Below are 71,635 nucleotides of genomic sequence, written 5' to 3'. Positions count from 1 at the left end.
GTGTTATACATTTTTATTTATTTTCAGTGGTGGATATTATTACTCGTCTTATTTAAATATTTTCAGTGCATGCAAATTTTATTTATTTTGCTTATGTCAGTATTTTATTAAATGTTAAACTCAGATATTTAATTTATTAAAGGTTGTATTTTTATTTAAGTTATTTATTTTTTTAAATCTATTTATTCTGTGCATATATGTATGAGCATGTATGTACATATTATTATTTAGTAAGTAATAAAAAAAAAATTTCCGCATATTTATTTATATTTAGAGAGTTAGAGTCGTTTCATAGATCGTCCAATTCATTTTAGGGTAGCTACCCTCAAAGTAGCATCGACCCTTTCGCATTGTATATGTATATAAAGTGTTAAATGTTGGATTGTGAGGGATTGTAAAACAAAACCTACTTATATAATATAAGTAAAAGGACATTGTGGTATTTTGATAAGATTTATAGAGTTTAAACAAATGATGTGATTGTGTCAGGGAGTGAGAAAGCATTTTCTCAGTCATAGGGACTACAAACAAAAACAAATATATTTGTGTGGATTTTGAGATAATTTACCGTATATATATATATAATTAAAAAATTATTAAATTCGTGGTATTTTGATAGACATTGTGGTATTTTGATAGGCTTTAGGGGGTTTAAACAAATGATATGATTTAAGGTGAATTGGGCTGCTGCTTTATCCACGGGTAGGTGAAATTCTTAATCGACCCAAATGTGGTCCAGCCCATATCCGACCAAATGATGGGTTACTACTTCCGAGTCAAACTGTTTTAGACAGCTCTGTTTTCTCAAAATTTTTTTGGTCTTTTTCCGAAAAAATATATGAAGTTTTGCACTACCCATACATGCATTTTTCAAAAAAATATATAAATAAATTTTGAGCAGAGCTAAAATGTAAACTAATCTAAACCCCGATGTCTTATACATTATTTTGTTTTTTTTAATAAAAAATATCATCTTTTATCATGAGTGTGATTCATCATCTACTCGTAATCATCAAGCAATTTAAATACAAATTATGTTATTAGATAATTATAAAACAATATACAATTTGTTTGTGCAAAATACAAATAATAGATTATTAAATAATTTGCAATAAATTTTTTTTTTATAAATAAATAAAAATATATACTTTTTAAAATAAAATAAGTTATGCGCTTATCATTTATGATTTGTTTGCTAATTTTTTAGAGAGAGCCATCTAAAATAGCTATGTCATATCTCGGTATATACTTTTCATGGGCTGGAGATTGTTTAGTGAAGACATTTTGTGCGCCTAGCTCATTTGGTGAAGAAGATACTTCCACCGTTTCACGTTAAACCACAAAGTTGCGTTGTGCTTATTTATTTACATTCGGTGGTATCCACGTCGAAGCGACGCGGCGTATCGATGGATTCACTGCTGGAGTCGCGACTCGGGATTGTTGGTGATATGCAAGAAGAAAAAGAAGTGAAATATGGGACGACAATAGCTAGCTCGTTCGAGGAGCACAATTAGGAGAAGCTTGTTAAGAAATTAGGGCAGATACTGAAATAACTTTGGAACGTCGGATTAACTTATACATATTCTTTAGGTATCCAATTGCTTATTTGCTACTCCCAACGAAAAGAAGATGAAGACATTAACCCTTTAGCTGGCTTCGTGCAGAGAGAATACAGAAAATGTTTCACCAAAAATACCCAACGCGCGGAAATTACTCGACGGGTGGAATCCACCCAACTTTTGCACATTTCCTTTACTCTACGGTCATAAATCATAATAACGTACAGCATGAATAAAAGTTGCCCGATGATACATTTAATTGATTCGTTCGACTTCAGCTCCATGTCTCATTCAAACTAGTGTTCATCGTACTACAATAATAATAAGTACTAATTTATTCGTAATTATTGCCATTGAAGAGAGCGGTGGTAACTTTAGAATCACTCTCTCAAATCCCTCTCCAAATCAATTTTTTATATGAAAACGAAAAGATTTTTGGTTGATGAATCATGAATTATATAATCTGAATCCTCTCGAAACAAATTAAAGGATAAACATGAATACAAATGGAGAATATCTATCAAAGAAATAGAATAAATATATATTATTATACAGGAAAACAAAAGCAGTCAAAAGTAAGTCTGATGAATGGAAACTCTCCAAAAGAATTAAAAAGAGAACAAACCCAAAATGCAAGTGGGAAATGCCAAATCAAAGCCCGTGAACTAGAACAAGAACAAGATGCAAGCGCAACCAATCAATACGGCCAACAAATTCTTCATGCTCCACAATTTCTCGGCCCCACTCTGCATTTCAAGTTACATTACATATTGTTATTATATAATATTTCACCCAAACAAATTCTTGTACAGCTGCAATGTATTGTCCGATCTAAAATTTATTGAAAAACAATCCAAACACACACAAGTTCAGTTCCCACCCATTTCGTACAAATTGAGGTCTAGCTAATCAATACTGATTAATAATTAAAATTTTCAACACCATCATTACATATTATGTCAATTTTTTTTCATATAATCAATAAACCAAACCAATCACGGTACTGGAAGATTTCACTATGTACTTGTGTTCCTATTTCCAACTGTAACATTGAATGAGATAAAGGTTTATCCAGCAAGTTTTGGGACGAATAATATAGATCTGAAATTAATGATAGAGCCTAATCAATGAACTTAATTAGTTTTTAAAATATAACCTTAAATAATTTACTTTAGAGTTTGCATTGATTTGAAAGTATGAGATCTACAAATTAATTTTTTTTTTTAAAATCACAAATTAAGTAATTTATATTTAAACCAAACAACTTAATTTTTAATTAAATATGTGTGAAGTGTGAAGTGCTCCACTAGAGACTACAGTACTAGTAGTTGTAATTATAAGTATTATCGCAAATCAGGTAGATTTATGGGAATAATGTGGCCCACAGTTCCAGATCTGGATGTGTTACGCGTGTGCAGAACTGATTTACGAGCTTGATCAGTTAAAACATTCACAAGGAATTCATAATGACACGTACCAGATCTTTAACCGTGGAAGGACCGGGAGCCAGGGAATCAGGGCTAGGTTCGGGAGCTTCGGTAGGTGGCGCGGGCGGGCTGAGAAGCCCAGGAGCGGGAGCGGGTGCTTCAGTTGGAGTCATGCTAGGCGGTGAGGACGCCGGAGCGGGTGAAGGACCCAGCTCGGGTGCAGGAGATGGAGGCGACTGAACAGGAGCGGCTGTCGGTGGTGAACTCACAGGCTCGGGAACTGGCGGAGAAGTTGAGACCGTCGGTGGAGAACTTATCGGAGTTACAGCCGGAGGAGTGGAAACAGTCGGTGGAGCTGCCGTGGGAGTAGGAATGGTGGTGGCGGCCGGTGAAATAGTAGGCGCAGCTGTGGGTGACTGGCCGCCGACGGTGGCCGCTGCAATGCAGATGAATGCGAGGAGGAATCCGGTTTTCCGATCCATGGGTGGTTTGTTTGAGAGAGGAGAGAGAGCAGTGGAGAATCGAAAATGGTTATTATTTTATGAATAAATAAATGAATAATATAACAGCGGAATGTGAGAAAGTGATATAAATAGGGCAGAATGTTTTTAGCTTTTTCTTTTTTTTTTTTTAAATGGGTAGAATGTTTTCCAACGGTATTTCCATTTTATATTTCTATTTGGTTACTATAGCTAGAGATTAGAGAAACAAGGTTAGAAATTTATTTCCATTTTTCTATTTTCTAAATTAGACTTTAAAATGGAAATTTAGGTATTTTTAGTATAATATGTTTGCTCATTTATAAAAATCAAAATATATGTTACTAAAGTTTTGATCCCACGCACCCTAGGGTGTGTGAGGTTCCACGTGTACATGTGCTCAAAACAACTCCGATTGCCTTGAAATTTTCACGGTAGGATCGTCTCGAAAATGAGAATCCAACGATATATCATATGATACCAATTTAAATCTTGGTGGTCGAAAATGTGAAGATGATCGAAAATTGCATATTTCACCTAATTTTTGGTCATCTTCACATTTTCGATCACCGATATTGAAATTTATATCATATGATATATCATTGGATTCGCATTTTCGAGACGACCCTACCGTGAAAATTTCAAAGCAATCAGAGTTTTTTTGGGCACGGATGCACGTGGAACCTCACACATCCTAGGATGCGTGAGATCAAAACTGTATGTCACTAATATTATTGATATTTGATAACATATATATTCGAAGCAAACAAATAAATATTTTAGAAAGACTTACCATATAAGTAATAACAGAAATTTTTTATTTGAAGAATTCCAAAGTTGTAAAAAAAAAAAAGTATAATCCCAAAACCCAAACAAAAATAAAGAGGGATTACGAATGTAATGTTCCAACCGAAATTACTCAAAACAAATGAATTCATGAGAATAATTTCTCAAATCATTACTATCTGAAATTTATCATTATTGCTTGGCGTTTCTCCATTGAAATGGGAAGTATTTGTTTTTCTCCGTAGAATTATGTGTAAAATTTCAAGTATAACCCAAACAAAAATAATAATTGTGGAAAATCCTTTTAATTAATATAATATAATTTGAGCTTGATATATTATATAGTTCAAAGAGTGCAAAAAAGACAAATGATATAATGCGGTGTGCTGAATTTTTCCGTCAAATATTTTATTATACGATTTATTGTTAAATAGCTAGGAAAAATGTGGGGAAATTTTATTTTATTTTTTGGAAATTTTCAACTCTACCTCGATTCAGTGCATGCTAGTATAAGGGTAGAATCACTCTCAAAGAAATAAAAACTCTTAAAAAAACAGTATAAGGATAGAAATCATAGAATCATGAATCATGATACAAAGATTTAAAAATGATTTTGTACATACGAGATCATAAAAATATACTGTGTTGAAATACATTTAATTAATTAATTATTTTATTTTGTATAGCCATTGTTTCTTTTGTGAAATATATATTCTTGTTTTTTCTTTTCTTTCTTTTTTTGAGCTGTATATTCTTGTTTTTCTATAATAATAATAATAATAATAATAATAATAATAATAATAATAATAATAATAATAATATAATATATACTGTGTATCCTTTGGAGTACACTTTTATGTGAAAAATTAATTCTGAGAGCAGGCAAAAAATTAATAACAGTGATTAAATGTATATTAACATTTCACATTTAATAAACAATAAACCCGCAACGTGTATACCATGTGAAACAAAATAATAATAATCATTAAGACATGTGGTCATAATTTTTTATGAAACTCAGCAACTTTTTGATATACGCTTGATAAATATTTGAGTTAATACAATAATTTCATTATTATTATTAATATCATTCACACATGATACATGTATATTTATTAAAAAATTTGTGTTAAATATTTTTTTTACGAATTCACGAAATTATATATATTAAGTTTTAAAATATTTTTTTATTTAATGGCGATATAATTATTTTAATTTAAACATTTAAAAACATATATAAATATTAAAAAAATTACAAAAATATCTCAAAAATCAATTTAGGAAACAGATCTCTATTTAGATTACCAATAAAAAAACATATTATTAATTATACCAAATGTATTACTTTTTTAATCATAAATATGAGCAAAATTGATCAATCTCGTGGATTAAAATCAACAAAAGAATCTTATAAGATATTTATTTAAAAAAATATTTCAATAGGATACGATCCGTATAGATAAAAATCACAAGACGCAGATTTTAAAAATAGGTTTAACGACATTTTTTATTATAGAAAAAACATAATATTTTATAATTTGAGAAAAATGATATTTTTGGATTTGAGAAAAATGATATTTTTGGTTTATAAAATTAACAGATTACGACACTAAATTTAGTTAATCTAGATGCATCAAACTTATAATATAGTATAATCAATTTTAATCAAACACACTCTACTGTGCAGGAATTTTTTGAGAGACTATTAAAATACACCAATATATTTTAACGATAGCTCACAAAAAATCATGTATAATATGGTACGTGAAATCAAAACTATACGTCTTGTTTTTTTTAGAAAAGAAATCAAAACTAATATTATAATATTGTATTGAAGTATAAATTTATTAATGTTTGATTTAATTTGGACAATTGGGTTGGGCCCATACGTAGCAGAAGACTAAACCAGGCTGGTAAAGGGCCCATTAAGCATGTGATAAGGTATTGGCCCGCCGTGTCACCCAACGGCCAACTCATGTTTCCATTTATTGTACGTACATTTGAGCCGTTGCAGCGTGCAACTTGATTTTAAATTTCATATTTATTGTTTTACTATTAAATTCTATTTATCTCTTATGATTTCACATAAATTCATCCAATACAATCACGTGGGAGTTCCATTTTCTTAAGAATTTTTATACACCTTTTGAGTTTTAGCTTGAATTCATGTTATCCGAAGAAGAATTGCTACACAACAAATTCAATCCATTGAACGATATCAGCTATAATAATATTTTTTTTTAAAAAAAATACATTGTTTGGCTCGAGAGATTAATTGATAAAAAAATGTAATATAAAAATAGCAATTAAACATATATAGACAACTTATTGATTTATAACTCTTATCATTTTGTAAAACTTGAGTTGTTAATGTAGGAAAGCTTCTGAATGTCGTATGAGCGTATGAATTATCAAAATAATTATGGCATTGGGAAGAGGCAATGTGTTTGGGTGATGAAGTAAAATTTTTCTTTTTAAATAACGTGAAAATTCATAGTCATCGTTATTCGATTTGCACTGACTTCTGCACTAATGTGATATTATGCAAATAAACTTAATAAAGTAAGTCGCACCGAGCAAGCTATATAAGATTGATTCGTTAGTGTAAGAATTTATATTTATGTGTGTACATAATTTTATATGTCTACAGGATATGTTTTTTCCGATGCGGGGTCAAACATGAATTTTTGGACCTAAGCCATTTTTACAGCTGGAACTGAGCGAGGGACCAGGAGTAAGGAATGAGACAAAACTATGGAGCAAGACAGCTTAACTTAATACAAGATGTTTTCTTTGTATATGTTTTGAACTATTTTTCAATATTTATGTAATTATTTGATATATATCTATACTATATACTAAACAGAAACGAAAATTATCTTTACACATGATAAAACATCACCATTAGCCTAATTTTGTGAAAAAGATGTATGATATGAAATAAAATCACAACAGACGCTCTAGTTCACATTTGCAATAATCATATTGCATCAAATGCGTACGAAACTCAGTAAATGTGCAAGTACATTTACCAAATGCAACAATAAGTCAATAACATTGACATTCGTGTTGTGTTGTTCTAAAAATAACATTAAATTTTTCGAAAAAATGTATTGGTCATCACAAGGTAATTTTGATGGCGGCTCTGGACATGTTTAGCTGGATCCTGTGGCATCATAAATGTAGAGGATGGTCCTTGGTCTAAATTTATTTATTTACGTACAAAAACTCGTGCTGTTTAATATATTCGTTGGCCTTATCAATTCCCTGTTGGGACAAGAAAAGGCTCATGACTTTCTTTGCTTTCTCACGAAAATAATTAGGGTAAAATACTAAAATGTGAGTATCAACGTTTTAGAACACTAAACACGACCAATTCTTCAATAATATTTGATCGTCGAATTAAGTTTAATTCGGGCTACTTTGTACCCCATACTAGTAGATTACAAAAACTGAGTAAATAAAATACATTACATAGATTATTTAAGCACATAAATTACAATCAGTTGATAAACAAAGCAATTTATGATCACTATTTTCCACTGACGTTTCGGATATAAGTTCACAAAACCGGCCTGCATAAAGAATTAATGCAAGGAACATTAAGAATATTTTAGACAGGTCAAACTCATATACAAGATGAGAGTATATATCCAATTCAAGAATAGCTGGAGCGTGGAGCCGTGGAGCATATTTCACGCGGATTATGGAATATGGAATTTACTGTTTTCGAACATTTAGAATTCATGCATTTCAGGACTCAAAAGCATGCTAGAAAAGCGTAAAGGCAATCCCATTAAAGAAGAGAGCACATCAAGCCCTATGTTCACTCCAAAGTTCTTGTGGAGTCTATACTATGCCCCAACTTCTAACAACAAGTAAAGGCGACGCTGGCTTTGTTCGATCATTTTTCGATTATTTATTGGGTGTGCACCACCTACCGCAGGTTAATAGAGGGTTCGATCATACTGTCAATATTATCAACATTGACCCGAGAGTTCACAATTTTTTTTTATGGAGTCTAACTTAAACACGTGACAACATATAGTCAAATATATATTTAAAAGCCTTGATGCACAATCTATCGCCATTTTATGAAAAAAAACAGAATTCAAGAATTCCAAGTTCACAGACATCAGATCATTCGACTTACTTGTGCAAATTGCTCAATCAGAATAGGTGCTCAGTGCAGCAAGTACTGATCCTGTTGTTTCGAAAGTTGATGCCACGTCAGGGTAGCCTTTCCATGATGTTTTGACCTTGAGACAAGGATACAGCCAACTCTTTACAGAAGACACAAAGTTAACAGGATCTGATTCAAGAATTGCTTCCCAATCCACCTGGACGCCGGCTGGAATACTTCCTGTGAACTCCATATTAGCCGCAAGAAACAAGCCGAGCAACACCACGAATCCAACAGCAGCAGATCCTCGGCACAGTGGCATGAAATTATACCTAAAAAAGGGTAGTTCAATATCAACTGTGACAAACTGAAACCCTAAATGAAATATCATCATAATTCATAAATTGCAGAACTTCAACCTTACCAATAATATGTCATTCTTAGAATTGCCTCCCTAACATTCTCAAGGGCATCAAAATCTGTTGCCCCAAAATTCTCACCACAATACGCATCACAAAGTGCCTGTAGATTCAATTCCATCAATTCAGGGAAGCTGGAGACTTGATCAGACTTAAGAAGGATCCAATGAGACTAAGTTTGATGTGTAAAAACTTAGCTTAAAAAATCACCCTACTTTATGTGGCTGTGTTTTTTAAAAGAAGCAATTTTATGTTTGAACGTGAAAAAAAATATTTTGTTCAAAAAGCTTCTTATTCACCAAAACCATGAAAGAATATAGGATCAAACGAAACACATTGTCACATGCCACAGAACATGATGTACACCGATGCACATGTAACAGCATCAACGAAGTGAAGTGATAACAGTGTGTGAAAAGATGTCACAGAACCTAACCATTGAATTTGGTGAAAGAGCACTATTCTGAATAATGTCCTAAAGGAAGAATTCAATTCATGTATATAGTGTAGTGCTTAAGAAGTCCCAAGATTGGAAGAGATACCTCCCACGAAGAAGTCATTTCCACCTCAAAATCATCCCATCTCGCCGGTGTACAAGGTGTTCTGATAGCAAAGTCAAAGCCAGTATCGCCCCTGAAGGAAATAAATAAATCAGCAAACATAACCCTTAAACATCAAATAACCAGCATTAATAGAGCAACTAATATATAAGTCATAACAGATAATCAATCCACAATAGCCAACAACGAATCATAACACTTACGATTTTACTAGGGTGATTCTTGTACCTTCAAGATCCTTCCTGAAATAAGAGAAGGGTAAAATTTAACACGAGTAGGTAAAAAAGTGGACGCAAAAACAAAGAAATACAATTATTTAAGGAACACTAAAACAAAAAGATACCCCTCTACTGCAGTACTTTTACAGCAAGTAGACAACCAGAAGTCTCCACCCACAGTTCTATAAAGATCTGAGCAGGATTCTGCTTTCAGTATCTGTGCATGCATGTAAGTGGTAATGTAATTACTTATATAATGCAAATAGTAAAAAAGATGTTCTATGAAATCCACAACAATAAACTCAATTCTCCGAACATAAATCATTTGGAAAGATTAGTGTGACTCCAATATAACCATATTAAATGTGATCGTAAAAGCCATCTAAAATCGGATGGATTTCTCAGCTTCTTGGTCCAAAATATGAAATCTCAGTATTGTGTTGCCCCTCTTCACCTGACCTAAGTAGTGCAACATCTCTATCAAACAAATTTCTAAAAGCCCAACCCTTCACCATAAATAATGAAATCTGACTTTCTAAATTGCAATGAACAGTGGATGATAAGTGCCCACAGGACAACAATATAACTCACTTCTTGCAACTTCTCATCTTCGTGAAGACTTATCACGTTGTCCTTCTTGTCTCGCACATACTTATTGTTGTGCATCACTTCTTTAGCAACATTTAATGTTCTGCATATCACAAACAACAATATTGTGTTTCAGAAAAGAGTTCGGTGTAGAAAACAGAAAAATATTTTTTAATCCTTAAACAATAAATACAAAGCACCTACTTATCAGAAAGAAAGATATATCCTTCACCTTTGAAAATTGGGAAAGTAGCGCACGACTTTGGCTTGCCCGAGAGTAAGTGGAGTGTGGGAACCAAATCCAGAATTGAACTCCTCACTAAATCACAATAATGTCCAAAAGTAAGAGACGACAGCAAACATGATTTGTTGTGTCGATATGCAGGCACATATGTACATATAAGCTTATGTACAAATTCATGCATATTAAACAATTTAATTTCTCATTATCAGAATTTGTCTCCTAATTAACTATCATAGAAGTCTTTCCATCTACTCCTAAGGGATAGGAAAATAACAGAGAAATGTGGCACCAAGACAGTAATTGAAGGGTGACTTTTCATCTCCAGGGTAATTGACAATCGTCAAACCAAGAATAAGTACAAACCAGAGAAATCATAAGGCTGATATATAGTTATATACACAGATTCTTGAAGGAGCAATTCGAATCGAACACAGAGACCAAAGTTTAGCATTGAAAGTTGCATATACAAGGTTGCATGTTAATTATTGGAGAACGATGTATCATTAGCTGTTGTAGTTGCTTGCACTCATGAATACTTTAAGGATATCACTAATAAAAAGGAATGAGAAATTGAGTTTGGCTTAAAGGTCTAGTCTGTTGATTTTTCTATTTACAAAATATTCAGAATTTGACAAGACAAGGTATATGTTTCAATCATACAGAAGAAAGGCCCTTAAAGTTGGCCAACTTTGATGTAGTAAATAAACTAAAAATTACCTCAACTTGTTAACCCACACAACAGGGTCACATGGTTCAGATATCTGCCTCCATTTGGAGGCCAAAGAATAAACATTGTGCCATGACATTGAAGGATGTCCAAATGATCTATCATCAGTAGTGCTATAGGACGCTGATGTTTCAGAAAAACCGCTAGTGCTACAACCAGCACCCCCTCTGTTTTGACTAGCATTGGGTTTCTCTTTTCTCCTGATTTTCTTCCTTTGCTTCGAAGCGCCTTTATTTGATTGCTTCCATTCATTTTGTAGCAAACGCCAAACTTTTGAAACCTTCTGTGCAATCTCGATAGCAGCAAGTCCAGCCATTCGGTACTGGTGCATTTCATGCATACATAAATGAATTAGTTAATACAAAGCTAATATATAGCAGCAACACCAGGTTCAAGAAAAAAGAAAATAAAATGGCAAACAGTGACCGAATACAATGATTGTGAAGTATTTCATATAAGCTTTGATTTGTTAAAATACCAAGTTGCTGTCGCCTCCTCCAAAGTAATGAAAATGCCACAATAATCACACACCACGTAGAATGTGTAGAAAAAACGAGACTTAATCCACAACAAATTGCATGGACAAGTTCTAATTTAATTGCACAATAGATTGTCCTCCCGGACGTACCCACAGTAAAAGTATTTTAACATATTATACTTTCCCGTACACAAAACAGCAGTGGCATGTTGAGCGTAGCTTTGAGTTCCATAATACACACACACACACACACACACACACAGTTATGTTTGTAGTTCAGTTTGACAATTCCGCACACTTCATAAAATCATTCTTGTCAAATAAATTAGCACGCTACATATCCCTTGTCAGATATTTGGACATTTACATCAATCAGGAAGTTTCATTTTGAAGTTTTTTCTTATCCTTGCACATATATACACAATTAATCAAATTAAGAACTTCTTATGAAAAAATAAACGAACTAGAAACATATGCATGACTTGAGCCACCTTGCAGTGAAGAAATAGGAATCTAACTCATAGAGTATCTATTGAAGGGAAGAAAGGCATGAGTGACATACATAAATTAAATAAATCATCATGAAATTTTTTTTTCCCTAAATCGTGCCAAATGTCTGGAATGACCAAATGCTTAAGATAATGTAAGTTTCATGAAAATTAAAAAAAATCGGACAGTACAGCGTTGAAAAATTATATCATTTTTCTATACCAACTCATTTGAATGTGAATCACCTGGCGTCTATTGTGTAGAAATCCTCGGCAATGATACTGAATCTTCTTGCCAATAGAATCTGCGCATTGTAAAAGCATAGCCTTTTGTTTTGTGAGCGCAAATTCTTGCTTTTTCAGCTTTCCCTTTCTTAAAGAATCCCGCAAAGGAGGTTGCCTGTACACTTTTTCACACACATTCTTCGGATGCAGCCTTTTGCACCAATATTCCTAGGAAAAGTTGGGAGGAGCACGAATAATGAAACAAGAATACATAACAAATTTTCTGTGCTAAAATGAATAGATAACCCTTTCACAGTCTCGTTTAATGATAAATCCATGCTCTGCAGTCACATGTTTTGAGCTAAAGTGAATTAGATAAACATCGTTCAACGACAATTCAATCCTCTCAACTCAGAAGCTCGTTCACAATTCACGCTCAAAATAAAACACATGGTCCAACACTTAACAAAAGCAACCATTTACTAATCACACACAATTTACCACCAAGCATCTCTAACAATGTTTTGCATTAATTATATAGATATTTCATTCTTCCTGCGCAAATCGGTCTTCTCTCTTGTTCTAATGCTATTTCAACGTTCATTGGTGATCACACAATACTTAGGTAGCAAAAGAACAAAAAATATGTAAAACAATGTGACGGAAGGAAATAGATAACGAAAGAAAAGGTTACAAATCATATTTTACCTTAAATAGGGGATCTATATCACCATCAAGGTTAAACCAACTAAATTCAGTGTTGTACTTTGAAGCCGTGTATAAAGCAATTTCTTTCTGCAAGAACATAATAGAAAATTTATTCAAGGCAATGGTTAACTCCAATAGTTCTGATGTCTGTATAAGATTCATTTATATCAAAACAGTAATGATGAAAATGCTTATCCAGCTACCACAATTAGTTAGGTCAGTGTCACAAACTTCACATATTTAGACGCTTTACATGTGGCTATACTTCTAAACCTGTAAGATCTACAGTCATAATATACCTCCAGAAACTTCTATATAGACTGAATTCACCAAGAATTCAACATATATTCTGCAAAGCAAGGCTTTGATCACCATATATTACAACTCTAAGACAGTGACATGATAAACATAAAGGAAAAAGGTCTATTAAACAAGGACATGAAATGACTAGAGTCTAGAGAATGTCCATTCACTTTACATCTTGCTGAGTGTAAAGTGTAACCTCAGAATCTCTCTCTCAGAAACCAACTCTTTCATAAAATTCAGGCAAACCCATTTCCTTATGAGGAACCAAGGCCAGCAATGAGCAGACCATTTGCAGTAATGCGATTAAACAACTTTCAAATTTATAGTTTTGATCAGAACCATAGGTATTTTGAGAAGCGTACAAGTAGTATCTCTGTGATCTTACTTACACATAAACCTTTATCAATTAAATCTTGTAATTAAAAAAAATGACCAGAAGCTTTTTCCAAATGATATCACAATGAAAAATAAATCACCTGGTAGAAGGCTAAACACTGGAGCACAAATTTTTCCATTGAATCTAATTCAAGATCTAAAGCCGCATCATAATCCTTCACCTGCATGATGAAATTCACAAAATGTGAGAGACTATAAACTGAAAAAGAAATATTTACATATTAACAAAACCACTGAGAGAACACTATGGTGCAAAATGAAACAAAAAATAGAGAGATTCTCATACAGCCTCTTTAAATTCTCCAATGGCGTGATAGCAAGACGCTCTTAAATAAAGGCATTCAATATTGGAGCTCTCAATGCTCAATCCCACTGATAATTCCTTGATTGCACTCCTTTGACCAAAAATTAGAAATAGAATTAGAGATCAGTCAAATTATAATACATGCAAACACTCTGCAAGTGATGGTCATATCAAACCCAAGCACACTATTTAAAAGATACATACATGATAACACATAAACATAAATACATCTAAATTATTGAGACCTATTAAAAAATATGTGAGATAATTAAACAAATAAAAACAGAACACATTGGATTGGAAATTAAAGGATCTGACAGGAAATGTATTCAAAGACTGAAGTTTCAAAATAACTGAAACAAAAACTTCAGAATAGTCAGAGAGCATGATCACAAAATAAATGTAATTTTACATCTTGGGTTCCAAACACTTGACAGTAATTTACCACAATACCTGGCCCTTGTAGCTTTATATGAAATACTATGTCAATAATAGATGCTTTCAAAATTTGTACCTGTGTTCCCCTATCCCATGGAGTAGTAGCCCCCGTAGATGATAAGCTTTGGCATACCTACAGACAACAATAATTTTAACATGCTTCATCTGCATCTATGAATCAAATCTATTCATATCCCATCGCCTCAAGCTTATGAAGCTCTTTTCACAATCAATGCTTGGAAACATGTAACTAGGCTTCTTAAAACACTTATTCCAGCCTATATATCAGGAAGAGCACTGAAGATATAAATAAAAAAAATACACCTTCATAATTTAATTATACTCCTCAGACAGGAAACATAGATAGAATAGGGATAACTTAGTGATGGATACATTAAGTGTGTCAGAATTCATGCATAAGAAAGAGATGATAGGGTTCCAAAGCTAAGGTGAAGGATTAATTGTTGACAGATAGTGGCCAAATGGGCAGCATCTAGAAAGAAATTCAACAGAAATTCACAAGCTGTATCCCCGGCTCAATATATAATTAAATGCCAGTAACGAAAAACCATTATGGGGGAGCACTAGATGAGATAACAAAAATGGAGAAACATAGTGGGGAAACAAGTAACATAACGGAAAGAAGTAAATTCATAACATAATTTACCGAATAATTGTTTTAATTCCTCAATACGTAGTATTCAGTCACTCAAACAAGTACTCATATTGGAAAGCGCCAGATGTAAGCATGGAAACTAAAACACCATAGAAATGGTGTACCTTCCATCAATTTGAAGGATCTCGTGAAGGCACTGTAGAGCCTTTTCTGAATCCGCCATGTCTTGATAAAACTGCCAAAAAATTCAAAACATCACCAAGAATTCTTGTTCATCTGATTTCATAAGATATAAGTATGAAATCTATGCACTCTAACAAACTGCCATGAACTGAAAGGATTTAGCGTCACGAGCAATTTGCAATTTACATAAAAGGAGATATCATTCTAATAAATACTGAAACAACAAACTGTGCTGGATTGTAAGTACAAATCAAGTTTTAAGAAAATCACCATGTTCCTTCACTGTCAAAACAGAGGAAAAAGTAGAAAGGATGATGATGTGGATCACCACAGTGAAATAAATGGGATTTGGAAATATGAATAATACTAGGTGTCTGATAAGTTAGCCACTGTCAAGAAAGATACATTAGGATCTGATAAGAAACTAAAATTCTGAGATGCTTAAAGATGTGTCTGAATGAAATTTTTGCATTATAATTTAACAATGCTCTCACGTGAGGACTGTAAAAAAATTTAGTTTGCCATATGAGGCATGTGACCAATTTTAGTTTGCCATGTGCATTATCAACATAGTTTCCAAAGTTTAGAAACACAGATGAAAAGGAGGCACTGAGTTTGTTTCAATTCTAGGCTCTCTACTTGCAGAAAGATTGAGATATTTATTTGCTTTCTGAGAGTATGCCACATAAGTTGTGAATCATTCTTTGCAGAAGAAAGGTAAGAAAGCATATACAACTACATGTTCACTCATTGATACCTGTGTAAGATGAGTCCAAGCCTCAAGGAAATTTTGATCGATTTGGATTGCTTTCAGGTGTGCCTCTTCAGCTCTTTTATATTCACCAAGTGAGGATAGAGACAAACCCTATGAAACAAACCAGATGCAATTTGTCACTACGCATTTTTGTGTAAGCCATTTACTTTGCTAAACAAAAGTAACAACTGAAGCTTGGTTGTATTGGACTGACCAGGTAAGTGTATGCAGATTTGTTATCTGAGTCAACATTTACACATGCAGTTAAGTCATTAACAGCAGCTTCATAATCCTTAAATTTAAAATTTACAATACCTGCAAAGTATTTTATTACATGATTACTTCTGTAACATGTAGCAAAGTAACAAGCAATTTAAAGAGGGAAAAAATAATATTAAGAAAAATAAAGGAGCCTTCATCTTTCACGATAAGCACAATATGCAAGAAATAGGTCTAGATGCCGGTTTCCTAACAATGTTAAAGCAGAAATCAGCCAGTATTGGCTTAATATGTTAAAGCTTAACACACAATACAAGGGCTCATTAATTCTGCTCATGATTAATATGTTATGATGGAAAAGAAAAACTACCTTATGTGCCTCCGTCCAGAGCCAGTTTTTAGTTGCAATGCAACAGTATGCGTCCATACAAATTGTGAAGCCCTATAATTTTTCTTTTGCACAATATTTGAAATTTCTAAATTTTGTTGCTGATGGGAGTTCTGTTGTATTTTGTCTCTTCTGCAGTTAAAATTTGTGCGCTTCTGTATTAAATTGTTGCTTAGAACTTTCAAATAACGTTTATTGTCTGCCTCTTCTCCATCATAAATTTCAAATAAGTTATTAACTTGTTCTGAAAATAAATGTTATGATCTCTTTTTCGGTTTTTCCCCATCCACAACCATACACTTGGCCTTTGCCAGACTTGTAGAGATAGCCAGGAACACTGGTTATATTTATTTAATTTGAAATACCATGATCTTTAAGAAAATGATAAGTAATATGAAACAAATCATAAAACAACAGCATAAAATATCGAGTCATCATAAGTACCCCTTTCATGCAATATGTCCACTGAGTTTGGCTCAAATTCCAATGCTTTTGTCAAGTCAGCAATTGCCTGTGACACCAAGAAATAATGGCAGGTTAATGCCTAGGAACATAAGCAAAAAAGACACTCCCACAAACTCTGCTGGCATAATCACTAATTTATGATATCTCCATAAGGATCCAATGGATCCTGAATGAATGTCAATGCAACTCTCATGTAATATTTATGGTAACAAAATGTCAACAGCGTTGGCTTCTGCCACCAAATGTCATTCCACCAACCCCAACCAAAGCCTCAGTACCAACCATCTCTAAATCGTCGATTCAATCTCTATTGAATTGCATCCTCCTATCCTCAAACTACCATGACCAACAACGTTATATCGATCCAAGTTAATTTTAAAAAATCTTCGTAAGAAAGTTGCTACTGAAAATAACCTCACCAAGGTCACACTCAACTAATATTTTCTAAAGACCAATTTTCTAATATACGTTTAATTTTGTTCTATAAACCAATTCTCATCTAGAAAAGCAAAGCCCACCATCTTATGTTCATATCACTTTCTAAAAACTCATTTTCAGATTGACTTTTATTTCTATATTTCCTAAAAAATACAACGTTGTTACATTATATGAAATTATAAAATGTTATAACATAATACACATACAAAAATCAACATACCATTAAAAGATCAGTTACCAAACAAAGGTTCATATGATTTGACCACTATTAAGTTTTTTTAAAAGACAAAATCAAAACCAAACATACACTTCATGTCCTAATACTTTTTCAAAAGGAAAAAAAATAAATCATTTTTTTCAAAACAGGTCACTGGAAGCAGTGAAAACAAAGCTAAACATACCACCCTCAATTGCTTCCTGGAGAGAGAAGCCGTAACAAAATTTGGTGACATCTACTGAAAATGACAAATCTATGTGCCGCTACAAATTTTACAGTTGATTAGAGCACGCGACACGTGTTAAACAGAAAAATCAATGGCATATAAAATAGTTACAGTCAATCATCGGTTTGGTTAGAGTATCAAAGATCAATAGTGAAATTAATGGTTGCTCGATAATGTTATCAAATGACAAAAACAGAGGACAATGTTGAATCCTGGGAGTCCAGATAGGGGGCTGTATACTGCTTCTTGGACATGTATTACATACAGTTTTTCACACAATGAATGCTGCAAATTGCTTTGATTGAAGATTTACAGAGGGTTTGATGGAGAAAGTTGCCCATGTGCTAGCATAGACAAAGCCCAAACGAAAAGTACTAAACAAAAATTCCTTCCAAAAAGATAGATTCAAAATAAAAGACAAAGTAATTATACCTCAGCAGATTCTCCCAAGGCTGCTCGGGCTTGCCCTCTACGTTTCCAAGCCTCACCAGCTAATGGGTTTGATTGTATTGCCTGTTCAAAACAATCATGTTCTGAATCCAACTTTAAAGACTAAGTTTTACCCCAACACAGGATTTGTAGAAAACATACCTTCGTAAAATCAGCAATAGCAGTATGTAATTCTCGTTGAAAAGCATAAGCTGTTCCCCTTCCAATTAGTGCCTCTGGGTAATCAGGATCTTCCTGTAGTATCTGAAACATGAAGCAAAACATGAATGCCTGAGACACGAGCATTTTGGCAAATATTATTTTTGGCACCCAACCACAAAACATGGAGAAACATTGGGTATACCGTATATGAAATGTATGACAAACTTGGGGGAAAAAAATTATCAACCTTGTTAAACATAGATATGGCCTGATCATAGTTTCCATCATTAACCTGCAAAAATATAGAGTTCATAAATTACTGGGTAAAAAGAACACCAATCTTTAACGATGCAAAGAACAATAACAATTTTGAATCATTTATAATTAACAAAACACCAGGTTTAAAATGGCGTGCAAAATAAATTCCCCCAGTCTCAAATAAGCCATTAGAAATCTGGCTCTAGGTGTCTTTTGAAGGTAAATGGACCACTTTTCACCAAATAGATCAAGTTATTTGATTTCTTAAGACACGTAAAATTATGGGATAAAAAATCACCAAGTGAACCGATGAAAAAGCAGCAGTAGGATACAACACAAAGTAACCTGTTTACTAATTAATGTTTGGCAAGTTACAACCTGAAAGATACAAAAGCACCAGGATTCATGTTTTCTATCCTTCGCATGGTATGAAACATCCAAAAAGAAAAACACATTTTCTTCAAAAAAAAAATTTACAAACATTAATTCCCAGTCGAGGGTAACTTCCAGCAGTGGTGCAAAATTCCAAACCCTCACAGTTGTTCTATCGAAAACATACAAATTCAAATTGCACTAAATGACAAAACATGGCATACTTGAAAGTTATGAAAGGTAAAAACAAAATGAAGTATCTATTTGATAACAAGAAAAAATTAAACAAAATTACCATCAAAGTAATTCTGAAACATTAGAAACAAAGATCGCCAATTAAAGTTATGATTACTAACCAAAAATGGATCTATTTCACTCATCATAATACCAAGAAAACAGAGGAAATTACCTGTGCAATGCCCCTTGATAATCTAAAATCTACATTAATAGACTTGTTCTTTGATATCCGTGCAACACAGAACTTTTTGCTCTTTTTGTCCTCATCAATCAATTCACGATGAATGTCAGATAAATTAAATGATGAACTGCAGATATCAGACAAATCAATAGAATCATTACAAAGCACTGAAGAATCAATGCATGATTCGGCTGAATCACTCAATATAGAATCTCCTGCAAACTTGTCATATATTCCATTAGTCTTGTCACGCATCCCATTAGTTTTGGTTTCGTTACTCTCTTGCTTTTTGCTCGATTGACTGTCAAGCACTTTAGTTCCATTGACATTAAGACCTGTCTGGTTGTTCACTCTGTCAGTGACCTCCCATCGATCACTTGACTTGCTAAACGGTACAATTTTTCCATTTGATCTGACATGCCTTTCCGATACTTCACTTGATTCCACTGAAATAATAGATCCCGATACAGGCAATGACGAATCGGCTGACTCCATCTCATGGTTCGAGAAGGTAGAAGTAGAACTTTGTTTTGCAATTCTAACGAGATCTTCCAACTCCAAAAGTTGTTTTAGGTCTGCAGACTGAGAAACAGAATGCTCATAACCTTGCTCCCACACTGAAAGAGCTTCCTCTTTTTTTCCCAGAGCAGAAAATGCGTGACCTGGAACTCAAAGAATTCAGATCAAGTTGAGGAAATGAATGTTCAATTTTCAATGTAAAGTCACGTAGAATAAAACAATGAAAGAAACTTTGAAATTTAATAGTGAATAATGAAATTAATCGTGTGACAATTAAAGTGATGTTTCATTTTGAAAAATCATTAGCCTCCTCATACAGTTATGACAATCATAGGAAAGAACTCCTCCTAAAGAACATACAGCATTCATTTTTCCTTAACCTGCATTTAATAATTCTACACCTGGATTCAAAGTGGCAATAAATCTCATTTATTTAAACACTTGAGACATAGAATAACAGGATGGTTCACCAATTTTAAACCTTTAAAAATTTGTGTCTGTATCCTACAAGTACAGTTTACACTTAGGTTGCGTTTGGATGAAAGTATTTCAAATCCATGGATTTCAAATATATTCAAATGTATTTTTGTTGTTTAGAGAAGTAACGTCATAAACATCAAATTCAGTTCTTTCATGTTTATATAATAATTCATTTTAATAAGGATGGATTTGTTCACCCAATAATGATATCATTTGAAATCCATTTTACTCTGTGTAACTAATATGTAAATAACTAATGGATTTAAGATTTCTCTAATTTTCATTATTAACAATTAAATTATAATCGAAATCCATGGATTTGAAATCATTTCATTCCAGTGCAACATTAGGTTACAATAAATTAGCAATGAAAATCCTTTTTATTATGTGTAATCCAATTTTAAACCAAAACCAGAGAACTACAAGGAATAACCAACATTTTGCCTCTGTAATTGTGCTGCTCACGCTGCAACAAGTAACAGCAATGATACACCTTGAAGATAACTACCCTAGCGTCTTATTTATATTTCTACATATCCCACATGAATTAGCAAAAGTTGACCAAAACTAACTCACATTTTAAGGCACTCCATAAACTCACCTGAGATACTGAAAAATACCATTTCAAATTCCATGCTTGATCCTAGTACAATTTTTCATGAAATCTGATTCCATAGTTTCTCATCCACCTAAGTCAGCTCATTAAAAATGTCGAGAAATGATTGAAAGATTTACCTTTTAGTATATAGGCTTGGAGAAGTGTAGGATCAAGCTTCAACGCCTTATCACAATCCTTTATCACATGCTTATGCAACTCCAATTGGCTATAGCAAAACGCTCGATTGCTGAATTCACATCACCACAATGAAAACATAAAAAGTATATCAAATTCAGCACGCTGCACGTCGACTTCCAAAGATCCAATCAGCAAAACCCGAATGTGCAATTGCTGAATGCAACATCAGCACATCGCAACAGAAAAGCACATGCAGACACACACACCAAGAAAAAAAAAAAAAATTCAGCATAACACTTTTCGAAAACCAAGTGCTCCAGAGTTTGCACTAAAATAGCAAGTCCTGGGCTGAACAAAAAACCTTGATTGTTGAACTCAAAATATAAAATTCAACATATCATTTCAAAAAATCCAACCATCCATAGTTGGACGCTCGATTGCTGAATTCACATCATCACAACCGAAGACCAAATAAATCAAAATCATAGATCACCGCACGAAACCATTATCTAAGAACAAAAAATAAAATAGCAAAACAAAATCCAAATCAAAATTACCAGAGGTCCTGGATAACGCAGGACCGAGCAAGGAGAGAATCGAGAACGCGGATTGCCTTTGACCAATCCTTCGAGCAACACAGCTTAGCGAGCTCAATCCGATCCGCCGTCGCCATTGGTGGCAAAAAATCTGAATTAAACAAGATAAAGAAGAGTGAATAGATCAGGTGCGGCTGTATAAATTAGTTTCGTTCTTTGCTTGAATTTTGGGCAAGGAGACTGAGAAATGAGAGTGGGGAGAAAATTGGAATCAGAAATTATACATCCGGCAGATGATTTTGACAAATATTTCACAAAGGGTGTCTCTGTAATTTCAATTAACGGATCCGACCCGTGGCCCATCCCACACAACATATCCCGTGATAAAAAAAGTTTACACTTCACAGGAATGAGGCCCAGCCCAATTACAATATTTTTTTTTTTTAAAAAAAGGAAAAATTACATCAAAAATTTTATATAGATCTTTAATAAATTAATATAATATATATCGAGGTGATTTACTGATTTTGAACTCATCTTTCGTTTGGATATGTACTTATAAAATATTTTTATAAAAGTGATTTTTTAAAAAAAAATTATAAAATATTTTTAAAGTTGTTTTAAAAATAAATATGTGTTTGGATAACTATTCTATAAAAACATTTTAACATTACAAACTTCAAGTTATTCATCTTTGTCTTTCATTTTTTATTTAAAAACATCTAAAAACACATTTCAAGTGTTCTTCAAAAACCATACTTATAGAACACTTTTTAAAAAATAGTTTTCAAAAATATTTTACAAAACTTTTATCCAATACATATTTTAAGCTTTTTTTACTTATAAAACACTAAAAACGTTTTTAAATTATATGTCCAAACGAAACCTTGAGTCTATTATTTGTATTTCCATCTTTGGACATGGAACGTGTTTCCATCATTTAGACATTACTTTTTTGAGAAAATGACCCCAAAAAAAAATACAATATCGAGTAAGTGATTTTTTTTTCATTACATGTTGAAGATTTACCCTCGAATCCTCGATGAAACACAAATATGACTAATAGCACTTCTATTATGAAATAGTTTCATGATAGTTATGGGTGATTCATAACTTATAACTGTAATGAAATTTAACGTTTTTGAAATAAAAAAAAATTAATATTGTCATGAATCGATGATATTAATCAGTAATATAAAATCTATATGAGGTCTCAATTAAAAAAAAATGAAATTATGGATTTGAAATTTATGTTTTTAAATGTCTTTTAACTTATTTTTCTGATTAATTAAATATGAAATCCACGTAAAGTAAATATATATGGGGAATAAAAACTCTTTCACATGTATCCATCCAAAATACTTCACCTTTCTTTTAGCAATAACAATACAAGAAATAGAAACACGAAAAAGAATACAACAAATCACTAATCCAATTCCCAAAACAAATTCATCAAATCAAACAAAAAACACAAATGAGTCGAGTCAAACCGCAATATCATATCTAATATGCCTGAGGAGCACCGGAGTCACCACATCCGGCGAGCTCAGCTGCGGCAAATGGCCATCGGTCGACATAACCTCGACTATCGATTCGCCGCCGAGGTTTTGGTGGAGGTATTCGGAAACCACCACCGGCACGGCCAAGTCCTTGATGCTCTGTATCACGTGACAGGGGACCGTTACATGTCCTAGATATGGTCTCACGTCGCTTTGAAATATGGTTTGCGCCACGCTCAATGCTATGTCGGGTCTCATGTTGAATAGGGTCCGGCTGAATTCCTGAACGGCGGCAGCTTCCATGTCTCCTCCGACGGCTAAGGGGGCGAATCCGGAACACCATGCGTTGTAGTTCGATCTCATGGCATCGAACAGCTGTCGGAGATCTTCTTCTTCGAATCCTCCGAAGTAATCCACGTCGTTCAGATACCTGGGAGAAGCGGAAATGGCCACGATCTTGGAGAAAAGATGAGGGTGCGTGATGGAGGCGATGGCCCCGATCATGGCCGAAACAGAGTGGCCGACGTATATGCACGACTGCACCTGCAGCTCGTCCATTATGGCGATCAAATCGTGGGCATATCCCTCGAGGCTGGAGTATCTCTCGAAATCGAAGTAGTCGGGATTGGTCGTCCCGGCTCCGATGTTGTCGTAGAGCACGACGCGGTAGTCGTCGACGAGGTGCGGGAGGAGGTGCTTCCACACGGATTAGTCGGTGCCGAAGCCGTGTCCGAGGACTATGGTCTGGTGGCCGGAGCCTAGCGCACGCACGTTGTGGGCTTCTTCGGCGACTCCCATTTCGAGAGATTCGATGGTGATTGGTGTAATGCTTGGGTTGAGTACTTGTGGGTTTTTGTAGGCTGAGATTGGGACAGGGAAAGAACAGAAACAACCACATGAGTTTGAGGATAAGGTTTGTGATTAAATTACTGTCAGCTTTGGCTTCTAGTTTTCCCTTTGTTTTCTTGCCTGTCAGATTTAAAAACTAGCTAGCTACTTGAACATGGCAAGAAAATGCTAGCTCCTGTTATTAACACACACTGTTATTTCAGATCGACTGGATTAAATTTTTCGAAATTTGTGTACCATACGGACTTGCATGTTGACTGTTGTTAAAGATTAATTATGTGTCACACGTATTGCAACCATGCGAATTCATGAGGAGTGATATATCCCAATCTTCGTGGGGTAGCTAGCAACTTGAGATTTATACAATTGGTAGTTTACCAGTGTAAAAATAATAAAATCTTGATATGGAAAACTAAAAAGTTTGCGCATAATGAACATTTTTTTCTGAAAAATATTGATACGTATATAGGAATATGGTTGAGGAAGACTCTTTCCTTTTTCTTTTCGAAAAGTTGATGAAGATTCTTGTGCCTTTTTCTAAATAAATTTTAAAAATCAATTGAATTATATATCCGTGTACTCATTTCGATCTCTCCAAAATAAGTCATGACTCTCTTGGAATGATCAACTAGATTATTTTGTATTTCGTCGGATAACACTCGTGACATGAGATGTTCAAATAATTAATGACATATATTATGTCGCACCCAGAGTTTTATTTTAATTAGAGCATAGCTCTTGTATTAAGACACGAGTAAATGAAATCGTGTGATGTCCACTGATCTAAGGATTGTTATTCCACCGAATGCAACATATATACCCGATAAAACATAATATTTTTCCGGAGAATATATATAGAGTGATCATGTCAAATTCCCGAATGAATTAATTATGCGTTGAAGTTTCGAATGTCGATTTAAAATCTAATTATTCTTTCGCCAAAAGTTTTTAGAATACTCATCATAGAGGGACCAATTCTTTTGATCCATGATTTGGACCAAACGAACAATTTGGGAAACATAAAGGGACAACGGGCAAGTGGCAACAAGGACGTGAGACTCGTTGCCGACTAGTTTTTTCCACACATTTCTTCGTAGTTCATGTATTTGATACTTATAGATATAGATATATATATTAAAATGTACAAAATATAAATTATAAAAAACAAGAAATTATGACATTTAATTAAACGACCCTAACTCTATAATAAATAAATATGCGGAAATTTTTTTTTTTTTTATACTACTAAATAAAATATGTACATATATGCCCATACATATATGCACAGAATAAAATATTTAAAATAAATACATGACTAAATAAATAAATAATTAAATACTTAAGAAAAATGCAATCCTTAAAATAATTAAACATTTGAGTCAACCCTAGAATTAAAAATATACTGCATAAATAAAATAATAAAATGTGTCATGCACTAAAAATATTTAATAAAATATTCCAATAAACCTCAACCAATAAAAATATTAAAATGTATCATGACACTCAAACATGGTGACTCAGAAGCTGTCACGGTCACGGGGCTACTGCAGCGCTGCTCATACGTCCTCACCACCGGTAGGAGTAACCTGTTCCTCTACGTACTCACCTGCACCATATCAGTGTAGTGAGCCTAGAGGCCCAACATGCATACTAACAAGGGTTTAAAATAATTTAAATCAATTTAATACTAATACATACATATACATGAATGAGCATGCTTAAAAATTACATAACATAAATTACATAAATAAACATACATAACATACATAATATCATACATACATAAGTTGTTGAGCATTTATTTTCTGAACATCGAATGGTCCTATCCGTAAGTGTGACCCATAGTGCGACTGATCAGTCTAAGAAACCATCGTACGAGGCTGGTGGCGAACCACCCATACATAAATGGCAGAAAACTGCCCATACATAAATGGCAGAAACTGCCCATACATAAATGGCCACACTACTTCAATTTCCACCTAAAATATTTTATTTGCTCAGCCATAGAAATTAAATCATATCATAAAAATTGATTTCATGAATGCATGTACTTAAATAAATTGTGTGTCCTTCATATATATTTAATTTAATTTTTCTTACTAACATATAAATATTAAAATAACTTAAATGCATAAAAATAATTAAATATATAATCAGGACACATGCAATTTTTCTCATGGATGGTTCTGGACTGTTGGCCCTACACTCAAGCCCATTAACTTAAATCTGGCCCATTAACATACTTAAGCCCAATATCTTAAACTTTAAGCCCAAATAATTATTCTAAGCCCAATTAAATTAATAAAGCCCATTAAAATTCACTAAGCCCAATAACAACTTAGACTGGCCCATTGGGCCCAAAAACCCGAAGGTTGGCCCAATAACTTCCATGGGCCCCCAAGGCCCATAAAAATTAATGGACTCACTTAATTAATTTAATTAAGCCCAAAATAATTAAACTCAACCCAAAGTAATTAAATGGAGCCCAAATAAATTTTGAGATTTAATTAGGCCCATTAAACACCTAAACTGGCCCATTGGGCCCAAAAACTCGAAGACTGGCCCAATAACTTTTATGGGCCCAAAAGTCCCTAAAATTAATGGAATAACTTAATTAAAATTTTAAAAGTCCTAATAAAATTATTTGGGGGTCCAAATAATTTTATTTCAATTTATTTGACTCAAAAACCCATAAATTCGTAAAATACTTTAAAAATAAAAATACTCGAGCCCGGCCCACCAAACTCGGACCCGAACTCACTAACCCGACCCACTACCTAACCGACCCGACCCGGACCACTCAGACCCGACCCAGACCCCTAACCCAGCCCAACCCGATCCCCCCTCTCCCATTGCTTCTCGGCCGTGAGCAGCAGGCCTTCTTGGCCTGCTGCCGGCCGGCTCCGGCCGCCCCTGGCCGGAGCGCCGCCGCCCGGACGTAGCCCACGTCCGGGCGGACCCAACCTGACCAGGCCCCAGCCCCATGCAGCCAGGAACAGGAGCCCGAACCATTCTACTCAAGAACAATAAACTGCGCAGAAAAATGGGCAGCCATGTTCAGATCGGTCCAGGCCGAACCTAGCCCGTTCCAGCCCTTGTCCGACCCTACTACTCGACCCTAGGGACCCCAAGGAACCCCTCTAACCATGTACCAGCAGCCCACCCAGCCATGAACAAGAAAACGTGAGCATGAATCATCAAAATGCCAACCGAGTGCAATAGAGAAATAAATTTTGAAAACTTGCTGTCCAAACATGATGAATCTCGGTCCTACACACCCACACATACATACACTGATATAGGATTTAAAAAGGGAAGAAAATCATGCCTTTCACCGTAGATGACGAGAAAACACGAGCGTGGGACGGTTCCGGGACGACGGGACGAAAATACGGGCTTTTGGAGCTTCGAACCTCTTGGCTATGGCTTCTCTGGGATTGCTGGGTCGAGAGGATGAAGGCAATGAGTGGGGGTGGCGGCTGAAGTTGAGAGTGACGTGAGGTTTTGGGTGGGGTTGGGTAGATTTAGGTTTTATTTTAATAGAAAATAGGGTAATTAATTATATAATTAAGGATATAATATATATATAAAATATAACTCAACTAAAACTCTAAAAGAAACCTTTAAAAAAAATCTGAAACATAAAATAAATCTCGAAATATTAATTTAGGGAAATTTTAAAAATACTAAAAAGTCAATATTTTGACTAATTTTGGATAAAAATGATCCCTAAAATTAAATAAAATTAAATACTTAAAATTTTGAGATAATAAAACTCAAAATAATATTTTAAGGCTCCAAAAAGGCTCATAAAATAATTTGGGTAGAAAGTTGTCATCTCGTCCGTCCACGGTCCCGTCTACGCGATTAAATAATAAAAATACTAAAAATCATGGGTTAAATGCTTTAAAAAAATAAATTAAATCATGCATAACTAATTCACATAATTATTTAACCCATAAATCATAAATTTAAATAATTAAATATCCTAATTATGCAGGCGGCTTTATGTAATTAAAAATACCGGGTGTTACAATTCTCCCCCCCTTAAATTGAATTTCGTCCTCGAAATTAAAGTACTTACCCGAACAACTCCGGGTAGCGAGTCCTCATATCCTCCTCGGTCTCCCAAGTAGCTTCCTCCTCCGAGTGATTCAGCCACTGGACTCTGACCATCGGTATGACCCGCGTCCTAAGCCTCCGCTCCTCTCTAGCCAAGATCCGCACTGGTCTCTCCTCGTAAACAAGATCTGGTGGCAACTGTAAGGGCTCAAAATCCAATACATGCGACGGGTTGGAGACATATCTCCGAAGCATGGATACATGGAACACGTTGTGCACTGCCGCTAGCCCTGGAGGTAGAGCTAAACGATAGGCCAACGTGCCAACTCGCTCCAAGATCTCGAATGGCCCTATATATCTCGGATTAAGCTTGCCTCTCCGTCCAAAACGCGCTACTCCCTTCATAGGTGACACCTTCAAGAATACATGATCACCTACCGCGAACTCCAAATCGCGTCGTCTGGCATCCGCATAACTCTTCTGCCGACTCTGCGCTGTCCTCATCCGATCTCGAATCTGAGTCACTATGTCAGCTGTCTGCTGCACAATCTCAGGACCCAGCAAAATCCGCTCACCAACCTCATCCCAATGCACAGGAGATCTACATCTCCTCCCATACAATGCTGCATAAGGAGCCATACCTATAGACGACTGAAAACTGTTGTTATAGGTAAACTCCACTAATGGCAGTCTAGTCTCCCAAGAGCCCCGAAAATCAATGACACAAGCTCTCAGAAGATCCTCGAGCACCTGGATCACTCTCTCAGACTGACCATCTGTCTGGGGATGAAATGTTGTACTGAACAGTAGCCTAGTCCCCATAGCCGTGTGCAGACTCTTCCAAAACGCAGATGTGAATCTCGGATCTCTGTCTGACACGATAGACACTGGTATGCCATGCAGTCTAACAATCTCTCTGATGTAAAGCTCTGCATACTGTGTCAAAGTGTAAGTAGTCCTTACCGGCAAGAAATGAGCTGACTTGGTGAGTCTATCCACAATCACCCAAATCGCTGTACATCCTCTGGTACTTCTCGGTAAGCCAACCACAAAGTCCATCGTAATATTCTCCCACTTCCATTCCGGAATAGGGAGAGGTCTAAGAAGTCCTGCTGGACGCTGATGCTCTGCTTTGACTTGCTGACAAGTCAAGCACTCTGACACCACTCTCCCGATGTCACTCTTCATCCCAGGCCACCAATACAATAACTGCAAGTCTCGGTACATCTTCGTACTTCCGGGGTGAATGGAGTACGGAGATGCATGAGCCTCTGCTAGAATCTCGGCTCTCAACTGATCAACGTTCGGTACCCACATCCTCCCACGGTACTGAACGATGCCATCCTCCACTGTATATAAGAGATTACCTCTGGCCTCATCTCTCTGTCTCCATCGCTGTAGCTCCTCATCAGTGGACTGTCCCTCTCTAATCCGATCTCGCAGAACTGGCTGCACCGTCAACACTGACAAGCTCGGTGCATAGCCTCTCGGATAGCACTCCAAACCAAACCTCTGAATCTCGGTCTGTAGTGGTAACTGTACAGTCAAACATGATACCACTGACGACTTTCGACTCAAAGCATCTGCTACTACATTAGCCTTACCCGGATGGTAGCTAATGTCACAATCATAGTCCTTCACAAGCTCAAGCCATCTGCGCTGCCTCATGTTCAACTCCTTCTGGGTGAAGAAGTACTTGAGGCTCTTGTGATCGGTGAAAATCTTGCACTTCTCGCCGTAAAGATAGTGCCTCCAGATTTTCAACGCAAATACCACTGCTGCAAGCTCCAAATCATGCGTCGGATAGTTCTGCTCATGAATCTTCAACTGTCGCGACGCATATGCGATAACTCTGCCACTCTGCATAAGTACTGCGCCCAACCCAAGCTTGGACGCGTCGGTGTACACCACTAACTCCTCATGTGGCACTGTCATAGCTAACACCGGTGCTGAAGTAAGTGCATCCTTCAGCTGATCAAAGCTCCTCTGACAATCTGGACTCCAACTATACTTCACGTTCTTCTTGGTCAAGGAAGTCAAGGGTACTGCAATAGAGGAAAAACCCTTGATGAACTTCCTATAGTATCCTGCTAAACCCAAGAAGCTACGAATCTCCGAAGCATTCTTTGGAATCCCCCAATCCCTCACTGCCTGCACCTTGGACTGATCCACTGCAATCCCGTCTCTAGAAATAATGTGGCCTAGAAACGCCACCTGCTCCAACCAGAACTCACACTTACTGAACTTTGCAAACAGTCGATGCTCCCTCAAAGTCTGCAAGGCTGTATGCAAATGCTGTGTATGCTCCTCAATGCTCCTCGAGTAGATCAATATGTCATCAATAAATACAATGACAAACTGATCTAGATACGGCTGGAAGACACGATGCATAAGGTCCATAAACACTGCTGGAGCATTGGTTAACCCAAAGGGCATCACCAAGAACTCATAGTGTCCATATCGTGTCCTAAAGGCAGTCTTAGACACGTCTGAATCTCTGACCCTCAGCTGATGGTAACCAGATCGCAGATCGATCTTGGAGAATACCGAAGCTCCCTGCAACTGATCGAATAAATCCTCTATCCTCGGTAGCGGATACTTATTCTTCACTGTGACTCTGTTGAGCTCTCGGTAGTCAATGCACAATCTCATGCTGCCGTCCTTCTTCTTCACAAACAACACTGGAGCTCCCTATGGAGAAAAGCTAGGGCGAACAAAGCCCTTCTCCAACAGCTCCTGTATCTGCTCTTTCAACTCTCTTATCTCTGTAGGAGCAAGTCGATACGGTGCCTTAGAGATAGGCACAGTATCCTGCAACAACTCAATACTGAACTCCACCTCCCTCACTGGTGGAACTCCTGCAACATCGTCAGGAAAAACATCTGGATAGTCACGTACCACTTCTATATCTGATAAAGATCTGCTAGAAACATCTGAGGTAGTGACCACACTAGCCAGAAAACCCTGACATCCACTGCGCAACAGTTTCCTCGCACGAACAAGTGATATCATCTGAGGAATACTGCTAGACTGAGATGCAAAGAAAGTAAACATCTCACCTCCTGCTGGCTTCACTGATACTGTCCTACGTCGGAAATCAATCGAAACTCCATTAACTGATAGCCAGTCCATACCCAAAATCAAGTCAAACCCAGTCAATGGAAGAACCACTAGATCTGCTCGAATGGAGTGTCCCTGCAGCTCCAATGCCAGATCCCTGATGACACTAGTGGTAGTGATAATCTGTCCGGATGGCATGGTAACATCGTAACCACTGTCTACAACCTCTGGTGTAATGCCTATCCGTCTGATAAAATCTCGGGAGATAAACGAATGCGTGGCTCCTGAATCTAGCAACGCAAACGTGGAGTTGCCTCCAACTAGAACTCTCCCTGCACGCAGAAGATTCCCAACAATTCATACCACTATGCTCCCAAGGTTAAAACACTACAATACCTTAATTCTAATCACAAAGAAACAAAATTCTTATTCTAGCATGCTGATAATTAAACTCATGCAACAGGCATTCAGATATAATCGTAATAACCAAAAGCAAAGTATTGAAAAAGTTCTAGGGGTTAGGTATACCGGTGATCAAGGAGGTATCTGGATCTGCCTCCTCAGCCTGCATCACATATACTCGCCCACTGACATTCTGCCTCTGCGGGCAGTTGGCAATCTGATGCCCTGGCTCCTTGCAGCGATAACAGACTCCTGCTCCCAAAAGACACTGCCCGGAATGCATCTTCTGGCACTTCGGACACACTGGATATCTCCCTGGAGTAGGGGCCCCGCCCCTAGTCTGCTGCTGTGGCTTCCCCTGAGATCTCTGCTGATTCGGGCCCTTAGATGGCCCTGTAGACTGCTTCTTCGCAGGTGGCTGCGAAGCTGGTCGCTGATACCCTGTCTGCGGAAACTGCCTCTTACCCTGCTGCTCTTTCTGTATCTCTCTCCGACCCTCCTCGGAACGCAAGGCCCTGCTGACTGCAGACTCATATGTAAAGACGTCTGCCATACGCACGTCATGCCTGATCTCAGCCTTCAGGCCCTCCACAAACTGTCGCAGCTTCTCCTGCGGACTATCAGCAATCATGGGCACAAAATGACAGCCCCTCTCAAACTGGCTCACATACTCCACAACCGACCTGTCCCCCTGACGGAGACTCATGAACTCACGGATCATGCGACTGCGCACGTCCTCAGTGAAATACTTGGCGTAGAAGATACGCCTGAACTCAGCCCATGTCAGTGTAGGTAGATGGACTCCTCTGACTGCACCCTCCCACCATAGGGCTGCATCGCCTCGCATCATGTAAGTAGCACAGCTCACCCTGTCGGCGTCTGTGATCCCCATATAGTCGAAGATGGACTCCAAAGAGCGAATCCATCCCTCCGCCACCAACGGATCGGTGGTCCCCAAGAACTCCTTAGGCCCCTTCTTCTGGAACCTCTCTGCGACGTCCTCCTCGTGGGACAGTCTGGGACGGGCTGCTTGCTGCTCCAGCAAGGCAGTAATACCCGCCATCATCGTGGCACTGGCCTGCTCCAGTGCTGTCATGGGGTGCTGCTGAGGTGGCGGTGGAGGTGGAGGTGGATGTGGAGGTCTCCCACGTCGATTCACCTGTCTGGGAGGCATTCTGCACCACCACATATTTATTTACGTAAATCGCCTTGCATAACTAAGTGTTTAAAATTAAGGCTAACTTAAATTCTAGAAATTTAAATCATACTAATAACATTAAAACTTACAGACCGGTAGCGTGGATTTCTGAGCTCGCATAGCAGTAGTGACCCCTCCAAGAACCGTGCTCTGATACCAACTGAAACGACCCTAACTCTATAATAAATAAATATGCGGAAATTTTTTTTTTTTATACTACTAAATAAAATATGTACATATATGCCCATACATATATGCACAGAATAAAATATTTAAAATAAATACATGACTAAATAAATAAATAATTAAATACTTAAGAAAAATGCAATCCTTAAAATAATTAAACATTTGAGTCAACCCTAGAATTAAAAATATACTGCATAAATAAAATAATAAAATGTGTCATGCACTAAAAATATTTAATAAAATATTCCAATAAACCTCAACCAATAAAAATATTAAAATGTATCATGACACTCAAACATGGTGACTCAGAAGCTGTCACGGTCACGGGGCTACTGCAGCGCTGCTCATACGTCCTCACCACCGGTAGGAGTAACCTGTTCCTCTACGTACTCACATGCACCATATCAGTGTAGTGAGCCTAGAGGCCCAACATGCATACTAACAAGGGTTTAAAATAATTTAAATCAATTTAATACTAATACATACATATACATGAATGAGCATGCTTAAAAATTACATAACATAAATTACATAAATAAACATACATAACATACATAATATCATACATACATAAGTTGTTGAGCATTTATTTTCTGAACATCGAATGGTCCTATCCGTAAGTGTGACCCATAGTGCGACTGATCAGTCTAAGAAACCATCGTACGAGGCTGGTGGCGAACCACCCATACATAAATGGCAGAAAACTGCCCATACATAAATGGCAGAAACTGCCCATACATAAATGGCCACACTACTTCAATTTCCACCTAAAATATTTTATTTGCTCAGCCATAGAAATTAAATCATATCATAAAAATTGATTTCATGAATGCATGTACTTAAATAAATTGTGTGTCCTTCATATATATTTAATTTAATTTTTCTTACTAACATATAAATATTAAAATAACTTAAATGCATAAAAATAATTAAATATATAATCAGGACACATGCAATTTTTCTCATGGATGGTTCTGGACTGTTGGCCCTACACTCAAGCCCATTAACTTAAATCTGGCCCATTAACATACTTAAGCCCAATATCTTAAACTTTAAGCCCAAATAATTATTCTAAGCCCAATTAAATTAATAAAGCCCATTAAAATTCACTAAGCCCAATAACAACTTAGACTGGCCCATTGGGCCCAAAAACCCGAAGGTTGGCCCAATAACTTCCATGGGCCCCCAAGGCCCATAAAAATTAATGGACTCACTTAATTAATTTAATTAAGCCCAAAATAATTAAACTCAACCCAAAGTAATTAAATGGAGCCCAAATAAATTTTGAGATTTAATTAGGCCCATTAAACACCTAAACTGGCCCATTGGGCCCAAAAACTCGAAGACTGGCCCAATAACTTTTATGGGCCCAAAAGTCCCTAAAATTAATGGAATAACTTAATTAAAATTTTAAAAGTCCTAATAAAATTATTTGGGGGTCCAAATAATTTTATTTCAATTTATTTGACTCAAAAACCCATAAATTCGTAAAATACTTTAAAAATAAAAATACTCGAGCCCGGCCCACCAAACTCGGACCCGAACTCACTAACCCGACCCACTACCTAACCGACCCGACCCGGACCACTCAGACCCGACCCAGACCCCTAACCCAGCCCAACCCGATCCCCCCTCTCCCATTGCTTCTCGGCCGTGAGCAGCAGGCCTTCTTGGCCTGCTGCCGGCCGGCTCCGGCCGCCCCTGGCCGGAGCGCCGCCGCCCGGACGTAGCCCACGTCCGGGCGGACCCAACCTGACCAGGCCCCAGCCCCCATGCAGCCAGGAACAGGAGCCCGAACCATTCTACTCAAGAACAATAAACTGCGCAGAAAAATGGGCAGCCATGTTCAGATCGGTCCAGGCCGAACCTAGCCCGTTCCAGCCCTTGTCCGACCCTACTACTCGACCCTAGGGACCCCAAGGAACCCCTCTAACCATGTACCAGCAGCCCACCCAGCCATGAACAAGAAAACGTGAGCATGAATCATCAAAATGCCAACCGAGTGCAATAGAGAAATAAATTTTGAAAACTTGCTGTCCAAACATGATGAATCTCGGTCCTACACACCCACACACATACATACACTGATATAGGATTTAAAAAGGGAAGAAAATCATGCCTTTCACCGTAGATGACGAGAAAACACGAGCGTGGGACGGTTCCGGGACGACGGGACGAAAATACGGGCTTTTGGAGCTTCGAACCTCTTGGCTATGGCTTCTCTGGGATTGCTGGGTCGAGAGGATGAAGGCAATGAGTGGGGGTGGCGGCTGAAGTTGAGAGTGACGTGAGGTTTTGGGTGGGGTTGGGTAGATTTAGGTTTTATTTTAATAGAAAATAGGGTAATTAATTATATAATTAAGGATATAATATATATATAAAATATAACTCAACTAAAACTCTAAAAGAAACCTTTAAAAAAAATCTGAAACATAAAATAAATCTCGAAATATTAATTTAGGGAAATTTTAAAAATACTAAAAAGTCAATATTTTGACTAATTTTGGATAAAAATGATCCCTAAAATTAAATAAAATTAAATACTTAAAATTTTGAGATAATAAAACTCAAAATAATATTTTAAGGCTCCAAAAAGGCTCATAAAATAATTTGGGTAGAAAGTTGTCATCTCGTCCGTCCACGGTCCCGTCTACGCGATTAAATAATAAAAATACTAAAAATCATAAAAATCACTAATTATGGGTTAAATGCTTAAAAAAATAAATTAAATCATGCATAACTAATTCACATAATTATTTAACCCACAAATCATAAATTTAAATAATTAAATATCCTAATTATGCAGGCGGCTTTATGTAATTAAAAATACCGGGTGTTACATTTAAAATTGGTAAGTGTCAAATATAAATAAATTATATAAGAGATGAGTATATATTAATACACGATTTTGTCTCCTTTTTTTTGTGAATCCACACGATTTTGTCTCTATTATAACTTAAATATTGTATATGATATAGATATAGATTTAAAAAATATATCAAATATTACTCGATCCTTAAAGCGACGACGAGCCAAACATGAAACATCATATTTGAACCAATTACCAAAGAGGTACCTCTAGACATGACCTATCTTAATTTTTTGGGTTTTCCTCCAACTTAATAATAAAAAAAGACCCTAAATCATAATATAGGTTAACTTTTTTTTTTAGTTTCATAACAAACGTTTCGAATTAAATCAATATATTAAAGCTGATATAAAAAAATAAACAATACTAAATACTCAAAATATTTCAATTAAAATTGATTAATACTTGTACAATCAAACATGTCCAAAATATCACTAGAAAAACAATCCGACTTTACAAATTCCAAAACTAAAAATATTTATATGTAATCAAGTTGTTCAATAATTTGTTTCTCAATTAATAGCGTAGTCAATCTTTTCAATTTTTTTTGTGACATGATTGATTAGATAAAAAATTTCGTTGGGTTTTAATTTTGAGAAATTTCGTTCTACACTATCTATTTTTTTTTTTTTGATAGGGTTGTGCACTATCTATTAGCATTTGGAAAATAAATAATCTGATCCAGAGTAAGGGACTTAGTTTTCGGATTTGTGATGTGTACTGCTGTCAGTGTAGGGAAAAAAGACCTATTGAAAAATAAGTTTATATTAAATAAATTTACACTATTATATGGGTTTTATTTTTCAAAATCGTTGGCTGAAAATGGACCTGAGTTGAATTACTCTATTGCCAATAGGCACGACCTTGGCTCCGACAAGAAGACTTGATTATTAGAGAGCACATTTAAAATTTATCGTTCAAAGCTTTGAAATGGTCTTTTTGTTGTGTGTCGCGTGCTTATTTAATAACTTTTTGTTATGTATGATATTTTTTGTGGATGAAATTTGGATTTATATATATAATATTTTTTCTTCCATATCTTCATTTTAGTGTTTCTTGTTTTATGAAAAATTTTCAGTTGTTCGAGATAGTTATTTAAAAAGGTTGATAAGAAAAGCATATCTCCTAATTGTATGTATGGATAAATTATCATATAAATAAATAATAAATTAAAGATAATTTTACAAAATTGAAATGGTTATACCAAAGTAGTTTTTCTAAGACAATCTTTAATTTTTAAATAAGATAATAATAATAATAATAATAATAATAATAATAGAATATTTAAAATATATCAGTTAAATATTTTGTTTTATAATTTATAAACTCTTAAGAATTATTAGTTTGGTGATTGCTAAAAAAAATTCCTGAAACAATTTTATTATATATAGATATAGGATTTAAGTGAGACAATCTCATGAATATTTATCAATGAAATGAGTGAATCTAATCCACGTTAAAATAAAAATACTATGTTTATCATGAGTCGAATCAAATAATAATTTTATTTTAAAAAATTACTACCTGAGACGATTTCACAACTGATTTTGTTGATATATGGTCATTAAGAAAAATATTTATTTATTTATTAAAAAAAGAAAAAAGAAAACAAGTGCGGACATTTTCTTCGCGTTTGTGTAAATTCCCAGATTTGCCCTCAGACTAATGGCAGTTGCAGCTGCTCTTCTTTTCTCTAGCTCAAAGCATAGAGCGAAGAAGAGTCGATTTCTAGGGTTTACGATTTCTGATCGTCGATTCGAAGGCGAATTCCAGAGCAATTGAAAAGCATGGGTGGTGGGAATGGTCAAAAATCGAAGATGGCTCGCGAGAAGAACTTGGAGAAATTGAAAGCTGCTGGAAAAGGTTTCCCCCCTTACAAATTTATGTATTCATCGGCAATTTTTCTCTTATTTATTGCGTTCAATTTCTGAATTCTCTGATCTGTGTAGGGAGCCAGCTAGATTCCAACAAAAAAGCCATGACAATCCAGGTACCTTTTTTTCTTTTCTTTTTGAAACCAGGTACCTTTTTTTTACACTGTATGTCTAGGTAGTAGTTATCGATGTGCTTATTATTTCAAGATTTGATGCGATGTTTTAAGGATTTGGTTAGCTTGTTGGGAGTTGAGTTGGGTAGTTTAGGCCGTAGAGGTTGTATGTTGGCAAAACAACTACCTGAAAAGAATCTATGTTTGTGAAGGAAATAAAGTTGATGGAGCTCTATACTTCTCTTGAATTTGTATATATGCGTTGTTTGAATAGAATTACTGAATCTTGAATGATTACTAGTAATCACGTTCATCAACACCTCAACTTGGATGATGGAGGCCAGATTTTTCTCGATTGGAAAAGATTCCTGTTGTTTTCCTAACTCCTCCCGGAAATATGTTGTTTTTCCATGATATGATTCTTTTAATCGTGCATCGACGAAGTAAAGACACCATTTTCTCAACCTACTCATGGCTTCACGATAGCAAATCAGTCTTATTATTGGATGGGTGGTCTACCCTTTATAGGATAATTAAGCTAACAGGTCGTACCAAAAGGGAAACGCAGAGTTATAAAATAGTTGGGGTTGTTGGGGATTATTTCTCGATAGTAGGAATGTAGGACTTTCATGCCCTTGAAGATTATGGAAAGACATCATTTACTTTCCGAACCAAAATCTTGTTATTACATTCATAAATTCGATACAATAGAAGTTTTTCTGATAGATGAATTTAACACGATTATCTTGATAGGTTTGCCAAATATTTTTACAGAGGACAAGATATTTGACGATCCTTTCTAACTTTTTCAACTTTCTGGTGCAAATTTTGAAGTTTTTTTTGCTCATCACCAACTGAAATTGCATATGTTGATGCACATAGCCTGATGCTATGTGCCTACTTTGGGTGTTAATCTAGTTGATGCTATTCTGCAGCATCCAGTTCAACTTATCTTCCAGCTGCGTGGCTAGGAAGACAATTGCCTTTAGGTGTTATTGTTTTTATTGTGATCAATTGTAGATGCTAGTGATTACATTGAATTTCTTATGGTTTTTGCCGATGCAGTGCAAGGTGTGTATGCAGACATTCATGTGCACTATGTCGGAGGTGAAGTGCAAGGAACATGCAGAAGCAAAGCATCCCAAAGCTGATCTCGACGCTTGTTTCCCCCATCTGAAGAAATGATTTTACTCAAGGACTATACATTATTTGAAAGGGACTGTTCTATATTTGGCACTTGTGAGCATTTGCTGTGGTGGCCAAATAATTTGTTAGTTACAAAACTAAGACGAGTTTGCTGAGATATATATACTTTGATGGATTTGCATGTTACTTCTGAAGATGAAAAAGTATTTCTATCGTGTTGCAACATTGCGTTGGATATTGCCCAAAAAATTATCTTAAGTATGTTTGATGATTGATCTGTAGCCACATTCTAGTTTCTCTTCATCGATATTACTCCAGATGCTAAGGCAAATGCCTCGGAGTTGTTAAGTTTTAGATTTGATTTGATTTCTGCCAAGAATGGTGTAGTTTAATCATATTTGGGACTAGTTATCTCGTCTCTTAAAATTTTGATTGTATGTAAATGGTTCAAGCATTGATTATTCATCAAGTAGGTCTGACCACTGATTTTTATTAGAAACAAAACTTAGGCAATTACATGTTATCTGTGGGATTGCCTGGTGATGTTTCGAGAGCAGTTGCCAACCAAGTAAAGCTTGGAATTTGAATTGAACACATAATTTTCGAGGTCTGTATGGTATGAGTCTGTCTTTCCACTGGAATCAAGATATTTGGATATTGGAAAATAGATCATGCCCCTGATTTTGAAAAAATACATACAGCAAATCATTATTTCCAACCCCCCCATTCACCAAATCGGACCCATCAATTTATTTTTTTTTTTTTAAAAAAAAAACTTCTTAAAAAAGAAGCAAAATCATCTTACCTCAAGGTTGGCACGATGGAAGTCTTCGGATAATCGGAACAAAGATAAATACACAGGTTCAGTATAGTATCAATAAAGTTTGCTCAGTCAACAAACTTCTAAATCAATAACACACGAGCATTCTTAAATTTTACCCAACCAGGGTAGATAATGGATATTCAATACACATCTCTACGGTGTTCAGAACAAGGGGGCTGGAACGTTTTACTGAGTCCTCATTCTGCTATTTTCCGCAGCCTTGACCTGCAAGAAATACGGGTGCGCCTGGGAACAACATCAAAAACCATCAATTTTCAAGAGTACAACCATATATGTTGCAATAGACTAGAAGTCAAAAGGCAATGGAAAACTACCATTGCCTCTCTTGCCGTGAGCCTGTCCTGATGATCATAACGAAGGAGCTTGTCAAGAAAATCTATGGCCTGCATTTTACGGGACAATAAATATAAACTCAAACGACATGTTATTAACAAGTCCAAAAAAGTGTTCTCTGATTGTCCCCATCTTTTGAGGTAAAAGAAAATACAATCAATGAAAAAGATAACTATGCACGACCTCTGGCGAAACAAGATGCTGATTATCAGCATTGATAAACTTCGACCATGGTTTCCTGCTATGTCTGTCAAATGCAAAAGAAAAAAAAGGAAAAGTTAATTATTTTATATATAGATGCCCTATACCAAGACAGATTTTTTTATTTATTTCATAGCATCCAATATAGAGCAACACAGATAGGCCGACCGCTAACAAGAAGTCAATCTGGGAAGGAATGAAAACAGAAAAATCGTATTTGTATTGTGACAGTCTAGATATTATCTGCGTTTAACAGTGCCGATTTAACTTGATGGCAGTTGTGCATTTAACACACCTTCCAACAAGAGCTTCGAGTTGAGGATCAAGCTCCAAACGATATTTGTGTAAATAAGCATTCAATTCATCAGTCCCAAGCACCTGAAATATCAGTTCGATGTCAGATATCGAATTACATGAGGAAACAACTCATATTTATCAAAATCTGCTAGCACCTTGTTATGGTAACCTTCTTTCACAAAATATTACAGCTATGGTAATATAACCGAATCATAGAGCATTGCAACTCTACAATTCAAAAACTCAAATTTATTGGATAGATGCCTGGGTATTGAGAAGGAAGGAGCTGCTCCCAGCGAAGTGTGTAATTTAATAATACCAAACTGGTGGGGAAAGCCAGGTGGAAGAGCTAATGATGAAACACTGTGTTGTAAGCCTTAGTAGCCTTAGTCTATACATTTATTCGGTGAACTTACACATCTTGTCAATTTGAAACTTCGCTTCCCCCAAAAACTTTCAGATGTTAACCAGTGGAAGGTCAAAAAACTAAGTTTCAAGTGGATTGCCGAATGTCATTGAAGAGGCTGTGACTATCTTGTTTTTTTAGCACCACAAGTGTGTGTATGTTGACCTATAGCAAGTACTATCTCAACATGCAATTATATTCCATTGCATGGAACAGATGGTTTAAGTGAATGGCTTGAAACAAAAATACAATCATATCAAAAATAAAATCAGTTCAATACACACTTCAAATATTTAATTATTATATTTTTATCATTTATAATGTAATAAAAGTTATATTTGAATATTATATTATTCATTAATGTTTGTTAATGTTTAATCAAACATTTTCTAATTGATCTATCTTGTTGATACATTAAAATATTTCACATATTACATTACATTTGACAGATTAGAAAAAATTGTCTTGGAACAAAATCCGGAAAATGGAATAGATTAAATGGTTACTCATCACGGATTTTGATTATTTTGATCAGAACTTTTCCAACACTTGAAAGTGTAAGATATTTCAGAACCTGACCATAACATATCCAACACCAATCCATCCCAGCAAACAGTCACTATTACAGAACCTTACTACAAATAGAACAGAAATCATTCCTCCATCTTTAGTTCTTGGTGATATATTTAAGTATATAACCACATCCGAACATGGCAAAACTATTATCGGGAAACAAAGTCATATACGAATATTAAAAAGATCTCATTGTTCGGGAATAGGACAAAATTGTATTACCTTAGCAATTTTAACAAGTTGATCCTGGTTGTCATGCCCATAAAAGAAAGGTTCCTTGCGAAAAATCTACCTCAAGAAAGCACACAGGAAATGAAATTAATAAAGATGATAAAGGAGGACCAGTCACAGTGACATCATTTAAATTCCTCACCATTCCAGCAAACATGCAACCAAGGCTCCACATATCTAAAGAATAGTCATAGTCTTGCAAATCAACAAGAAGTTCCGGACCCTTAAAGTATCTGAATGGAAGATAAATTTCAAGGATTCAGAAGGACTAACAATACATTTTAGCTTACAAAGGTAATCAAAGAAGAAGAAGATAAAATGGAGCCACACTTGCACAAATCAGCTCACCACGTGAAGTCGATTCAAGATAGAAAACGATAGCATTACGAGATAAGAAAACCTGCTACGACTAAATTCAACTTCCACTTCTACAAGGTGAAGTTTAACACAAATATAAGGCATTACTAACAAAGCCAACGTGTTGTCATCATCAGCCATGTCATTTTTTGACATTTTCCATCAACCACGTATGCATTCTTACTAATTCATACTTTCACTCATAGGAGGTGGATGGGAGTGCCAGATGAAATTTATTTCAGAGTGTCAAACGTAGACAGCTAGACCTAAAAAGCTGGAGCTATATGGAGATTTAACAGTAACAATTTCACCAATTGCGATCACAGAACCATCTGGAATCGTGGGCATTTCCAGTGCACAACCTATACCTAATCACTTTCATGCACTTCTACGGTCGTGCATAGGATATACAAAATAAAGAAATAGAGCACAGACAAATAGGAATAAATGGCAAAAAGGTGGTGTACGCACACAACATTTATGAGTTGATTATAAATTTATAAAAGGGTAAAAATTATCAAGTCTGTAGTCACAAGAAGTTTTATTCCAGGATTGCAAGATAAGAAGTCAAAGATATCATTGCCAAAAGAAAAGTTTGTCCTGTAACTGAAACCAGGAAACTGTAAAGACAGCCAAAAATATAAATGGTTGATAAGAGCTGCATGTCCAGAAACTGATTTAGCAAATGCCAAACTTTTCACGGAAGTACATATTACCTTGAAGCTACACGAACATTATACTCCTTGCCAGGGTGGTAAAATTCCGCAAGACCCCAATCTATCAAACGTAGCTTTCGCAACTCATGATCTATCATAACATTGTGAGGTTTAACATCTCTGTGCATTATTCCCTGTGAATGACAGTAATCCAATGCCTGCATGGGCGTAAAAAAAATAGTTTTCAGACTTCTAGAGTTCTATCAATCATGGTGTCTCCAAAAAGAAAGATGTGTGGTTCCGAGATCGCGAAATACCAAATAATCTTCATCCGCAAATATGAATAGACAGTCACCAAACACATCTTACAGCAACTCAATGTATGAGCACTTATCTATTGGCAAATTAAAGTTTCAACAGAAGTCGGGACTTAAACTTGAACACAATAACTTAATATCCTATAAATCCTTTTCATGACTCTCTCCTTGAATAAGTCTTGAAATCAGCAGAACAACATGGGGCTCCAACTGTTGTCTTTATCTCTCATATTCCTAAATGGAAATTCTCCAACAAATGTAATAGAAAGTCAAGATCACCAAATTCTAATAGGTGGCGCATTAAAATCCCAAACCAGGACTCCACATAATTCAAGGAAGAAAAATACAGTCACAACTCACAAGACAACACAACAGAATGGCTTGATTAAATTAGGCCGTTGGGTAAGATGGTGTCTGAAGTTTAGAAAAATCACAGAAATCAAAATGGGAAAAAAAAAAATTAACCGTCGATCAACTGCCAATACTTGATGCATGCTATTCTACCTAACTTCTCCAAAAGGTATAACAGATAATCGAAAGCTTGAGGTTATGGAATAATAGCAAAATGTTTTTAGTTTCGTGCCAAGACAAGAAATTGATGACAGTAGTCTGTGGTTTGTGTTAATATCCAACATGGAATTTACTCTACTGAATCCTCTACAACATGAAGCTAAGAGAAATTTTGTCATGATTAACAAGTAACTTGTCATGATTAACAAGTGTTACCTATCATCTACTAGGAAACAAAAAAATGCAAATGGATCGAAAAGAAAATTGAGTAGGCGGGACTGAAACCTTGAGAAGCTCATAAATATAGTAACGTATGTCATAATCTGTCAATGTAGGGTACAAAACTTTGAAATCTGTACTGTTCACAAATTCAAATATCAAGCTAGGAGTTTTTGAGTGGTGGTCTCTGACAATGTCGAGAAGTTTGACAATATTGGGTCCCCCACACACATTCTGCAGAATCTTGATTTCTCTTTTTATCTGCAAAAAAAATAAGAAAATAAACCAAGAAATTTCCTCAGGATAAAACTGCTGCAAAGTCAACATAATAAACCAATAGACAATAAATCCTATAAACAACTGAAACATCTGTGCCTTTTGAAATTCTTATTTGATCGCAATGCTTTCTGATTAGTTGCTAATTGGTAGATAAAGTTGAATTTTGAAACAAATTCTGTATGCATTTATACCGTGTAGTTCTAATATAACAATCTAGGAAAATTGTCAAGATGGCAGATTATTGCAACGAAAAGCTAGTTTCAGATATACTAACACATAATGAATCGCAGACCATATGCTCTGAAAAAGTGCTTGCCAAAATAGCAAATATATTCTGGTCTATGGAGTAATGTAATAACACAACTTTACCTTTTTCTTCTTAACAGGTTTCAGAATTTTGATTATGCAACGCTCGTTGCTGTTGACATTTATTCCTTCAAAAACTTCACTATATTTCCCCCTGCCAACTTTGCGAACAACTTCATAGTCATCCTGGTCGCTGCAAAAGTACCCAAAGATTGAACTGAGATATAAAGTTGACAATCCACAATCTTGCTTACAATTTCCTTGTATGTCGTTCATTACTTCTCAAACATGCATGCCTGAATATCGAAGACTTTTGCAAACCTCAAATAGCTTAAGAATAATTTGCTACTTGATGATTGCATATATCAAGGCATTACATAAAACAAACTAAAAATTTCAAACAATAACATGAACAATGAAATTTGGACAACGAGAAAAAAAACACTATACGGATGTTTACAGCATTGAACTCGTGAATTGAATGGAAGATGATGCGGAAAAAAAAGTTGCTTATTTATTTTAGGCTTCAAGAATAGTATCCAGGCCCCCTCTCTTAAACTCAAGATCATATTTTGATTCCCTAATCCAGACATGATGAAAATAAACTTTGAAACATAACATTCAAACAACAGACGCCAGCAGCTCCGATCAAATTCCATTTGACAGGGTAAAATGACTAGAAGAAAACTGGTGTCTATAAATTCAATCGAGAAAAAAAATTTAATAATTTGCGATCATGAATCATCCAATTATGATCATCATTCATGCAAATAGCAGCAAACCCAGAATACCAAACAAATTGAACATCCTCAACTACTAAGACACAAAAATCAATAAAACACTCCTTTTACGCAAAATATTACAGAAACATAACAAAAAAACTCCCGCTCTACCTTAATAACACATAATCGACAGTTAAATAGGAATAACGAACATGTACCTCCACTGAACGGTGAGATTTTCGTAATCCCAGTATTCCCTAGGGCGAAGAACGTTGACATCCGCGTAGACCCTGGCTTTCGACATCGCCGAGCTGTAGATCTGCGAGGATAGGGCCGAGACGGGAGTGGACAGCAAAGCAGGGAGCTGCGCAACCGGCGCACGCCAGGAGACCAAGGCGCACACTAGCGAGATGCGGAGTAAGAGTAGCGGGTGGTGCGCCAGGGGCGTAATCTACAGTATTGGCTCTCGAATGTTGGAAATTGAGTGTTTGGAGAAGTGCTTAATTCCCGATTTGTGATTTCTTAAGTTACGTACTTAAGTCCGCGTATCCAAACAAATGATAACGCGGGTTTACGAAGCATACCATTTTATAAAAATTTATTAATGCGTGTGATTGAAAGAAGGTAATAAGCCCGTCTCCAACCACAAACACCATTTTGATGCAACTTTTACACTAAAATAGTGCAATTTGTGCACCAAACACAATATTCATTTTCAACTCATTTACACCAAATCTTACACCAAAAGGAATATTTTCGAAATATTTCTTTTATTTCATATATATTAATTAATTTTATTCAACATATTTTTACAAACTATATAATTAATTTTGCGATTATAAAAAATATTTTATCGTTAATAAATATTTTTACATATTATATAAATAATATTTTAATTAATTAAAAAATATTTTATTGTTAATACATATAAATATTAAATTTAAAGTTTATGGTTTAATTATTATTATTTAAATTAATTTATAGATAATACAAATTAATATATGATAATTATTAAAATTGATAAATATGTGTACGACTTCAAATATAAATATGTGTGTTTTCATCATGGATTTCAATTACGTATTTTTAGTTTCATTATGTATTTCAGTTTGTATTTGTATTTTAATTGTCAACTAGTTGTATTCCTTTATGTATTCGAATTTTATATTTGTAGTCCAATTTATATTTATAGTTTAAATATTTGCATTTGCATTACAAAATACAATTATTTATAAAATAATTATTTAATAATTAATTAAATGTTAAAAATTAAATTAAATTAAATTAATAATAATTATTTATTGATTACATTAAATGATTATATATTAATTTTTTTAATAATATTTAGTTATTATAATAATACCAAAAATATTTAAATAATATTTTGGCCCGCGCCAAATTTGGTGCGAAGGTGTGTGTGTGTGTGTGTGTGGGGGGGGGCATCATTTAGCGCCCCCATTGGAGCTCCTTTGCTGCGCTAAAATGGTGCGCAGCGTTGGAGCTGCTCTAACATGTTAGCTATTAATCTATTATATAGATCTATGTTATATATGAATATATTTCTCTTAAGTTTTTGACTATTTTATCTATAGTAAATATTATACTACACGTATCATGAATGATGAATTTATACTTATGATATGTGTCGATTGATTTATATTTATAACGAAAAATAATATTCATAACGTAAAATTGACTCATGAAACTCTTTCGTATAGATTTTTGTGCTCCATATATTATTTTATTCATATTTGAAATCGCGGTTTGAATTAAATTGAGCACAAATATATTATCGAACATGTTGAAGTTCGTTTTGCGACATAAGGGAATAAATACAAAATATATCTCTAAAGTTTTCGAATTTTCTCAAAAATATACTAACATGCATTTTATTCGTTCTCAATTATGTTCCTCTTTTAAGAAAAAAATTTCACTGATATGTCCTCCAAACTAAAAATTTCACATACTACCCTTATATTAATATTTTGTATTAATATTTGTAATATTTTTCTTTCTACGTTTTTATTAAGTTTCTGTAATTTCATGTATTTCAAAAACAAGGCTACGATAAGTAGCTAAACAAGTTATATTCTCATCTTCAAAGGAGGTTAATTTATGTAATAATATGTTGGCTGAATAAAATTCTGAGGTTCTTCCCTTTCGTGTTGTCTTATTCAAAAATTAAAATTTTTACTATACGTCTTAAGGTATGAAACGAAATAAGGTTGTACTAAGTACTGCTGAAGGAATCTGCGTCTGGAACCATCAGTTGCGATCGTGTGATTCGGTTGTGAGGAACAACCGATAAAACCCGATGGACATAATCCGGCAACATTTTGGTCAAAGAGATAATTTGTTTTAATTTATTTACGGAAGCATGATGTGATTAAGCTTTTAAATATTAAAATGAGAAATGAATGGCATAATAGGTATTATTTATTTTTAAGGACATATTCGAAAAACTATTTAATGAATCAGAGATATTTTTTTAACATAAAAAATAAAAGGAATATAAACAGAAAATGAGAAAAATAAAAGGATGTATTTAGGAATTATCCCGACATAAACAAAGTACGACAATCAAAAGAAGTTAAAATCTCACTCAATTTATTAAGTTAAAATCTCACTCAATTTATTGTATCTCCAGCCTATTTATTTTTATTTTTATAAAACGCATGAAAAATCTATGCAATTAAATAAAAAATTTGCAATGCGATGGACCCGTGAAACAATGATATGTCAGTGTATGCATTGAATTTATTTCCTCTAATCAATGCTCAATCAACATGGGATGAATCAAAAATTGTATGAAATGGCTGTCTTTACATAATTTTGAAAACAGTTAAATGCTAATTGCCAATTTTATTTTTTTTAAAAAAACACTTTCCTTATGTCTCACATTTTCGACCAATCACACAATTTGCTACCAAATTTCTTCAACTTAATTGTTGTTATATTATTTAAATTTGTTTGGTAAACATATCAATTACCAAGGACAATCCACGAGTGCATTGAAAATTGATATTTTTGGTTGGCTATATTTTTATTATATATTTTGGTTTAAGAAAATTAAAAAAATGTGGTTGAAATACTTTTGAACGATTGTGAAAAGATGTATGATTATTTGATGAAGATGATGAAGATATTCGAAAATATTATTTTGAATATATGCGAAGATATGACATTTGAAAAGATTTGATAATATAAGAAGATGTTATTTTGAATATACGAAAAATATTATATTTGGGAATATTTGTTCTATCTCGGATAGACCTTTATATATAAGTTCTCGATGATTTTGAAAATTGTCGAGAGTGGCCATTAGGACCAAGGAGCCGAACTTTCGTTGTCAAAATTTTAAGAGCGTATTTTGATTGATGGCCGTTTCTTGTTGCTTTTTTTATTGGTGATCGTGCATAAGGCATATATTGTGACCATACTGAGAGACCACACTATGGTTCTCTCGGGAGGGAGTGTATTGATTCATTCATCGGGAGATGAAAGTGGGTTTTTGGGATAGAACGGTTCAAGCATCGAACAGAGTTCGACAAAGCGGATTTAAAAGACGAATGATGCTCGCTTAGTAGTTTACTGAACGTGCTTGTCATAATGGCGTTTTTTTTATGTGGGTTGATTCCTTATGATTGTAATATTCTTGAGGTTTTATTGTATTTGATTGATGGCTGGGCGTGACGCATATATATATAGATGAATAGATAAGAAGAAAAAGAAAAGAAAAGGCACGTCATTGGCTAATATTAACATATTTGTTGGTTGAAAATTTTACCAAGAATTCAAGTATTTTACAATAAAAAGTTATTTTCTACTATAAATTTATTATATTTTTTAATTGAAATTAAGTATAATGAAAACAAATATTTATTCGTCACACACATCGTGTGTGAAAATATGTTAATATTTAATATGTAAGAGGATCATAATGTGGTCTTTTGGTATGGTCATAAATTTTTTTTCAAAAAAACAATAAAAATTAAAAATAAAACCAAACTTAACCGCAACATTCATTTGCCACAACTTTCGTTCTCAATTAGCTTGCAAAAAAACGTGGAAAGAGGCACTAACCGCCATAGTTATACCATGACCACCTTTCCTCTATTTCAATTTTCATATTTTCGCACTTCGAATAAAAATTAAAACTACTCAGTCACCTTAACATAACAACCACGTTATGGCCAAATGTCAACTAAATCATATCAAAATTCATTGCACATTAAAAATATATAATATTCATTCATTATGTTATACACATATTGCGTGTGCGTGATTGCTAGTCTTTAAAGTTGAAGAACATGACATTGAGAAAGCATTTGATTTGATTAAATAGTTAAATAATGAATTTTAAATGACACATATTTTATTTATAATTGAAATCAATTGAAAACCCTCAACTTGATATCGATGTATACCAATCAAGGAATTGGAGGGTAGAAATAACTATTCTATTTATATATATATATAAAGTTTTGCTATGATGTTCATCTATCGTACCTTCTATGATGTGGCACTCAACTATTGGATGTGTTGAATTGTGCATACAATAGTTGAGTGTTACATCATGGTGGGCAGCATTACAAAAACTATATATATATATAATTTTGATTCCCTGCACCTTAGGGTATAGGATTTTCGTGAGCGACTATTAAAACCCGGATTTAGGATTTTCGTTAGTTGATGGATTTTAGTGATCGCTCACGAAAATCCTACACCCTGTGATATATGTAATCAAAATAATATATACTAGTAAATTTATGCACACGATGCGTGTATATAATTAAATTTTTGTTGTGTATAACAAACTTTTATATGAAATAATAAGAATCGAGTAATTTTATGTTTAATGTTATGTTTTTTTTATTAATTTTTTATTATTTATTTTATTTAAAAAGAATTATGGTAGTTATTTAAAAAGAATTGTGATAGTTATGGATAAGGGTATTTTAAAGACAAAAAATGGTATGACATAACCTATCAAAAGTAGTTACTATATAGACCTCAAATTTTAATATGATAGAAGAGATAGAAGATATATAGAAGATATATATATATCATTGCTATTTTATAATAGTTGAGGGTATTAAAAAAACTGTTTTTTGGCATGGAATGAACACACCAAAATTTCTTTTTCATTTTGCCCTTATTTTATGTGAATTTATACAAAACTTTTACACTAAAAAAAACTCTATCACCGTAAAAAAAATATTTATGTACATATATATATATATTTACTATTTTATTAAGTGTGCATAGCTTATTCTAACTGTTTTTGGTATCATGGTCTGTTTTTTTCAATTTTTTCCTTTTGTACCTTCACACTCTCTCTCCAACTCATTTATCCCATATTTTCTCTCAACTGCTCGCATCATCTATTCTTTTATCATATCTCTTTCTATCAATTAAAAGGGTTAATTGCATCCACACCCCATGTAAAAAGTCTAAAAGGCATAAAACACCCTGTGTAAAATTAATAGCATGTTAGACCCTATATTTTAAAAAAATTAGCATAAAAACCCCTATAAGAAGGTATAAATGCGCCCGAGTTTGTATAACATAGGGGTGAAATGTGCTACATTTTAAAAAATTGAGGGATGCATTAGCCTGTTAATATTTCTTAGGAGGTTTTATGATTTTTAGAATTTTCACAGGGGAGATTAATGCAATTAGCCCCAATTAAAACTGAATTTCATTCATGACTAATTTTTTTATATTTGAAAAAAAAAACCAATCACTTTAAAATTAACAAATTATTCAATATACAATACATTATATTTATATATAATATTTTACACACACAACACGTGTGTTCCATCGTTAGTATAATATATATATATATATAAATGCGTATGATATTTCATGAGCATAACAACATACCACCACCCAGTGCATCCGTGCAATTTTCTTCCCCCCACATTGTTTGTCCTGCATTGGACTATAACCCACTGACAGCCTTTTTGTTTCAATTTGGTTTTTATTATTACTTTTATTTTGCATGTCATTTATTGGGTTTCTAACAATTTAATTCCTTCCTTTTTTTTTTTCTTCCTCAAAATTACTCGTAAAAAATCAAAGATGTCTTTAAAATTGTTACGAAAGGAGAAAGTCTTCAAGGATAATGCGTGGGTACCCAAATTATCATCTGGACCACATGTAGTGCAAATGCAAAACATGATAAATTTTCAAAAAAGTATAGGGACACATTCATACAAATGATTATATTTGAAATTTATGTTTTTTTTTTCATTTTACCAATACAATATTTATATTTTTTACTTTTTATTTTCATATTTCTTAATTTCTTGTCGTTGTTTTTAAATAAAAAATTATTATTATTCTAAAAAAAACTTTTAAAATAGTCATCTATAAATTTCGATACCATGAAGAAGATAATAGTTGATCGTATTCATCAATTATTGTATATATATACATTTACATATTTGACGAATTTTATGATGGGTTTTTATTAACGTAAACAAGTAAATTGACTTAAAAGGATTCGGGGTACGCTTTATTATTTGCTTTGTGGATAAAAAACTTTAATGTACTAATTTCAAAAAAATAGTTTAAAACTTAAACAAATGTTTCTTTCTATGTTATATAGAATGATAGATTTATAATTGTGGGAACTTATATTATCAGATTTTGTGATTTTACGTAAATTTTTATGATCTAATTCATGATATATATTATATTCCTCGTAATTCATACTCCAATCGATCAGTGTACATAATTCATATACTAGCGAATTAGCGATCGATATTTCAAGAAAAATCCAAACACTACGCACTCTTCCTCATCCACACGTTATAAACAAAATCTTAGCATATCTATTATAGCTTTGTTCCAAAAAAAAGAAAAAAAGACACATATCTATTAGCCCTTCATTTGCCTACATATTATCCAATATACTACTACTAGTTTTAAACATATTTAACTACATACAACATTATCCATTTCAACGTGTTCATACTTAATAATATCTGAGAAATAAACGATAAATAGTTTGAGGAGATGTGCCAACAATTCGATCATATTCGCGAGTTTTTCTAAAATTAACTCAAATATTATATAATTTGTCTTTAAAAAAAAATAAAATTCAAGTATAACATTCAAATTGACGAAGGGCTAAGATGGGAATTCGTCATATTATGTGTTGAAACAGCTGACTAATGGAGTGAGATGGATACCAAGTATAGCCAGACTGCAAAATATGATTGAAATAAACTTGTTCCATGAAAATCTGTACTACTTTTGCTTCTTCATTAATGATTTTTTAGCCCTTTACATAGTTTTTGTAGTACACTTCAATGGTGGATCTTGACCAGGAGCAGAACACATATAACGATTATGTCTGCTAAGAAAAAGGATCTTTCTACTGCAATGGAGAGGACCACCGAATGGTTTGCTTTCCTCTTTTATTATTTTCGTTGCCTTGTTATTTTGGGTCTCATCTAGATTACGTACCTTCTGAAACAACACAAAACTTTATGAGTTTTGAATAAGATGTGTAAAATTTGAATCTTGGGTCATTTCCCGGAATTGTTCTTGATGCTAGAATTTGGTTGGCATGCATTTCAAGAACACGAATGTTTTTGTTGTGATTTGTGTGTGAATGTAAATGGGAAATGTTTTAATGATTTTGGACTCTGAGTTTTGATATTTAACAGGATCTTTTCCCAAGAAGTTCCCAGCGATTTAACTGTGACTGCTGGAGGAACTTCCTTTTCTTTGCATAAGGTACAGTTTAAATTTTATGTTCTTTTCATAGCATAGTTTCATTATATTGTTGTGATGATTTGAAGGAATTAGATATGGAACGAGAAGGAAAAATGGTTCGTCTCCAAATTAAAATTTTGGTTCTGTCCCGGAAGTTAAATGATTCCGACTTTTGATTGATTTCTACCAATTGATGGGGAATTTTGTTATCTAATAAGTTATTGGTTATGGAACTGAAAGGAGAAAGAAAAAATGAGTGTTCATTTTGTTTACAAATTTCAAATACATGTGTAATTTTTTGGATCAAAATCCCAGTTTCCTTTGGTCTCAAAATGTGGATACATGAGGCAAAAACTCTCAGAATCGGACGACACCGAGCATTCCACAGTCGAAATCCCCGACATTCCTGGCGGTGGAGAAGCATTCGAACTAGTGGCAAAGTTCTGCTACGGAATAAACTTCGAAATCACCACAGAGAACATAGCCATGCTTAGATGTGCAGCCGAGTACCTTCAAATGACAGAGGAACACTCGGTGGGAAATTTGATCAGCCGAACCGAATCTTACATAAACGAAGTGTCTTTAAAGAGCCTCTCAGGCGCGATACACATTCTACATTCTTCTGAAAACCTTCTTCCCATAGCAGAAAAGGTACGCCTTGTGAGCAGAAGCATTGATACAATTTCGACAGTGGCGTGCAAGGACAGCCAGTTCTGTGCACCGATCAGGCCGGATAGTGGCACGAATGACTTGATTCCCTCGACGACTGGACATAGCTCAAAACCTGTTGTCGACTGGTGGGCAGAAGATTTGGCGGTGTTGCGAATTGATATGTTCCAAAGGGTCCTCATTGCTATGATGGCGAGGGGATTCAAGCAACACGCCCTTGCACCGATACTAATGCTATATGCACAGAAGTCTCTTCGAGGTTTGGTGAGGTCTTACCCCATAAAAATTTGAGTTATTGATTACACGAAACTGCGAATATGACATGGTTTTTGTTTCGTGGTTCCAGGAGATATTTGGGAAGGGTAGGAAGAAGATCCACCCAAAACAAGAACATGAGAAAAGGGTGGTTTTAGAAACAATAGTCAGCCTTCTTCCCAGAGGAAAAAACGTGATGTCAGTTAGCTTCTTGTCGATGCTTCTTCGCGCTTCAATATGTTTAGAAACAACAGTTTCTTGCCGGCTTGATTTGGAGAAGAGAATGGCCTCTCAACTGGCACAGGCCGTGCTAGATGATCTGTTGATCCCATCTTATTTGTTGACAGGCGATACGTTGTTCGATGTTGAGACCGTGCAACGGATCACAACTTACTTTTTTGAGTTTGAAAGAGAGGTGAAAAAAATGGGATACAATGCGGATGAAGATACTAGTCCCCGCCCTTCTGCAAACGAGAAGGAACGCGTAACGCGACTGATAGAGGCCTACCTCTCTGAAGTCGCTTCTGATCGAAATTTATCAGTTTCGAAATTTGTTACTCTTGCAGAACTTATCCCTGAACAATCCAGGATATCAGAAGATGGTATGTACCGGGCCATCGACATTTTCTTGAAGGTCAGTATATTCTTTTGTCACAGGTTAATTATAAGTTACATTAACCATTTCAAATGCAGCAGCTACAGCCTACAAAGTACAAACAACCAGTGCATGTATGAAATCTATAGGCAGCAAAGTTTGAACAATAGATTCTTGCATGATTTTTCTTTATGTACGTTTAGGCTCATCCTGGCTTAAGTGACATGGAGAAAAAGAAAGTATGCAGCATAATGGACTGCCAAAAACTATCCCGCGAGGCATGTGCTCACGCAGCGCAAAACGACAGGCTCCCGGTTCAGACCGTCGTCCAAGTTCTTTACCACCAGCAACAACGGTTAAGGGAAGCGACGGATGGTAGCCAAAGTACTGAATCCCCAGCCCTTCCACCAACTCAGAATCCCTCCACTATCGACATTCACCCCGTACAAGACGAGGCCTCGTCTCTACGCCAGCAAAATCAGGACTTAAAACAGGAGCTGGTGAAGATGAAAATGAGATTAGAGGAAATTGAAAGAAGTTCAGATAGTAATACTACGCCAGCTGTTGCTAGTCCCATGGCGATCAGCCGAGCCGCGACGGGTGAGAAGAAACCGTCGTTCATGGGCTCTGTTTCCAGAAAACTTGGTAGGTTCATTCGTTTTGATGGGATCATACCGAGTTCCAGAGGTAGAAATCGACCTGGTAAAGATAGGAGACACTCCATATCATGACACACAGATCATTTGTTCCATGCATGAAACTCGATCACTTTTTGTGCCCGTGTGGTGTATCTATAGCAATGAATCTGCATTTGAACACGAGATTTTATTTCTATACATAAGTCTCTCAACACAATACTCTCCTATTTCATCATTTGATCTTGTTAAATGCATATATATATGTATATCTTTATCTATATATGTGTAAATTTGTTCTGTAAAAAATTTCTTTTTATCTTTATATATACATTTGAATTTTAAAATGTCATATTTCACCCATAACAAAAGCAATTCTTTGAAAACAAAAAAAAAGTGCATGCAAGCATCACATGACAAGGGCGCACATGCCAATTAATGTTGGATACATCATTAATAATATTCTTGATGTATCTCTTAACTATAATATATATAATATTAAAAAAGTTTAGTAAATTAAAGGCGGGCAATAGCCACCACAGTCCACACCCCATATCGATTAATTCACCGTACCAATAATATTCGATATTATATCAGCACTTCAATAATATTCGTGTCAATGTCCTAAACAATGACGATTAAAACCGATAATTCTAATTAAATTAGGTGGGATTCCTTAATTTCGTAATTTAGGCAAAAGTTAGTTTATCATGAAACGGAATCTCGTGTCCATTTGGTGGCAGACACATCAAAACAGTTCAAATGGACGTTGTTTGTTTCATTATGCAAATGCTTGTTTCTTTATCATTTTTTAGGAACTATACAATGAATCCTGTGGAGTTTCAAAGATATTTTAGATTTAACTATTACTATTATTATTATTTTGGTTGATTTTGTCTGCTTCTTACGTCAATCATTGTTGGGTTAAGTTAATGAAATCCAAATCACGCATTGTCCTTTTCTGCATGTGAGTCATGCTGGGACACTGCTGGCTGCTTGGGATTCCCCCCACATATATTTTATAATTAAACCAGGCCTACACAATCTCGTCCAAGCAACTGATCAATATGTATATCCTAAGCATGCGTGAGATTATGCATAAAATAATCGAACATTAGTTTGGAACGAAGTTTCGAGTTTGTATAAATTCCGATGTTAATTAGACCAAACGACTTTTGCAAATCACGGCAATGTTGTATGCAATAGATATGGATTGTATGATTGCATAAAAACCAGTGTAGGAATTTGACCAGAAGTTAAAAAAAGCAGCGACCTTTGATCACATCAGTGGATAACATTAATAAACACAACGTATTCATAAAAATTATCAAAAGCTGAGAAGCGCTTCCTAGAACTCTATCAAATACTAACTAAAAGCATCGAGATATCTTGTGGATTTTATTGCATTCCCCATGTTCATGAAGTCATATTCAAGCTTAAAACCTGGAAAACCCAATGGGAATTATCCAATTCTTGACTCTGAAACTTGCCTTCCTTTGTTGATGTGGATCTCTTCATACAGCTAGTTGAAGAAAAACCCGACAAATCGGTACCTGGCTCAGCTGCTTTAATATTCTTCTGGCAATAGCTTCTCGGGCCTAAAGTTAGCTCAAGATCACTACTTTGATCATCTTCAACTCCGCTATATTCTCCGGCGATATTCTCCGGCTCAACAAATTCCAGGGCCCTGGAATGATCATTCGGCCGGCTGGGATGCGATGTAGCAAGATCTTTCATCAGTATCTTCTGCGTTCGATACAGACGATGAAGTTCATTCACCTTAATAGGGGGCAAGAAAAAGAGAATCAGTTTCGGGATTCAGATATTCAAGAATTGTGGGGAGGAAAATATAATAATTTATACCTGATCCCGAAATGTTTGCTCATGCCTCAACATTGCCTTTCTCATGCACTCCTTGTCATATGGATTTAGAAGCAGCTTCTCCATTTTAAACTGAGAATTATCTATCAGCTGCTAATTATTTGTGGCTAAATCAAGGTCTTATGTTTTGGAAACATGTAAGGAATATGCATGTTCCTATGTTTGTACAATTGGGATTAACTCTACATTTGACAGAAAGAAAAGTACACAAGAAATCCAGAACAATAATTAAAGACAAGCGTTAACGTGGGGGCCGGGGCGGTGTATCTATTATATATTCACGCCATCCTGATCCTTGTTAATTATTATATATTTTTATAATCGACATAAATTTCTTTATTTAATACTTTTATTAAAAAAACGCACAACGAATGAATTCCATGTCAATATAATAGGAGTAGTGATATTGATTATATCCTAAAAAAAAAAACTCACGATCGATAGAAATAAATGAACAATAATTTTATGTTTTAGTATTTATTGGAAATACTCTTAAAAAAACGCACAACGAATGAATTCCATGTCAATATAATAATGATATTGATTATATCCAAAAAAAAAAAAAAAACTCACGATCGATAGAAATAAATGAACAATAATTTTATGTTTTAGTATTTATTGTAACATGTGGATTGCAAATTAATAGGGAAAACAATGTTTCAAAAATTAAATACTTTTTCGAGTTTCGAAAAACATGTTGCATTAAATTCTTTTTAGATGCTGGCTTGAACATCTCGTGGTGTCCTAAAGCAAACATAAATATTTTATGTTATAAATATAGAAGATGATAGGTTAAAATGATAATAATAAATTTAATATGAAAGTAATGGTCGGTATATTATTATTATTGTTGTTGTTATTATTATTATTATTATATAGACACACACAAGATCATCAGGGGTCCGATGATGAAGGTACAATGAATCAGTTTAGCATATGCATGATTCTTTTTTTAGAACGGCGCATTATGCACTCCGGCCAACTATTTTTTTAAAAAACAATAAATTAATTAAATGGGGTTTATTCATCTTTTGATCCATTGTGGAGATTTAATGTTTTTTTTATTTAAGTTTTACCCATATAATTAATTGAAATTTTAAATGTCCATGTGAGTGGTATGGGTTTAAAGATTAAATTATTTTCCTTGTTAATTGATCCCCCACAATCTAGACATATTCATAATTTTTGTGCACCGAGTACTTTTCAATCGTGTCTATTTTATAATTATATAATAAAACAAAATATAAAATACATCAATAAATATTGTTCGCTTGCAACCTCTCATTAATGAATAATGTAGGCCAAATTAAATTGCTAGCTAGGTCAACTCAAAACTTAATATATAAAATGAAAATTTTCATTATAACTTATTCTTTTTATATGTAAACGCAGGCTTTCGACCAAGTATCACAAAACCTATATAGACATCATTTTGATCATGCTGATTTGGTTTAGATCCAAAATTTTTGAATGAACAAAATATATATTCTTAAAAAATAAGAAATAAATTCAATAACTTCTAAAATACAAACCCCCCCGTCAAGTATGTTTTTATCTTATATTTTACACCCTTAGATTTGTATTTACTTACATTTTGGGATTAAATGTAAGAAAAATATAAAAGCTGAGGGCGGGTGTATTAGAAGTTAATTAATAGATTTATTTGTTATTTTTCACGAACATCAAGATAGAGATATATTAACATTTAAATTAATTGGTTTTTTTTTGGTTAATATATGATAAATCTCATTGGGGATGGATGTAATAATAATAACAAACTGTAATAATAATAATAATAATAATAATAATAATAATAATAATAATAAACCAGAAGAATTTGAAACTAGGGACGTGTGCCAATGCCAATATTTGATCCGTTAATCCATTTAACACTGCAAAAGAAGCAACAATCTTACCCATGTGATCTTAGCATATAAAAAGTTGAAGATTGAAGGGAACCCTGTAACTCGTGCAGTGCAGAAGTAAGTAATTTTGCATATAAAACTAGAACTATGAAAAGCAGTATCAAGTACTGCAAAACTTTATGGTGAAAAAGAGTGCTACGTAATTTTCACAATATGGGTGACAAAATCGTAATTTTCACAATATGGGTGACAAAATCGTATTTTTCCCATCTGTGTTATACGCTAAATATACTTCAACAGGAAGCTTAACAGGGAGAACCGATCACTCCCGGTGCCCCTAATCCACCACTAGCCAGCAGTTGACCATAAAGTTTTAACAAGACATTATCAACAAACATGTATACTACCGCAGCCCCAACCCACCATTTCATGCATTACCTAGTCTGGAATATCGAGGTATCCAGGAACAACAGACAAACAAAACGAAATTTCCATCTCAATATCAAATGATAACCACATACCAAGCGCGTGGAAAAAAACAAGTCAGAATACTTATCAACAGATTAAACTTTCATTGACATGAGCAAAGTGTTACATTAGCTGAAGAAGACCCTTGACTATATGTAATGGAAACAATTTTACACGTGTTCTCCCTATCCCTTTGCCTTTATATTTTATGAGGTAAGAAATACGACTCCAGAAACAATCAGCCCGGTGGCATATATACAATCTAACCAACTTGATCCAAAATTTTCTGTAGCTTTAGACCAACTAAGATCACATGAATCGTGTCAATGACACTGTTAGCAGAGCCTCTAGAACCACAGTAAAAAATCAACATATAAAAACTAACACAGTATCCACCCGTTTAATCTTCTGAAGCATGCAATGAAATCTTCTCGAGCAGTAATGGCCAGTCTTCTCCAAGACTCCGAGGATTTGATTGCATTGCAACTTGAAAGTCTGCTGTTGACAAAGTAAACAATCTGTTAGACTTCTGTACATGTGTCATTGGGCTCATCCCATTCTTAGTTTGATGCTGAACTTTGTCAGGGAGCTTGTATTCGGATCTTGAGGCGGCTAAGTCGAGGCAAGGTTTGAGTAATCTCTTTATAAATGCATCCATCCCATTGTTCAATAAATTGACACAATCTGTGGATATATTCAATCCCTCCATTCTCACCTTCTGTTCCAGCCTCTTCCTTAAGGAACTAAAGTCCGGAAGAGCACCATTGCTATAGCAAGTGTCAATTTCAACAAAAGGAGATGATCCGTGGTACAACACTTTTCTCGTTTCTTTTGTGTGAAGAGAAACTCCAAATGGAGCTCTAAGAGGGCTTTTTCTGTTAACTCCAGGACTTCCAAAATCCTGGTCGACCTCTTCACCGTCTTCCACGGAGGTAACTTCGACAGGGGGCTTACTACCTAGAGATAAAAGCTCGGTAGCACTCTGCTGTTCTTGAACCTTCGGCATTGAATCTTCACATGCCACATTATTGGTCTTCCCATGAGGCCCGAGTAAGCTTGGTCTATCCTTGGGCTTACGATCTCGAAGAGTGGGAGTTCTTCCCTTTCTAGGAGACTGAGGGAACACATCTCTGCAAAGAGATTGAAGAATACTTCTTTGGTACCCATTTGGAACTTTCACATTCATTGAAGTATTCTCCCCCTTCCCATGCTTAGGAGGAGGATTCTTGGCAGCATAAGCGTTGCTGATGATTGCTCGAATAAGTCCATTATGAAGAGTGACATTTTCCCTCCCCAGCAATCCAATACAGAGCTTATCAAACTCTGATTTATTCAGCTTGAGACTCAGATACCTACTCAAAAGATTGAAATACATTTCAGCCTTTTGTCGACCAAGTCTCCTTTCAATATGAAGTTTTAGCTCAATGGTATCAATTCGAGGGCAATGCCGATCTCCTGGCATATTAATTGGCTCCAATACTCATATAACCATAAAAATGAAACACAATCAATCAAATCTATAAGATAAGGAAAATTCAGACCAACCCATCATCTTGATTCAGAAACCCTAATTCTTCTCTGTTTCCATCAAGCGTCAACCTCAGTGAGTATGGTCAACAGTTCTTGCCGATCAACATTCACTAGAATTCGGCAAAACGAACAAACCCGCACGCAAATCAAACTCCAAAAAAACTTCACTTCACTTCAATCACTCGCGAACACCCGTCAAAGACAATGTCTTGGCATCCAACTCAACCACACAATTCAGCGCGACACACTGAAAACGTCACAGACAACCAAAAAAGAGTCAAAATTTAATCAATCCCAGGTTGAAATTCCAATTACCGAAGTAAAACCATCTCCAGAAAACTCAATCAACGAAGAACAAAGAACCCATTAAAGCTAATCGAGCATTTTCATCTAAAGACGCAAAACGAAGCTCACCAGATTCAATCGAAGCACTAACTCGCGATTCTGAGATATCGAAAACCTCGCTCTTCTTCACAATTGTTGATAATTAAATACTGGGAAAATACAGGGCCAAGTGGTGATCGAGCTTCGAAGGTGGAATTAGAGAGAGAAAATAGGATTAGGGCATGTAAGCGTTGGCATTGGAAGCTTCTTCTCTCGAGTCATACCACGGTCAAAGGCACGTGTGCTTATTATCATGAGAGAGAAGCCACTTCTTCAGTTCATACTCTCTGGGCTTTTTTTTTTTTTTTTTAATATTTCATTAAGCAATTTGAAATAAGATTAACTGAGATTGAATTCTTGAAATTAACTATAAATTATAATTATATTATAGTTTACTAAATGTAGCTATGTATCAACTGAACTTATTGTAGCATAACGACATAGAAGCAAGAATTGTTCGGCAGACGGCGAGGATGATTTATTCGGGTTTAGTACATGTCATCCGCAGGGTAGGCTCGGTAGCTCATTGGAAGGTAGCGCCTTATTGAAGCAAGAATTGGTCGGTAGACGACAAGGATGATTTATTTGGGTTTAATACATGTTACCCGCAGGGTACTATCCTGCGAGTGACGTGGGAAATTTCGAACCTACCCATATGATAATACCCCATGGGTGGTGTGGAGTGCTACGATTGGTCTAAATAATGTGGGTCCCACATGATTTATGTGAGCCCCACATGATTGGACCAATCAATTACTTCCACACCACCCATGGGATAATACCCCGGGTAGGGTCGAAGTTACCGGTGACGTGGCGGATTATGATTGATTAAAATCAATGGGTCCCACATGAGATCCATTGATTTTATCCAATCATGATTCGCCACATCACCCGCAGGGTAGTACCCTGCGAGTGACATCGACCTTACCATTTATTCGTGTGTTGTGCTAATATGTTATATGTGTAAAATAGTGATTTATAAGCGAAGTGATAATATTAGTTTTAAAATTCCATTAAGCACTTGATTTTATGTCCGATTTAATATGAATCGATATCTGATTAATTTTGAGAAGGTAGTTAAAGAAAAAAGAGGCGAACATATCAGAAAAAATGAGGATAATTCAATAATTTGAATATACCTTAAAGAATATATGAGTTTAGTTTTGATGTGATTTGATATACTGAATTAAAATAGTATTTATAACCTCTAAACATAGAATGACTATAGATTTTGTCTTAACAAATTTGTTAATTAAAAAAACTATAATCACTTATTTTTATATAAGTTGCAAACATTACCTAAAACAGTTATTATAATGTGTGCAACTATTATATGATATTATATTATATGTATAAACATAGAGTAAAAGTGTAAAACTATAAATTTATATACATATATATATATATATATTATATTTCAAAATATTTAAAATCTTGGATATTGTATAAATTAAAATGAATTTTAAAGTATGTCGTTGAATAATTTTCCCTTTGCTCATCTGATATACGAGAAGTTTAATTTATTACTTTCTAGATCTCATTCTCATGCTGTCATACATATTATTAAATATTTATTAATAATATATATGATTAGATATGCCCTTTATCAATTAAGTAGCTTGAAATTTCCCTCGTGTTACGCATTAAAGGGGAAGGTTCAGTTCGGCTTTCAAAGTATTATGGGTATCGGGTAAAAATGTACTGTCCGAGGATTAAGTCAGCAGTTTCTTACCAACTTCCAAACAGGATAATTGCCGTTTGATAAAATCACGAAAGTGCGTGATGACGTGCCCCCCAAACAAAACATACCCAAATAATGTTAAAATTGTCTACATACACATATATCATTTAAGTTAAAATTGTCAACATAAAATCTAAAAAACAAAAACTAATAATAAAATTGGCTACATATATATTCATCTGATTAGAACTCAAGAACGGATTATAAAATTCAGAAGTTCGACCTTAAGTTTTTGGTTTCGATTCGAATTTTGAAATACGATTAGAATGATTTCGGTTCCTTATAAGAGATGAATTTAAATTTTAAAATAAGAGATGGCACTTATATGTTACAATCAAAGCTGAAATATTTCATGTATGAGACATTAATTTTAAAATAAAATTAAAACAATTAATTAATAAGGAGAGAATAAATGTCACATATGATAGATGTATAAAATTTTTGATGGAACTGAATAAAATATACATTAATAAATCTGTTTTTAAAAGTGATAAATAAACGTCCTCCTCCTATGGTTCGGTTCAAGGGAAGAAAAATACGTTATAAGGTATTTTATTTGAATAAAATACATGACATTGTAGTTTTTATCCTTCGTATTTAATTAAAGTGATATTCCCTTAAAAAAAATTAATGATAAAATGACATCGAACCAACAGTAAAAAAGTAGTGAAATTCATTCAGATGCTGCATGCAAGTTTCATTTTCACACTGCATTCAAAGGACAGCTAACAAACAAATTTCACTCTTTCAAAAATACTTTTATCACATTTGCTTTGTAAATGATTTGCTTCAAAGTTCAGACTCTGCTTTCAAGGCAAGGCCATGTCTTCATTTTTCAATTCATCAAACGGTTAGCATATATTTTCAGTTAAATATAAAACTATACATACACTAATTCATTCATGTTATTGCAACAACACTTCTGCATAAATCAACCTCAATCTATTACCGCAACGGATTATAAACAACGTAGAGAACCCTACAACTTAAATCAACACGCCTCTAACCAAATACCAAAACACCTAAGACACATACTTTCCATTAACACAAATCATCTCCATGCCTGTTTTCTGAGCTCTAATGATTTCGAACATCCTAATTAAGCCAACTCTACATGGCATTGTCTTAAGATATTGTTTTAAGACGAGCTAGGGATGTCTCCTACTTCTCGAAGAGGTTGATCTCCTCTCTTCGACGCTTGTGGATGCAAGGCTCTCTGATGTATCAGAGCTGCTGTTTTCGCCTTGTCTGTCTTTGTTCGCCCAGAGCCTCGAAAATATCCTCTTCACTTTCTTGGCAGCGAGTTTTTCTGCATCTGTACCGTTGCTTGACCCATTTTCACACCTGGTTCCTCCATTGTCTCTTAACTTTAGAACCCTGAGTTCCTTTGTCATCTGGTCACCATCCCAATCCTCGTCTGTGTTGGTTGTAGCAGATCTAGAGCTCCCATATGATCCGCCAGGGAGCAAAGTCCTACTAGAGCCTGGTAAATCGGGCGTGCTGCTTCCGCCAGAAGCTGCTGCGGCTCTGGCTTGCTCAAAGAAAAGAACCTGCACGACTACTCGAAGAGGAAGCCTCTCATTTTGCACAGCATGCGTGCATGCGTCAGCTGATAGTTTCTTGCAGTTCATTAACCGGCAAATTTTCTTTTTCTCGCTTTTGCTCAACCCCGGGTGTTCCTGTAACAAGATTTATCGATTAGTCGCCTAAATCAAACAGGAGGACCAAAAAAACAGATATGATTTATTGTGTAATTTCTAAAACTGCTAGTTTCCAAATCCCAAACAACTATTTAGCTCTCCCATCTCATCTCATCCCCTCGTCGAGTCTCACTCTCATCTGAATTCTTTGATTCGCCCCAGCAGGTAAGGAGAACTGAAAGAAACTGAGAGTACAAGAGGATTGTAGAAATAAACCTTCATGAATATGTCAATAGCCCTGTATATTCCGTCATGGGTTGATCTTGGAAAGCTCGAAATAATTTCAAAAAGATTGACAAATCTGGACAATGACAATGACAAATCTTTTGCAGCTTCGGCCAGATAGCCATCAACTAATCTAGCCACCTTCATCTTTGATGCATCTGAGTAGCATCCGGTACATGTCTCCGGGAATTCGTGATCACTGGTAAAGTGGCTCTGCGAGCTATGTTCTAGCATGATAAACTTTTCAACTAGCTCGTGTACTAAATTTATGTCGTATGGGATCGCCTCACCACTTGGAGAACAAACTAGAAAATCAGCAACTGATGCCTCCTCAAGTTGGCATGCAATTCTTTGCATCAGCTCGCGTCTTCCGGCTTCTCCACAATTTAGCTCTATAGACATGTGTAACAACTTGAGCAAAAAACTACAAGAGACTGAGTTTTTCTCCGAGGGCAGCAACCATATAATGGTATCAACCAAGTACCGGTACTTCATGGTATCACCTCCTTGGATAACACCCTTATCGAAACCTGGTACCCTCCTTAAAATGTATGCTTTCACTGATTCTCCGATCCCCGCAGCAGATATTCTTCCTTTAGCGTTAATAATAGCTACAACTCGCTTATACAAATCTATATGAAGCTCACAGAGGTCTTCCACCCACCAGTCTTTCGGCACGGTTTGCTGTTTTTTCACACCATTCCAATGTGGGCTGATTTCATTTTCGGACAGGAGTTTCTTACGATTAAAAGCATATGAAAAGTCAACTTTTGAAGGGTCGGTTGAAGCTTTATTAGCTACAGAATCTAAGCAGTGGTTTACAATTTTCAATTCCTCAGACCATGGAAGAAGAGATTTAGTTGTCTGAAGTACGATGATCGAGTCTTTCCAACTCCGGAAAATGCTGGAAGTCAGAAAAACATCGATCTTGTAAACAAGGTTCCCTTTTTCAACGATCTCGAACATCTCTAGATACTCTGCTGCACAGCGTGCTGATACGACATTATACGCGTTTAGTGTTACAACCATGCCATAACAAAACTTAGCACAGATTTCGAAAGCAGCAGGTCCGCCTGGGATACCGTGGACGTCAATTTCATCATTTGTTTCATCGCTCATAGTGGATACCAGCTTCTGAAGGTGAGAGCTCTTGGAAAGAAGAGGAAACTGTGGAAATAGAGAAGTGCAAATTTGAGATAAATACCAGAAAAGCACATGCATGGAGTATATTTTTTGTATGGGGATATAGATTATACCTTGTGGAGATAAAACTTGACATCTCCAACACTAATGACAATATCAGTAGCCAATTCTGTAGCCACATACCTGAAAAATAAATAATTCTGTCATATTCGGAACAAATTCATATATTTTCTCTTCCCATGTTATGTACTTTGGCATTCAGTATACAGAACTGATGAAAAACAACCAAAATCAAGCACAAGGCATTGACAAGCCCAGCTTGAAATTTCAAGGCTCCCAAGTTCCAATTGTCACAAGAAAAACAAGGAGAAATGATCGGCAAATATGAAATAATTCTTTAATTTGAATCTCAACTCGACAAAATAGCCAAACTTAACGATACTGAATAATTGGAAAAGCAAATAAGATACCTGATAAACAAGTTCCACTGTAAAACTAAGAGTTCAAGAAATTTGACTAACCTTATATTGTCCCCATCTGTCTGAAACTGATCAGGCTTGGATCCAAGCTTCATAAACTTCATATTAGCAGGCTAATTTCCTTTCACCTTAAGAACTTACACCTCAAAAATGAGGTTGAAAAACAAGAACAGGATAGCCCCAGACCAAACAAAAAGAAGGAATACTAAAATGCCACAACCTGGTATATCTCCGAAACTATATAATCTCTATACTGCGTCTTTTGATAATCTCAAGTTAATTTTTTCAAAGCCAAGGCCAAAAAACCACATTACTCGGCGAGATTTTCATCCAATAATGGAATAATGGACACCTGAAAAAGCCAAACATAGTCTCGGTATTAGTGTATGAACATCATCAAAATCGCAGCTTATTTGGAATTTACTGAAACATAAAGAACAGACCAGCACTAAAACCAACACATATGTTCTCTGATATTCCAGCGTTAAAAAGAAGCTAAATTTCCCAAACAATGAATGATAAAAGCAAACGACGTGATCATCAAAGTTGCAAGAAACGAGAACAAACATAAACAGCGGTAAATCAGATAACAATCCATTCGTTCAAGAAAGTAGAAACCTAGCGTAGAAAATGGAATAAAATCAGCAAGGTCACATCTTTATCATAGTTTCCATCAAGAAATACCATATTCTGACTAAAACCAGAAAACCCATATGCATTTAACCCCTGTATTCAACAGAACTCACCTCCATACAAAGATTGAATGCTCAATGAAGCAAAGAAAATGCTATACGAGCGAAGGAAAAGGAAAACCCACTGCCAAAAAACCAAAGGAAAAAGACATATGCGCTGTCTGTCTCGAAACTATGCCGGCCACCACCGCAACACCATGTTACACAAAAGGCCAAGCTAAGAATGTTCCCACAGTTTATATATATCACTTACGAATCAGCACCACCGCCCCCCAGGCTCGCTCTTTTTTTTTTTTCTCCCCTCGCTTTCACTTTTAATATCAAGGATCAAAATACCCATTTCCCAAGACACACACCATATTTATATACACACACAGAGCAAAGTGAAAAACACATTATAAAATTACAAAAATTAGCTGTCGCTTTTCTTCTCCTTTCTTTATTCGCATCTGTTACAGTAAAGTGAGGTGGCTTCTTTTTCGCCTATATCCAATCAGGACCCCTCAATCTTTTCAATTCATCCAAAGTATACAGTATTGGGCACGCTATGCTGACACTGTTGCCCCCTTCATTATATACAAAACTTTTTTCTCTTCTTTGGATTTTTATCGATTGTTCCATAGTGGGACTAGTATAATTTTTTGAGGAGGAAAACGACTAATCTTGTTGCTGCTTTTATCTCTCTCTCGAACTTTGATATACACTAATGGCGTACAACTCTATCGAGATTCTTTAGTGGAGAAATTTGATCCTTCTTTGTCGAAAAATCTATGTGCTCCCAAAGATTTTCAAGTATATTCATTCATTGGCTGTTGGAGGAAAATTTGATCCCATAGATTATAAAGATATTTTAATTATTTTTCTTCACACTTAAAGGCTAAGGCTTTGATTTAATTTAAGGTTTATGGACAAATTGTGACCATGTTCCTTTCCGCTAATGTCACATGCCCACCGCCGAATCCCCTCCGAATTCAGTAAAATATATAATAATTCATTTATTTTGATAACACACCAAAAAAGATTCAAGTATGAAATTCTCATGTAAAATAATACTAAGAATGACTTTGACAAACGCTAAAAATCTTTGGTATAAATTTATTAGGTAGGTTTGCTATGAGACGATATTATATTTATATATTTTTATGAAATAGATCGATTGATTCATTTTTTCGTTCGTCAAATCGAATTATACCAAATCTATTTTAGAATTGATTGAAAACAGGTCATAGATTTTTGTGAAACTTAATTTGAGACATCAAATTGTGTCGTCTAAAGATTCTCTAAAAGTCCAAGTCTTTCAACTGTTTAATTCACCTGGCTAATTCTTTATTTTCTACGAAAATAATTGGAGCCAGGAGATCTATGCAGGATTTCCACATAAAAATATTTTTTTTATTTCATTAATCGTTGGACTCGCAAGACATAAATTTGCGTCACAATCTTGCCAAAGATTCTGTTACCAATCAGCAAATTTTAATAATTTTTTTTATTATAAAAAGACGTACCTAGCTCCATCTAAAAATCTTAAAACGATGTCTGAATTGTCAAATTTTGACCCACAGCAAATAACCGGTGATGCACACGTATTCTAATATTGCATGTATACATTAATGACCATAATATAGTTAAATCAAGTGACACTATGAGCATAATATTCATAAGATTTTTTTAATGGATAATATAAGTAATACTTTTGGATAAAATATAATATTTTTTAATAAATAACTCATATAAAATATTCGTCTCAAAAAAATGACCTTTGAAACTCTCACTATCTCACATATGAGTTTTTGTCCTATATATTATCATATTGAAAATGTGTGACCTGGATTAGTAATGAAGTCCCCTTTAGTTTTCCAAAAAAGAAAAGGAAAAAGAAAAAAAGTATGTGACCTATTCTAATACGTAACAAGCGATATTAATACAATATACAAAAAATTATTAGTTCAAAATATTATCACAATAAATATCATATAATCCAACGTCGGTTGCTTTTTAATATATATATATATATATATATTCTATATTATAATGCATAAGGATGCTAGAGTAACCGTTTTTGGTCATTTTAATATTTGTACCAAATTACCCCTATCAACCTATAACTACCCACTTTCTCACATTCATCTCCATGTTATTTTTTTAACCACCTATTTTGTAATAATAAAAAATAAATCATGATAATATATATATATATATATATATATATATATCTCCCAATAATAGTTTTTTACATTTTTGAAAAGTGTATGATAATAATAATAATAATAATTATTATTATTATTATTATTTATTCTGTTAAAAGGCAACTGTACGTCAACTGATATATATTTGCTATATAATAATAGTATCAGATATTACTTAATTATTAGATTAAAAGACGTACTAATTAATATTAATATTTAATGGTCGGAGGGGGTGTCACTAATGATGATAGATTGTGTTGTAAAGCCTAATCTCAAGCGCTAATAATTTTTAGTCACATGCATTGACAAACACTGATCATAATAATTTTCTTTTTCCAAAGTTTTATTTAATTAATTCGGTTCAATGAATAATATGCATGTATTAGGTTCCTTGCTGCCCTTTAAATATTTATTTTAAGATTATAAAATATAATATTTTTTAAAAATAATTTGCTTGGCGGCGTTTGAATATATGCATATTTTTCTTGGGGGACTATTCGAATCAACGACAAGTATGAATGAATGTGGAATATCGTAATTCAAATAATATTTAGGATAAAGTTTAAAAACTTTAGTTTATAGAAGGGCGATAAAGAACAAAACACGTACTGTAGATTCTTAGTTATTATACTGATTAGATTAGATATTCGATGCACAATTCATTACAAGTGCAATATTCCAGAATTTGTATGTATTATAAAATATGTGGCAGTAATTGAGTTATTATACGATATTATATTATAAAAAATAAAAATGTAACATATTTAATTCAGACAAAAGATTTGAATGATGAAATGATCCGGATGCGGATTGTTTTGGGCCATAAATTGGCTCATTTGCTTAAAAGGCTCTCCGAATCATTGGTATTAGTTTTAATGCCTGGTTCATTGAGAAGGGCCTAAACATTTGGCCCAACCCAACCAGATTAATATTCACAACTGCTTTCCCAATATTTTGTATTTCATACTGACAGAGACTGATCGGCCCTAAACATTCTTATGATTTTGATATGATACGAAAGTCTCAAACTTAAGATGAAATTTTGTTTTCGAAAATAAATTAAAATAACCTTTTCCAAAAAATAAAAAATAAAAATCCTATTCAAACTTCTTGATTTCCTAAATAGTGGCAGCCATAATTTCTAGATTTACTGTCATTATGATCTCGAAATCAATAAGCTTCTCATACACACTTCACCTTTTGAAAAAGAAAAAAAAAATTCACACTTACGTTTAGACATCGTTCTAGATCTGTCGACTATATTATATTTAAAATAATTATCTGTGATATGTTCAATTGATCGTCTGAATTCAAAATAAAAATAATTGAGTTTCATCGTTAATCAGATAATCCATTGAATATGATGATGTACTAAAACATGTAGCATAAATTCAATCCATTATCCTATGTAAGCATCTAAAAATCTACATTTAGTTTTACATGTAAAATCCATGATTCTATCATTCTATGTGAAACCCAACATACATATAAGAATAATTATAGTCTATAGACGGGTTGGATGTATCATTAGCCTATTGCTCTAAAGTAAAGTCCCTTTTGCAAATTTTACATTTTATGCCTCATTAGTTTAATAAAAAAAAGTTCTTTATTTTTATTCATCTTTAACTTGTTAATTAATTTATTTATTACAGGCCGTATCACGAAGAATGCATGTTTTACAAGTACGATTGCCCGAATCTGTCATATGGAAGCAAAGGTTAAGATGCCTGACGTGCAAAATTTATAATGGAATTTTGCTTAAATAAAACCATAATGGACTATTGGAGTATTTTTTGGACCTCGATGAAACAATTTTTTTATTTATGAAATTTTTTCAATTTTTTTTTTTAAAAAATGACCTGCAAACATGTAGAAAATAAAAAAATTAAAAACTGAAAATGTTATATTTCAATTCATGGTCAAACAATGATCGTTTAGTTAAACAATTTCGCATTTTTTTTGTCTTATTTTCCACGCTATGAATAAATAAAAATCTACGCAATAATTTTACTTATAATACTAATAATATTTGTTTTTTTTCTTTCTTTGTTTGTTTCA

The 71,635-nt window shown here is 34.6% G+C and overlaps 9 protein-coding genes and 1 pseudogene across 11 annotated transcripts; 2 read left to right on the top strand and 8 right to left on the bottom strand.

The window, feature by feature from the left end:
* Positions 1-2,077: 2,077 nt before the first annotated feature.
* On the bottom strand, positions 2,078-3,535 carry LOC140892750 (uncharacterized). Its single transcript, XM_073301725.1, has 2 exons — positions 3,037-3,535; positions 2,078-2,305 (listed from the first exon to the last, which is right to left on the bottom strand). The coding sequence occupies exons 1-2, from the start codon at positions 3,466-3,468 to the stop codon at positions 2,225-2,227; spliced, it is 513 nt and encodes a 170-aa protein (XP_073157826.1). The 5' UTR covers positions 3,469-3,535; the 3' UTR covers positions 2,078-2,224.
* Positions 3,536-7,611: 4,076 nt separating this feature from the next.
* Positions 7,612-22,159, bottom strand: LOC140887971 (suppressor of RPS4-RLD 1). The gene is made up of 24 exons (XM_073295622.1): positions 21,911-22,159; positions 21,353-21,462; positions 19,610-20,280; positions 18,818-18,862; positions 18,571-18,672; positions 18,412-18,492; positions 17,078-17,144; positions 16,241-16,341; positions 16,030-16,137; positions 15,254-15,324; positions 14,550-14,606; positions 14,018-14,126; positions 13,812-13,892; positions 13,030-13,116; positions 12,343-12,549; positions 11,121-11,452; positions 10,392-10,478; positions 10,163-10,262; positions 9,697-9,788; positions 9,557-9,595; positions 9,336-9,426; positions 8,799-8,896; positions 8,405-8,706; positions 7,612-7,826 (listed from the first exon to the last, which is right to left on the bottom strand). The coding sequence occupies exons 1-23, from the start codon at positions 22,024-22,026 to the stop codon at positions 8,418-8,420; spliced, it is 3,141 nt and encodes a 1,046-aa protein (XP_073151723.1). The 5' UTR covers positions 22,027-22,159; the 3' UTR covers positions 7,612-7,826; positions 8,405-8,417.
* Positions 22,160-23,224: 1,065 nt separating this feature from the next.
* LOC140892284 (karrikin insensitive 2 receptor CA-like) lies at positions 23,225-24,436 on the bottom strand (annotated as a pseudogene).
* A 3,881-nt stretch (positions 24,437-28,317) lies between these two features.
* LOC140888694 (uncharacterized) lies at positions 28,318-28,803 on the bottom strand. Its single transcript, XM_073296393.1, has one exon. It carries the CDS (start codon positions 28,801-28,803, stop codon positions 28,318-28,320), a length of 486 nt encoding a protein of 161 aa, XP_073152494.1.
* An 8,868-nt stretch (positions 28,804-37,671) lies between these two features.
* Positions 37,672-39,420, top strand: LOC140891624 (uncharacterized protein At2g23090). Its single transcript, XM_073300211.1, has 3 exons — positions 37,672-37,877; positions 37,964-38,004; positions 39,067-39,420. Exons 1-3 carry the CDS (start codon positions 37,802-37,804, stop codon positions 39,184-39,186), a joined length of 237 nt encoding a protein of 78 aa, XP_073156312.1. The 5' UTR covers positions 37,672-37,801; the 3' UTR covers positions 39,187-39,420.
* Positions 39,421-39,948: 528 nt separating this feature from the next.
* Positions 39,949-45,937, bottom strand: LOC140893227 (casein kinase II subunit alpha-2). The gene is made up of 10 exons (XM_073302293.1): positions 45,617-45,937; positions 44,740-44,869; positions 44,158-44,352; positions 43,106-43,263; positions 42,175-42,265; positions 42,024-42,089; positions 40,821-40,903; positions 40,508-40,571; positions 40,306-40,374; positions 39,949-40,216 (listed from the first exon to the last, which is right to left on the bottom strand). Exons 1-10 carry the CDS (start codon positions 45,700-45,702, stop codon positions 40,157-40,159), a joined length of 1,002 nt encoding a protein of 333 aa, XP_073158394.1. The 5' UTR covers positions 45,703-45,937; the 3' UTR covers positions 39,949-40,156.
* A 6,493-nt stretch (positions 45,938-52,430) lies between these two features.
* LOC140890463 (BTB/POZ domain-containing protein SR1IP1-like) lies at positions 52,431-55,550 on the top strand. Its single transcript, XM_073298259.1, is given in 6 exon segments — positions 52,431-52,758; positions 52,760-52,813; positions 53,081-53,150; positions 53,445-54,062; positions 54,145-54,687; positions 54,852-55,550. Coding segments are annotated over 6 exon segments (1,851 nt in total). The 5' UTR covers positions 52,431-52,720; the 3' UTR covers positions 55,380-55,550.
* Positions 55,551-56,556: 1,006 nt separating this feature from the next.
* LOC140893571 (uncharacterized) lies at positions 56,557-57,377 on the bottom strand. The gene is made up of 2 exons (XM_073302653.1): positions 57,147-57,377; positions 56,557-57,062 (listed from the first exon to the last, which is right to left on the bottom strand). The coding sequence occupies exons 1-2, from the start codon at positions 57,228-57,230 to the stop codon at positions 56,700-56,702; spliced, it is 447 nt and encodes a 148-aa protein (XP_073158754.1). The 5' UTR covers positions 57,231-57,377; the 3' UTR covers positions 56,557-56,699.
* Positions 57,378-59,578: 2,201 nt separating this feature from the next.
* LOC140891400 (uncharacterized) lies at positions 59,579-61,605 on the bottom strand. Its single transcript, XM_073299866.1, has 3 exons — positions 61,442-61,605; positions 61,043-61,274; positions 59,579-60,952 (listed from the first exon to the last, which is right to left on the bottom strand). Exons 2-3 carry the CDS (start codon positions 61,047-61,049, stop codon positions 59,898-59,900), a joined length of 1,062 nt encoding a protein of 353 aa, XP_073155967.1. The 5' UTR covers positions 61,050-61,274; positions 61,442-61,605; the 3' UTR covers positions 59,579-59,897.
* A 2,386-nt stretch (positions 61,606-63,991) lies between these two features.
* LOC140887412 (phototropic-responsive NPH3 family protein NPY4-like) lies at positions 63,992-68,182 on the bottom strand. 3 transcript variants are annotated; one of them, XM_073294647.1, is made up of 5 exons: positions 67,446-68,182; positions 66,742-67,051; positions 66,334-66,403; positions 65,069-66,244; positions 63,992-64,831 (listed from the first exon to the last, which is right to left on the bottom strand). In XM_073294647.1, the coding sequence occupies exons 2-5, from the start codon at positions 66,801-66,803 to the stop codon at positions 64,301-64,303; spliced, it is 1,839 nt and encodes a 612-aa protein (XP_073150748.1). In that variant the 5' UTR covers positions 66,804-67,051; positions 67,446-68,182; the 3' UTR covers positions 63,992-64,300. The 3 variants fall into 3 exon arrangements, with proteins under 3 accessions (XP_073150748.1, XP_073150751.1, XP_073150750.1); XM_073294650.1 differs by having other exon boundaries at positions 67,799-68,182; XM_073294649.1 differs by lacking the exon at positions 67,446-68,182 and adding an exon at positions 67,143-67,439.
* Between the last annotated feature and the right edge of the window lie 3,453 nt (positions 68,183-71,635).

This window comes from Henckelia pumila, chromosome 3, assembly GCF_033568475.1.
Source record: "Henckelia pumila isolate YLH828 chromosome 3, ASM3356847v2, whole genome shotgun sequence".
Taxonomy (NCBI): Eukaryota; Viridiplantae; Streptophyta; class Magnoliopsida; order Lamiales; family Gesneriaceae; genus Henckelia; species Henckelia pumila.
Note: the sequence above shows the minus strand (reverse complement) of the source record. Positions and strands in the feature narration are given on the sequence as shown.

Bases quoted from the DNA above. Each gene is read 5' to 3' on its own strand.
- LOC140892750 (XM_073301725.1), bottom strand. From the start codon at position 3,468: ATGGATCGGAAAACCGGATTCCTCCTCGCATTCATCTGCATTGCAGCG. The intron at 2,306-3,036 runs GTACGTGTCATT...CTTGAAATGCAG, and splicing joins CTTCCACGGTTAAAGATCTG to AGTGGGGCCGAGAAATTGTG.
- LOC140887971 (XM_073295622.1), bottom strand. From the start codon at position 22,026: ATGGCGACGGCGGATCGGATTGAGCTCGCTAAGCTGTGTTGCTCGAAG. The intron at 10,263-10,391 runs GTGAAGGATATA...TGTGATATGCAG, and splicing joins TACTTTCCCAATTTTCAAAG to AACATTAAATGTTGCTAAAG. The intron at 9,596-9,696 runs GTATCTTTTTGT...CTCTTATTTCAG, and splicing joins AAAAGTACTGCAGTAGAGGG to GAAGGATCTTGAAGGTACAA.
- LOC140888694 (XM_073296393.1), bottom strand. From the start codon at position 28,803: ATGAGGACAGCGCAGAGTCGGCAGAAGAGTTATGCGGATGCCAGACGA.
- LOC140891624 (XM_073300211.1), top strand. From the start codon at position 37,802: ATGGGTGGTGGGAATGGTCAAAAATCGAAGATGGCTCGCGAGAAGAAC. The intron at 37,878-37,963 runs GTTTCCCCCCTT...TGATCTGTGTAG, and splicing joins ATTGAAAGCTGCTGGAAAAG to GGAGCCAGCTAGATTCCAAC. The intron at 38,005-39,066 runs GTACCTTTTTTT...TTGCCGATGCAG, and splicing joins AAAAAGCCATGACAATCCAG to TGCAAGGTGTGTATGCAGAC.
- LOC140893227 (XM_073302293.1), bottom strand. From the start codon at position 45,702: ATGTCGAAAGCCAGGGTCTACGCGGATGTCAACGTTCTTCGCCCTAGG. The intron at 43,264-44,157 runs GTTTCAGTCCCG...ACGCCCATGCAG, and splicing joins ATATTTATGAGCTTCTCAAG to GCATTGGATTACTGTCATTC. The intron at 42,266-43,105 runs GTAATATGTACT...TCTTCCATTCAG, and splicing joins AATGTTCGTGTAGCTTCAAG to ATACTTTAAGGGTCCGGAAC.
- LOC140893571 (XM_073302653.1), bottom strand. From the start codon at position 57,230: ATGGAGAAGCTGCTTCTAAATCCATATGACAAGGAGTGCATGAGAAAG. The intron at 57,063-57,146 runs GTATAAATTATT...CCCCCTATTAAG, and splicing joins AGCAAACATTTCGGGATCAG to GTGAATGAACTTCATCGTCT.
- LOC140887412 (XM_073294647.1), bottom strand. From the start codon at position 66,803: ATGAAGTTTATGAAGCTTGGATCCAAGCCTGATCAGTTTCAGACAGAT. The intron at 66,404-66,741 runs GTTAGTCAAATT...TTTATTTTTCAG, and splicing joins ACAGATGGGGACAATATAAG to GTATGTGGCTACAGAATTGG. The intron at 66,245-66,333 runs GTATAATCTATA...CTATTTCCACAG, and splicing joins TCAAGTTTTATCTCCACAAG to TTTCCTCTTCTTTCCAAGAG.